General features: G+C 33.4%; 1 protein-coding gene and 3 long non-coding RNA genes across 6 annotated transcripts; 3 read left to right on the top strand and 1 right to left on the bottom strand.

Annotated features, from left to right (window-relative positions):
- The first annotated feature begins 35,543 nt into the window (after nt 1-35,543).
- On the top strand, nt 35,544-45,662 carry LOC139871877 (uncharacterized). Of its 2 annotated transcripts, none has more exons than XM_071859621.1 (12): nt 35,544-35,694; nt 38,250-38,432; nt 38,541-38,610; nt 38,724-38,762; nt 38,880-38,920; nt 40,081-40,364; nt 43,984-44,200; nt 44,336-44,414; nt 44,547-44,585; nt 44,708-44,888; nt 45,120-45,194; nt 45,304-45,662. In XM_071859621.1, the coding sequence occupies exons 2-12, from the start codon at nt 38,258-38,260 to the stop codon at nt 45,355-45,357; spliced, it is 1,254 nt and encodes a 417-aa protein (XP_071715722.1). In that variant the 5' UTR covers nt 35,544-35,694; nt 38,250-38,257; the 3' UTR covers nt 45,358-45,662. The 2 variants fall into 2 exon arrangements, with proteins under 2 accessions (XP_071715722.1, XP_071715723.1); XM_071859622.1 differs by lacking the exon at nt 35,544-35,694 and adding an exon at nt 35,737-35,857.
- A 521-nt stretch (nt 45,663-46,183) lies between these two features.
- On the bottom strand, nt 46,184-48,431 carry LOC139873620 (uncharacterized). 2 transcript variants are annotated; one of them, XR_011767391.1, is made up of 5 exons: nt 48,313-48,431; nt 47,368-47,428; nt 47,211-47,293; nt 46,771-47,005; nt 46,184-46,319 (listed from the first exon to the last, which is right to left on the bottom strand). It is a non-coding gene; the product is annotated as an uncharacterized lncRNA (long non-coding RNA). The 2 variants fall into 2 exon arrangements; XR_011767390.1 differs by lacking the exon at nt 46,184-46,319 and having other exon boundaries at nt 46,531-47,005.
- A 5,945-nt stretch (nt 48,432-54,376) lies between these two features.
- LOC139872135 (uncharacterized) lies at nt 54,377-55,227 on the top strand. The gene is made up of 3 exons (XR_011766886.1): nt 54,377-54,494; nt 54,583-54,630; nt 55,120-55,227. It is a non-coding gene; the product is annotated as an uncharacterized lncRNA (long non-coding RNA).
- A 1,884-nt stretch (nt 55,228-57,111) lies between these two features.
- On the top strand, nt 57,112-61,051 carry LOC139871950 (uncharacterized). The gene is made up of 4 exons (XR_011766816.1): nt 57,112-57,499; nt 57,935-58,222; nt 59,978-60,087; nt 60,607-61,051. It is a non-coding gene; the product is annotated as an uncharacterized lncRNA (long non-coding RNA).
- Nucleotides 61,052-72,089: the final 11,038 nt, after the last annotated feature.

Genomic DNA, 72,089 nt, shown 5'->3' with positions numbered 1-72,089 from the left:
TGTATCTTGTACTTTTTAGCTCTTTGGACCTTTTTGTCTTCAATTTGTCGAATCTGCCTTTTGTCTTCACCTTTTATTATTTAAACGAATATCACTTGTAAATAGAACAATTGCAACTAAAAGCTTGTCTTTCTTGAGGAATAATGCTATGAAATATATGTTCGTTTTTAGCATTATCATCTTCCAAAGAGCATCAAACACGGAGTAATATCATCCAAACCCACTAATCATCAAGAAGCTTTAAACATGGCCCTCAAGTTGATAGAAATGGTGGACGAAATTGTAGTGCCGGTACCTAAAGCCGAGGATAAGTCGGGTAACAACAAAAGAAAATGGGAATCCCCTCAATCGAGCAACAACAACTTTGCCAAAAAGCCTTACACCTCCGACGGCAAGAAAGGTTATGCCGTAAACCTACCTCTTTGCAACAAATGCAACAAGCACCACTTTGGTGAATGTGGCAAGCTAATTTTCCATCGGTGCCAAGGAGTTGGTCATAAGGCCAACGAATGTAAAAGTGTCGCCCCCATCGCTCGAAAGGGGCCCAATACACCAAAAACGGGCACTTGTTACGAATGTGGCCAAACGGGCCATTATAGAAATGCATGCCCGAAGAAGAAAGATAACCCCAATACGCGCGGCCGAGCTTTCAACATCAACACCGAGGAAGCCCGAGATGACAATGAATTAGTCACGGGTACGTTTCTTCTCAACAACACTTATGTTAATTGTTTATTCGATTCGGGTGCCGATAAATGCTTTGTATCCAAGACTTTGATTCATTCTTTTAGCACTCCACCAGTCCCACTAGATACCACTTATACCATTGAAGTGGCCAACGGGAAACTATTGAGTGCCGACACATATTACCGGGGGTGTACGTTAAACATTTTGGGTAATGAGTTTGAAATTGACTTGATACCCATGGAACTAGGAAGCTTCAATGTAATAATCGGTATGAATTGGCTAGCCAAAACGAAATCTCACATCCTTTGTGATCTTAACGCAATCCGAATTCCTATCGAGAATGGTGAACCCTTGATTGTTTATGGCGATAAGAGTTGCACCGGACTCAACCTCGTTTCATGCATTAAAGTTAGAAAACTACTCCGTAAGGGTTGTTTTGCAATCCTTGCCCATGTTAAGAAAGTCGAGTCCGATGAGAAGCACATCGATGATGTGCCAATTGTTAGTGACTATTCCGATGTATTTCCCAACGAATTGCCGGGTCTTCCACCTCATCGACCGGTTGAATTCCAAATCGATCTTATTCCGGGAGCCGCACCCGTAGCACGTGCACTATATAGACTCGCTCCATCCGAAATGCAAGAATTGCAAAGTCAAATCCAAGAACTACTTGACCGTGGTTTTATCCAACCTAGCCATTCACCATGGGGCGCTCCGATTTTGTTTGTTAAAAAGAAAGACGGATCCCTACGAATGTGCATCGATTATCATGAACTAAATAAATTGACGGTTAAGAACCGATATCCTCTTCCTCGCATCGATGACCTCTTTGATCAACTACAGGGATCTCGTGTGTATTCTAAAATCGATCTTCGCTCGGGATATCATTAATTAAGGGTTAAGGGGGAAGATGTCTCCAAAACCGCTTTCCGGACTCGTTATGGTAGTTATGAATTTCTTGTAATGCCATTTGGTCTCACTAACGCACCGGCAGTGTTCATGGATCTTATGAACCACGTGTACAAACCGTATCTCGATAAATTTGTCATTGTGTTCATCGATGACATCTTGGTCTATTCTAAAAGCGAAGAAGAACACGAACAACATCTCCGACTTGTGCTTGAACTCTTGAGACAAGAACGACTCTATGCCAAATTCTCCAAGTGTGAATTTTGGTTGAAGAAAGTTCAATTTCTTGGTCATGTTGTAAGTGATCAAGGTATTAAAGTCGATCCATCAAAAATCGAAGCCATTAGTAAATGGGAGACTCCTACTACTCCTACTCACATTCGTCAATTCTTGGGTCTCGCCGGATACTATCGTAGATTCATCAAAGATTTCTCTTTGGTCACTCGTCCTCTAACCACGTTAACTCATAAGGGAAGAAAATTCGTTTGGACAACCGAACAAGAATCCGCATTTCAAATCTTGAAAACGAAGCTAACCACCGCTCCTATCTTGTCACTTCCCGATGGCAACGATGATTTTGTTGTGTATTGCGATGCCTCGAAACATGATTTTGGGTGTGTGTTGATGCAACGAACAAAAGTCATTTCTTATGCTTCTCGACAACTCAAAATTCATGAACGAAACTACACGACACATGATCTCGAACTCAGAGCCGTTGTCTTTGCACTTAAAATGTGGAGACACTATATTTATGGAACCAAGAGTACTATCTTTACCGATCACAAAGGTCTCCAACACATCTTCAATCAAAAGCAACTAAACATGAGACAACGAAGGTGGATTGAAACCTTAAACGATTACGATTGCGAGCTTCGTTACCATCCCGGAAAGGCAAATGTAGTAGCCGATGCCTTAAGTCGAAAGGAAAGAGCGGTGCCCCTTCGAGTACGAGTTTTAAACATCACCATCCACACAAACCTTAATAGCCAAATTCGGGTAGCCCAAGATGAGGCTCTCAAGGATAAAAACGTTTCATACTAGCTCTTGAACATTCTCGTCTCTCGATTTGAAGTTAGGGAGACCGGACTTCGATATTTCGCCGGAAGGATTTGGGTGCCTAGATATGGGGACCTACGAAGTCTTATTTTAGATGAAGCCCATAAGTCACGATACTCGATTCACCCCGGTGCCAATAAGATGTACCACGACCTTAAACAACAATATTGGTGGCCGAACATCAAAAGGGACGTAGCTACTTATGTTTCCAAGTGTTTGACATGTTCCAAAGTCAAAGCCGAACACCAAAGACCGTCCGGACTACTTCAACAACCCGAGATCCCGCAATGGAAGTGGGAAAGGATAACGATGGATTTATCACCAAACTACCAAAGACGGTTGGCAGTTATGATACTATTTGGGTTATTGTTGACCGACTCACCAAATCCGCGCATTTCCTAGCCATGAAGGAAACCGACAACATGGAGAAACTCGCACAACTTTACATTAAATAAATCGTAGCCCGACACGGTGTACCATTATCGATTATCTCCGACCGAGATGGCCGTTTTGTTTCTAGATTTTGGCGTACCTTACAAGAAGCGTTGGGGACGCGTTTAGACATGAGCACCGCATATCATCCACAAACCGATGGACAAAGCGAAAGCACAATTCAAACTTTGGAAGACATGCTACGAGCTTGTGTTGTCAACTTTGGAAAAGCTTGGGATAAGCACTTGCCTCTCGCCGAATTCTCCTACAATAATAGTTATCACGCGAGTATTAACGCCACATCATTCGAAGCTTTATATGGCCGAAAATGTCGTTCACCTCTTTGTTGGGCAGAAGTAGGCGACACACAAATCACCGGACCCGAACTCATTCAAGAAACAACCGAGAAAATCGTTCAAATCCGGGATAGGCTTAGGACGGCCCGAAGTCGTCAAAAGAGCTATACCGACAAACGACGCAACGACCTCGAATTTCAAGTCGGTGACCGAGTAATGTTAAAAGTCGCACCTTGGAAAGGTGTAATCTGTTTTGGGAAACGCGTGAAGCTAAATCCGCGGTATATTGGTCCTTTCGAAATCTTGGAGCGTATTGGAACTGTTGCTTATCTTTTAGATCTTCCACCTCAATTAAGCTCCGTTCATCCTACCTTCCATGTATCTAACTTGAAAAAGTGTCTTGCCGAACCCGATATCGTCATCCCTCTCGAGGAACTTACTATTGATGACAAACTTCATTTTGTGGAGGAACCGGTTGAAATTGTGAAAACCTCCGTCAAAACGTTAAAACAAAGCCGAATTCCAATTGTCAAGGTCTGTTGGAACACCAAAAGGGGACCCGAGTTTACTTGGGAAAGACAAGATCAAATGCAAAGAAAGTATCCTCATCTATTCGCAAATTCGGAAACACAACATCCCGAGGAAGAAACAACGACTACTACGTCTACTTAAATTTCGGGACGGAATTTCTTTTAAGGAGTAGGTAATGTAACATCCCGCCTTTTTCCGTTTACTTTTCCGTTTAATGATTTAAATTCCGTTATATGTTTATGATATCCCTCGTTAATACGCGTTTCAAAAATATCTCGTTTAGGTAATTCACGCACCCGCAACCAAACTCGAGGGACTAGTTTCGCCAAAATGCCAAGGAGGTGACTAGCTTTTGACTAGTCAACTCCACCTCCCATTTTTTTTTTCATTTCATTTCTCTTTTCTTTCATTACTTCCTTATTTTCTTTCAAATCTCCATTTCAAGAATCATCATCTAATTCCAATCTAGCAAGCTTCAATCAAAACAAATTACATATTTAGAATCCTTGCAACTTCCTCTTCGATTCCATACCAATTTTATTACATTTGGGTAACTTTCTAAAATCATTAGATTTTGTGTTCTTGATGTTTTTAACTTATAAAGTTGTTAATTAGTGTCTATGGCTCAAGTCTAACATGAATATATGATTTATATGTTCGATCTTGTTATTTTTGATAACTAGCATGAACTTGAAAGTTTGGTGTGTTTGATTGGTGATTTGATTGCTTAAATGTTGTTAAATGTTATAAATGCATGTATTAAATGTGTTCCTAACATCACTAGCTTCAATTTGATGTGTAGGTTGTTTTAGAAAACTTCATAAACATGATTAGTGATTTTGATGTTATTGGTTAGGGTTTGATAGAATTGAATGTGAACATTTAATGTATTTAATGCCATGAATTGTTGTTAGTAAGTAGTTAGTTGTATTGTATGCTTGATTACCTACGAAACGGCGCGTTATATGGATGCATTTAATTCCCGAATCAAAAACGCGCATTGATGAACTTGAGCATTAATTGAGCATTAAATGTTGGAAAGTCGGTTATTGCAAATGATATTTTTGGTTGGTGAACTGTATTTAGTTGTGTTTTTTGTCAAATTACCTTTCTAACGATATAAGGTGCGAGTTCTAAGTGTTTACGGTTTGTGTTTTATGTTTGTTTGAATTTTGGTTTGAGACTTAGACAATTGAGACTGACCAGGTACCAGCACCCGTTATTCGCCGCGGCACGGCCAGCCTTTGTCGCGGCGCGACAATAGGCGTAGTTTGATTCTGACCTACATGGTCAAAATTCGAAAAATGTTTGCTATGCTACGCACCTCCGATTCACATGTAACTTGTTCTAACATGCTTATATATGAATAAAAACCTCAGAAAAATAGTTCGGGACCCGACCCGAACGTGTTGACTTTTTCGTTGACTTTGACTGACCAAAGTTGACTTTTAATCAAACTTAACCAAATGTTTGTGCAATCATTCTAACATGCTTTTATACTTGTACCTTACATGAAACATGACAATTTGATTCACATGCTATTATGATCGAGTCTTAACGAGCCATAGGACTAATTGAACACTTTGACCTATCGTGTTTACCGTTATTGATACAAACCTATTTATTTAGGTCAAGACTAGCAATCGTTCTTGCATACGTTTACTTGTTGAAGTACTTTTACATACGTGCACTCAAGGTGAGATCATAGTCCCACTTTTACTCTTTTGAACTTACATTTGGGATAAGAAAACATAAACGTTTCTTTTAACTAAGTGAACACAAGTACAGGAAAATAAACATTCTACATACGAGTTTCAACAAAAATTCTCAATTCGATTATCATTAGTTACACTTGCCGGGTGTAAGCGAGAACTTATGTTATATGGCCATATGGGTTTGACAAACCCTCATTCAAACGGTTCGCTACCGTTTACGAATGAAATATATTTTCGAGAAAGAGTGTATGTTCTAACACTATTGTGATGGGGTTCTATGAAAGGAATGTTAACAATTGATAATTAGGTGCTCGTGAAACAAACTTTTGGAATGTATTACTATTATATCAATGTTACAAATCTTGTGGTTCACTTGTACTTACTTACTTAAACCTATGATTTCACCAACGTTTTCGTTGACAGATTTATATGTTTTTCTCAGGTCCTTGAACATTTTGTGATACATGCTTCCGCTCATTACTTTTGATACTTGCTTGGATGTCGAGTATATACATGCATACATGGAGCATCTTTTGGCTACTTTTAAATCGTGTCGCATAGATTTCAATTGCACTTATAACTTTGTAACGAAACTTTTGGATGAACGATTCTTGTAAACTTGGGAACAAATCTTAACTTTTGAAATGAATGCGACATATTTTCGGTCAAACGTTATTTTAAAGACTTATTACCACGTAATGGGACCTAAGTAGTTGGCGCCGTCAATGACGATTTTGTCGGGTCGCTACAAATTGTGATATTTTTGTCATCATTTTAAATAGATAGTCACATATTGCTACAATAAACATATGTTCTATTAAAGTGCTTAGAAAATATGTTTGCATGTACATAGTAAACTTGGTGGTTTCATAATTTTTTGTGTGTTATGCGTGATAAAAGATTTATAGTTAAATAATTATTGTAGTCTTTTATATATGTCTAAGTATTACATTCAAAAAATTTATATATAGAAAATTTATATATAGGGTGTAGGCCTAAGTAAGCGATTAGGTTGTGATCGGTATAAATTAAAGCATTAGATGTCAAATACAACACATACATTCATGTCGCAAATTGAATAAATAAGTCATTCCAAAACCTACAAATGCTAATGTGCTAATTGAATGATATTACACATTTATGTATTTTTAATTTGTTATTTACTTGGTGTTGATGATATTAAACATGTCTATGAGAGATTAATAAATAGTGTCGGAAGAGTGAGGGAAGAAAAGATTTCGTTGTTTTATAAAGTCGATTTACAAACTTCTTTGAACTTCATGTATGTTGTTAACAATTATTAGATCATTTTTTGTTCTTCATGTTAATCATCATTATTTAATATCTTGACCTACACGGAATGTTGTTTCACGAGTTAAACCTCGAAATAGAACTAACGATAATATTTTTAAATGTTGAATCGTACCGAAATCCGTGCAACGCACGGTCCTTACCACTAGTATAAACTAAATAATGGTTTGTGATGCATATAACTGTTTTCTATTCGACAAGTATATATCTTTTTTAACAAAATTTGTGTTTTCAAAAATTAAGTATTGCATTGCAATAAGAGTATAATTAATACTTCTCTACATTTTACAAAGCATGAAATTCAGATCCGACATGTCAGACTGACAAGGTCCCACTTTTTTATTTTCCACGTGGATTTTTTTAACAACACTATCAAAATGCTACAAAATTCTGCTACCATACACGTGGACATAACAACACATTCTGAATACATTTAATTTAATCTCGAAAAAAATAAATAAATTCAATAATCAAAATATCTCTTCCTTCTCTCCTCCAAGAATACTCACCCCCAATTAATTCCAATCGGCAGGTTTCTGGTTCTACATTCAATCTTATATGATGCTTATACTAGATATTAATCGGCGAATCAATTACACGCAGAATGATATAAACTTTGATTCGAATTTCGTTTGTACCAAATTTAGGGTTACAAATCTCATTATAATCGATTACGGTGGTTTTTTGTAAAATTATCTGCGTAAAATGCCTTAAATTAGTTTCCGGCCTACAGACAATTCACCGATTGTTGATTTTCCGCTCAATTCATCAGAATACGTATGCCGATGATTCATTTCAAAATTCTCATAAGGTTTCCTCTGTATACCGCATCAATTATCACATATAGGTAAGTGTATTCGTTTAATCTTTGTAATTTATGTTTTTTTTTTCATGAATTCCGTAAATTATACAAAGGTACATACGTTTCATGTATGATATTCTAAAAAAATAAATAAATGATGATAAACGATTTTCAATATTATATTGTAGTTTTTAAATTATTATGAACTTATTTTCTATTTATTATTTCACTTTTTCATATTATGAAATCATTTGTAAGATAAAATTATATTTTTAATAGATCGTGTGTGATTTCCGGTTTAATCTAATCATTAATTTGTGATTATCTTTTGATTTGCATAATTTTTAGGCTAGAAACGGTTTTATGAACTTATTTTCTATTTATTATTTCACTTTTTCAGATTATGAAATCATTTGTAAGATAAAATTATATTTTTAATAGATCGTGTATAATTTTCGGTTTAATCTAATCATTAATTTGTGATTATCTTTTGATTTGCATAATTTTTAGGCTAGAAACGGTTTTATGAACTTATTTTCTATTTATTATTTCACTTTTTCAGATTATGAAATCATTTGTAAGATAAAATTATATTTTTAATAGATCGTGTATAATTTAAGGTTTAATCTAATCATTAATTTGTGATTATCTTTTGATTTGCATAATTTTTAGGCTAGAAACGGTTTCCACAAATTAAGGGATTCACCCTATCCCTTACCTAAATAACTGGCTGCAGTTTTTTCTCTCTTATCAATATATAAACCGCCCAAGTGGCTTTTTATAAAAATCATATATCTCCTCACTTTCGTGTTTCTGCCCAAGTCATTTCAATATAAAGTTTGTTTCTTTTACTTCTGAATCATTCAATCACGAATGGTTTTGGTTGGATCAATTACTCCAAGGACCCCAACACGTTAGTCTGCGTGTTAAGATTCTAAGCATTGAGACATTGACAAAGCAAAACTTCAACAATGGCCAGCCTTTCCTGGATGTGAATGTAACAGATCGTGAGGTAACCTCAAACTTTTGTCTTTTCATTAAGATATTAATTTTTTTTAATTTCGAATCCGATTATTTTTTTAGTTCATACTTTGTTAAAAATCAAATTTTCATGTTAATTAATTCAGGGTGATAGAATTGGCCTGACTCTTACCACTGCAATGAAAAAAAAGTATGAAGAGGTTTTAAAAGAACAGGATATCTACGATCTTAATGAAATGTCCCGTTCTTATTGATTAAAAACGTTCCATATTAATTGATTTCGTTGCGAGGTTTTGACCTCTATATGAGACGTTTTTCAAAGACTGCATTCATTTTTAAAACAAACCATAACCTTTATTTCATAAATAAAGGTTTAAAAAGCTTTACGTAGATTATCAAATAATGATAATCTAAAATATCTTGTTTACACACGACCATTACATAATGGTTTACAATACAAATATGTTACATCGAAATCAGTTTCTTGAATGCAGTTTTTACACAATATCATACAAATATGGACTCCAAATCTTGTCCTTATTTTAGTATGCAACAGCGGAAGCTCTTAATATTCACCTGAGAATAAACATGCTTTAAACGTCAACAAAAATGTTGGTGAGTTATAGGTTTAATCTATATATATCAAATCGTAACAATAGACCACAAGATTTCATATTTCAATACACATCCCATACATAGAGATAAAAATCATTCATATGGTGAACACCTGGTAACCGACATTAACAAGATGCATATATAAGAATATCCCCATCATTCCGGGACACCCTTCGGATATGATATAAATTTCGAAGTACTAAAGCATCCGGTACTTTGGATGGGGTTTGTTAGGCCCAATAGATCTATCTTTAGGATTCGCGTCAATTAGGGTGTCTGTTCCCTAATTCTTAGATTACCAGACTTAATAAAAAGGGGCATATTCGATTTCGATAATTCAACCATAGAATGTAGTTTCACGTACTTGTGTCTATTTTGTAAATCATTTATAAAACCTGCATGTATTCTCATCCCAAAAATATTAGATTTTAAAAGTGGGACTATAACTCACTTTCACAGATTTTTACTTCGTCGGGAAGTAAGACTTGGCCACTGGTTGATTCACGAACCTATAACAATATATACATATATATCAAAGTATGTTCAAAATATATTTACAACACTTTTAATATATTTTGATGTTTTAAGTTTATTAAGTCAGCTGTCCTCGTTAGTAACCTACAACTAGTTGTCCACAGTTAGATGTACAGAAATAAATCGATAAATATTATCTTGAATCAATCCACGACTCAGTGTATACGTATCTCAGTATTGATCACAACTCAAACTATATATATTTTGGAATCAACCTCAACCCTGTATAGCTAACTCCAACATTCACATATAGAGTGTCTATGGTTGTTCCAAAATATATATAGATGTGTCGACATGATAGGTCGAAACATTGTATACGTGTCTATGGTATCTCAAGATTACATAATATACAATACAAGTTGATTAAGTTATGGTTGGAATAGATTTGTTACCAATTTTCACGTAGCTAAAATGAGAAAAATTATCCAATCTTGTTTTACCCATAACTTCTTCATTTTAAATCCGTTTTGAGTGAATCAAATTGCTATGGTTTCATATTGAACTCTATTTTATGAATCTAAACAGAAAAGTATAGGTTTATAGTCGGAAAAATAAGTTACAAGTCATTTTTGTAAAGGTAGTCATTTCAGTCGAAAGAACGACGTCTAGATGACCATTTTAGAAAACATACTTCCACTTTGAGTTTAATCATAATTTTTGGATATAGTTTCATGTTCATAATAAAAATCATTTTCTCAGAATAACAACTTTTAAATCAAAGTTTATCATAGTTTTTAATTAACTAACCCAAAACAGCCCGCGGTGTTACTACGACGGCGTAAATCCGATTTTACGGTGTTTTTCGTGTTTCCAGGTTTTAAATCATTAAGTTAGCATATCATATAGATATAGAACATGTGTTTAGTTGATTTTAAAAGTCAAGTTAGAAGGATTAACTTTTGTTTGCGAACAAGTTTAGAATTAACTAAACTATGTTCTAGTGATTACAAGTTTAAACCTTCGAATAAGATAGCTTTATATGTATGAATCGAATGATGTTATGAACATCATTACTACCTTAATTTCCTTGGATAAACCTACTGGAAAAGAGAAAAATGGATCTAGCTTCAATGGATCCTTGGATGGCTCGAAGTTCTTGAAGCAGAATCATGACACGAAAACAAGTTCAAGTAAGATCATCACTTGAAATAAGATTGTTATAGTTATAGAAATTGAACCAAAGTTTGAATATGATTATTACCTTGTATTAGAATGATAACCTACTGTAAGAAACAAAGATTTCTTGAGGTTGGATGATCACCTTACAAGATTGGAAGTGAGCTAGCAAACTTGAAAGTATTCTTGATTTTATGAAACTAGAACTTTTGGAATTTATGAAGAACACTTAGAACTTGAAGATAGAACTTGAGAGAGATCAATTAGATGAAGAAAATTGAAGAATGAAAGTGTTTGTAGGTGTTTTTGGTCGTTGGTGTATGGATTAGATATAAAGGATATGTAATTTTGTTTTCATGTAAATAAGTCATGAATGATTACTCATATTTTTGTAATTTTATGAGATATTTCATGCTAGTTGCCAAATGATGGTTCCCACATGTGTTAGGTGACTCACATGGGCTGCTAAGAGCTGATCATTGGAGTGTATATACCAATAGTACATACATCTAAAAGCTGTGTATTGTACGAGTACGAATACGGGTGCATACGAGTAGAATTGTTGATGAAACTGAACGAGGATGTAATTGTAAGCATTTTTGTTAAGTAGAAGTATTTTGATAAGTGTATTGAAGTCTTTCAAAAGTGTATAAATACATATTAAAACACTACATGTATATACATTTTAACTGAGTCGTTAAGTCATCGTTAGTCGTTACATGTAAGTGTTGTTTTGAAACCTTTAGGTTAACGATCTTGTTAAATGTTGTTAACCCAATGTTTATAATATCAAATGAGATTTTAAATTATTATATTATCATGATATTATCATGTATGAATATCTCTTAATATGATATATATACATTAAATGTCTTTACAACGATAATCGTTACATATATGTCTCGTTTAAAAATCATTAAGTTAGTAGTCTTGTTTTTACATATGTAGTTCATTGTTAATATACTTTATGATATGTTTTCTTATCATAGTATCATGTTAACTATATATATATCCATATATATGTCATCATATAGTTTTTACAAGTTTTAACGTTCGTGAATCACCGATCAACTTGGGTGGTCAATTGTCTATATGAAACATATTTCAATTAATCAAGTCTTAACAAGTTTGATTGCTTAACATGTTGGAAACATTTAATCATGTAAATATCAATCTCAATTAATATATATAAACATGGAAAAGTTCGGGTCACTACAGTACCTACCCGTTAAATAAATTTCGTCCCGAAATTTTAAGCTGTTGAAGGTGTTGACGAATCTTCTGGAAATAGATGCGGGTATTTCTTCTTCATCTGATCTTCACGCTCCCAGGTGAACTCGGGTCCTCTAGGAGCATTCCATCGAACCTTAACAATTGGTATCTTGTTTTGCTTAAGTCTTTTAACCTCACGATCCATTATTTCGACGGGTTCTTCGATGAATTGAAGTTTTTCGTTGATTTGGATTTCATCTAACGGAATAGTGAGATCTTCTTTAGCAAAACATTTCTTTAAATTCGAGACGTGGAAAGTGTTATGTACAGCCGCGAGTTGTTGAGGTAACTCTAGTCGGTAAGCTACTGGTCCGACACGATCAATAATCTTGAATGGTCCAATATACCTTGGATTTAATTTCCCTCGTTTACCAAATCGAACAACGCCTTTCCAAGGTGCAACTTTAAGCATGACCATCTCTCCAATTTCAAATTCTATATCTTTTCTTTTAATGTCAGCGTAGCTCTTTTGTCGACTTTGGGCGGTTTTCAACCGTTGTTGAATTTGGATGATCTTCTCGGTAGTTTCTTGTATAATCTCCGGACCCGTAATCTGTCTATCCCCCATTTCACTCCAACAAATCGGAGACCTGCACTTTCTACCATAAAGTGCTTCAAACGGTGCCATCTCAATGCTTGAATGGTAGCTGTTGTTGTAGGAAAATTCTGCTAACGGTAGATGTCGATCCCAACTGTTTCCGAAATCAATAACACATGCTCGTAGCATGTCTTCAAGCGTTTGTATCGTCCTTTCGCTCTGCCCATCAGTTTGTGGATGATAGGCAGTACTCATGTCTAGACGAGTTCCTAATGCTTGCTGTAATGTCTGCCAGAATCTTGAAATAAATCTGCCATCCCTATCAGAGATAATAGAGATTGGTATTCCATGTCTGGAGATGACTTCCTTCAAATACAGTCGTGCTAACTTCTAAATCTTGTCATCTTCTCTTATTGGCAAGAAGTGTGCTGATTTGGTGAGACGGTCAACTATTACCCAAATAGTATCAAAACCACTTGCAGTCCTTGGCAATTTAGTGATGAAATCCATGGTAATGTTTTCCCATTTCCATTCCGGGATTTCGGGTTGTTGAAGTAGACCTGATGGTTTCTGATGCTCAGCTTTGACCTTAGAACATGTCAAACATTCTCCTACGTATTTAGCAACATCGGCTTTCATACCCGGCCACCAAAAATGTTTCTTGAGATCCTTGTACATCTTCCCCGTTCCAGGATGTATTGAGTATCTGGTTTTATGAGCTTCTCTAAGTACCATTTCTCTCATATCTCCAAATTTTGGTACCCAAATCTTTTCAGCCCTATACCGGGTTCCGTCTTCCCGAATATTAAGATGCTTCTCCGATCCTTTGGGTATTTCATCCTTTAAATTTCCCTCTTTTAAAACTCCTTGTTGCGCCTCCTTTATTTGAGTAGTAATGTTATTATGAATCATTATATTCATAGATTTTACTTGAATGGGTTCTCTGTCCTTCCTGCTCAAGGCATCGGCTACCACATTTGCCTTCTCCGGGTGGTAACGAATCTCAAAGTCGTAATCATTCAATAATTCAATCCACCTACGCTGCCTCATATTCAGTTGTTTCTGATTAAATATGTGTTGAAGACTTTTATGGTCGGTATATATAATACTTTTGACCCCATATAAGTAGTGCCTCCAAGTCTTTAATGCAAAAACAACCGCGCCTAATTCCAAATCATGCGTCGTATAATTTTGTTCGTGAATCTTCAATTGTCTAGACGCATAAGCAATCACCTTCGTTCGTTGCATTAATACACAACCGAGACCTTGCTTTGATGCATCACAATAAATCACAAAATCATCATTCCCTTCAGGCAATGACAATATAGGTGCCGTAGTTAGCTTTTTCTTCAATAACTGAAACGCTTTCTCTTGTTCATCATTCCATTCAAATTTCTTCCCTTTATGCGTTAATGCAGTCAAGGGTTTTGCTATTCTGGAAAAGTCTTGGATGAACCTTCTGTAGTAACCAGCTAGTCCTAAAAACTGGCGTATGTGTTTCGGAGTTTTCGGGGTTTCCCACTTTTCAACAGTTTCTATCTTTGCCGGATCCACCTTAATACCTTCTTTGTTCACTATGTGACCGAGGAATTGAACTTCTTCCAACCAAAATGCACACTTTGAAAACTTAGCGTACAATTCTTCCTTCCTCAATACTTCTAACACCTTTCTCAAATGTTCACCGTGTTCTTGGTCATTCTTTGAGTAAATAAGTATGTCATCAATGAAAACAATGACAAACTTGTCAAGGTATGGTCCACACACTCGGTTCATAAGGTCCATGAACACAGCTGGTGCATTAGTTAAACCAAACGGCATGACCATAAACTCGTAATGACCGTAACGTGTTCTGAAAGCAGTCTTTGGAATATCATCTTCTTTCACCCGCATTTGATGATACCCGGAACGTAAGTCAATCTTTGAATAAACAGACGAGCCTTGTAGTTGATCAAATAAGTCATCGATTCTCGGTAGTGGGTAGCGGTTCTTGATGGTAAGTTTGTTCAACTCTCGGTAGTCGATACACAACCTGAATGTACCATCTTTCTTCTTGACAAACAAAACAGGAGCTCCCCACGGTGATGTGCTTGGTCGAATGAAACCACGCTCTAAAAGTTCTTGTAATTGGCTTTGTAGTTCTTTCATCTCGCTGGGTGCGAGTCTGTAAGGAGCACGAGCTATTGGTACAGCTCCTGGTACAAGATCTATTTGAAATTCAACGGATCGATGTGGGGGTAATCCCGGTAATTCTTTCGGAAATACATCAGGAAATTCTTTTGCGACGGGAACATCATTGATGCTCTTTTCTTCAGTTTGTACTTTCTCGACGTGTGCTAGAACAGCATAGCAACCTTTTCTTATTAGTTTTTGTGCCTTCAAATTACTAATAAGATGTAGCTTCGTGTTGCCCTTTTCTCCGTACACCATTAAGGGTTTTCCTTTTTCTCGTATAATGCGAATTGCATTTTTGTAACAAACGATCTCCGCTTTCACTTCTTTCAACCAGTCCATACCGATTATCACATCAAAACTCCCTAACTCTACTGGTATCAAATCAATCTTAAATGTTTCGCTAACCAGTTTAATTTCTCGATTCCGACATATATTATCTGCTGAAATTAATTTACCATTTGCTAATTCGAGTAAAAATTTACTATCCAAAGGCGTCAATGGACAACTTAATTTAGCACAAAAATCTCTACTCATATAGCTTCTATCCGCACCCGAATCAAATAAAACGTAAGCAGATTTATTGTCAATAAGAAACGTACCCGTAACAAGCTTCGAGTCTTCCTGTGCCTCTGCCGCATTAATATTGAAAACTCTTCCACGGCCTTGTCCATTCGTGTTCTCCTGGTTCGGGCAATTTCTAATAATGTGGCCTGGTTTTCCACATTTATAACAAACTACATTGGCATAACTTGCTCCGACACTACTTGCTCCGCCATTACTCGTTCCGACACCATTTGTTCCTTTTGTTCTATTAACCCCTGGTCCGTAGACCTCACACTTCGCCGCGCTATGACCATTTCTTTTACACTTGTTGCAAAATTTGGTGCAGAACCCCGAGTGATTCTTTTCACACCTTTGGCATAGCTGCTTCTGATTGTTGTTGTTGTTGCGGTTATTATTGTTGTTGGGATGATTGTTGTAGTTGCTGTTGTTGTTGTTGTTGTTGTTGGGCCGTTTGTTGTAGTAGCGATTGATGTTGCGATTGTTGGGATAATTGTTGCGATTATTGTTGTAATTGTTGTTGTTGTTGTATTGGTGATTCTTATCACCGTTTTCCTCCCACTTTCTTTTGACTTGCTTCACATTGGCCTCTTCAGCAGTCTGTTCTTTAATTCTTTCTTCAATTTGGTTCACGAGTTTGTGAGCCATTCTACATGCCTGTTGTATGGAGGCGGGCTCGTGTGAACTTATATCTTCTTGGATTCTTTCCGGTAATCCTTTCACAAACGCGTCGATCTTCTCTTCCTCATCTTCGAATGCTCCCGGACACAATAGGCACAATTCTGTGAATCGTCTTTCGTACGTGGTAATATCAAATCCTTGGGTTCGTAACCCTCTAAGTTCTGTCTTGAGCTTATTGACCTCGGTTCTGGGACGGTACTTCTCGTTCATCAAGTGCTTGAATGCTGACCACGGTAGTGCGTACGCATCGTCTTGTCCCACTTGCTCTAGATAGGTATTCCACCATGTTAACGCAGAACCTGTGAAGGTATGCGTAGCGTACTTCACTTTGTCCTCTTCAGTACACTTACTTATGGCAAACACCGATTCAACCTTCTCGGTCCACCGTTTCAATCCGATCGGTCCTTCGGTTCCATCAAATTCCAAAGGTTTGCAGGCAGTGAATTCTTTGTAGGTGCATCCTACACGATTTCCTGTACTGCTAGATCCAAGGTTATTGTTGGTATGTAGCGCAGCCTGTACTGCGGCTATGTTTGAAGCTAGAAAAGTACGGAATTCCTCTTCATTCATATTCACGGTGTGTCGAGTAGTCGGTGCCATTTCCTTCAAAATAGTTAAATGGAACAAGTTAATCATACAGAATATTAAGAGTAGTTAATAGTATTTCGTAGCATAATATGAACTCATTTATAAAAGCTTTTTCTTCATATTAGCGTTTTATAAGTTTAAATTCGGGTAGTACCTACCCGTTAAGTTCATACTTAGTAGCTAATATACAATTCAACTACTACAATTCTATATGAAAAACTGATTATAATAATATTTCGCGTTCAAACTTTTATACAATATTTTACAAACTTACAATACCGCTTATTTTACATAAAGCATGAAATATAGCACACAATAACTTTGATACAAGATAGTTGTGAAGACAATTCTAGCTAGTACACAAGTCGTTCAGCAAAGGCAATAAAGACACGTAATTCATACGTCCAGAAACAAGTCATGCATTCTGGTTTTACTAGGACTACTTCCCATCCTTGGTCTTGTGCAACATAACCGTTATGGCCGTTGATAAGACAGCGTGTTGTAACGTCATCAAAGGGATGAGGGTTACGTAATGTCCAACAGTCCCGTAATAATCTAAAAACCTCATTTCTTACCCCAATTACCGACTCCGTCACTTGTGGAAACGTTTTGTTTAATAGTTGTAGCCCGATGTTCTTGTTCTCACTTTGGTGAGAAGCGAACATTACTAATCCGTAAGCATAACATGCTTCTTTATGTTGCATGTTAGCCGCTTTTTCTAAATCACGAAGTCCAATATTCGGATATATTGAGTCAAAATAATTTCTTAACCCGTTGCGTAAAATAGCATTTGGGTTCCCCGCAATATATGCGTCAAAGTAAACACATCGTAACTTATGGGTTTCCCAATGTGATATCCCCCATCTTTCAAACGAAAGTCTCTTATAAACCAAGACATTCTTGGAACGTTCTTCGAATGTCTTACAAACTGATCTCGCCTTAAATAGTTGTGCCGAAGAATTCTGGCCGACTCTAGACAAGATTTCATCAATCATGTCTCCGGGTAGGTCTCTTAAAATATTGGGTTGTCTATCCATTTTGTGTTTTTAAACTGTAAAATAGACAAGAGTTAGATTCATAAAAAAATACTTATTAATACAAGCAATTTTTACATATATCATAAAGCATAAGAACACTATATTACATATATTACACCACACGAATACAACTATCTTATTCCGACTCGCTCGTTTCTTCTTCTTCGGTTTTGGTTCGTTTTGCCAAGTTTCTAGGGATATATGATGTTCCCCTAATACGAGCCGTCGTTGTCCACATTGGTTTAGAAAAACCTGGTGGTTTAGAGGTTCCCGGGTCATTGTTACAACTTAAGGACTTCGGGCGTTGACGATACATATAAAGTTCATCGGGGTTGGAATTAGATTTCTCTATTTTTATGCCCTTTCCCTTATTATTTTCTTTTGCCTTTTTAAATTCAGTTGGGGTAATTTCTATAACATCATCGGAATTCTCGTCGGAATCCGATTCATCGGAGAATTGGTAATCCTCCCAATATTTTGCTTCCTTGGCGGAAACACCATTGACCATAATTAACCTTGGTCGGTTGGTTGAGGATTTTCTTTTACTTAACCGTTTTATTATTTCCCCCACCGGTTCTATTTCTTCATCCGGTTCCGATTCTTCTTCCGGTTCCGATTCTTCTTCCGGTTCCGACTCTTCTTCCGGTTCCTCTTCGGGAACTTGTGAATCAGTCCACGAATCATTCCAATTTACATTTGACTCTTCATTATTATTAAGTGAGTCAATGGGACTTGTTCTAGAGGTAGACATCTATCACATAATATCCAACACGTTAAGAGATTAATATATCACATAATATTCACATGTTAAAAATATATAGTTTCCAACAAAATTTGTTAAGCAATCATTTTTCAAATAAACACGGTCGAAGTCCAGACTCACTAATGCATCCTAACAAACTCGATAAGACACACTAATGTAAAATTCTGGTTCTCTAAGACCAACGCTCGGATACCAACTGAAATGTCCCGTTCTTATTGATTAAAAACGTTCCATATTAATTGATTTCGTTGCGAGGTTTTGACCTCTATATGAGACGTTTTTCAAAGACTGCATTCATTTTTAAAACAAACCATAACCTTTATTTCATAAATAAAGGTTTAAAAAGCTTTACGTAGATTATCAAATAATGATAACCTAAAATATCCTGTTTACACACGACCATTACATAATGGTTTACAATACAAATATGTTACATCGAAATCAGTTTCTTGAATGCAGTTTTTACACAATATCATACAAATATGGACTCCAAATCGTGTCCTTATTTTAGTATGCAACAGCGGAAGCTCTTAATATTCACCTGAGAATAAACATGCTTTAAACGTCAACAAAAATGTTGGTGAGTTATAGGTTTAACCTATATATATCAAATCGTAACAATAGACCACAAGATTTCATATTTCAATACACATCCCATACATAGAGATAAAAATCATTCATATGGTGAACACCTGGTAACCGACATTAACAAGATGCATATATAAGAATATCCCCATCATTCCGGGACACCCTTCGGATATGATATAAATTTCGAAGTACTAAAGCATCCGGTACTTTGGATGGGGTTTGTTAGGCCCAATAGATCTATCTTTAGGATTCGCGTCAATTAGGGTGTCTGTTCCCTAATTCTTAGATTATCAGACTTAATAAAAAGGGGCATATTCGATTTCGATAATTCAACCATAGAATGTAGTTTCACGTACTTGTGTCTATTTTGTAAATCATTTATAAAACCTGCATGTATTCTCATCCCAAAAATATTAGATTTTAAAAGTGGGACTATAACTCACTTTCACAGATTTTTACTTCATCGGGAAGTAAGACTTGGCCACTGGTTGATTCACGAACCTATAACAATATATACATATATATCAAAGTATGTTCAAAATATATTTACAACACTTTTAATATATTTTGATGTTTTAAGTTTATTAAGTCAGCTGTCCTCGTTAGTAACCTACAACTAGTTGTCCATAGTTAGATGTACAGAAATAAATCGATAAATATTATCTTGAATCAATCCACGACTCAGTGTATACGTATCTCAGTATTGATCACAACTCAAACTATATATATTTTGGAATCAACCTCAACCCTGTATAGCTAACTCCAACATTCACATATAGAGTGTCTATGGTTGTTCCAAAATATATATAGATGTGTCGACATGATAGGTCGAAACATTGTATACGTGTCTATGGTATCTCAAGATTACATAATATACAATACAAGTTGATTAAGTTATGGTTGGAATAGATTTGTTACCAATTTTCACGTAGCTAAAATGAGAAAAATTATCCAATCTTGTTTTACCCATAACTTCTTCATTTTAAATCCGTTTTGAGTGAATCAAATTGTTATGGTTTCATATTGAACTCTATTTTATGAATCTAAACAGAAAAGTATAGGTTTATAGTCGGAAAAATAAGTTACAAGTCATTTTTGTAAAGGTAGTCATTTCAGTCGAAAGAACGACGTCTAGATGACCATTTTAGAAAACATACTTCCACTTTGAGTTTAATCATAATTTTTGGATATAGTTTCATGTTCATAATAAAAATCATTTTCTCAGAATAACAACTTTTAAATCAAAGTTTATCATAGTTTTTAATTAACTAACCCAAAACAGCCCGCGGTGTTACTACGACGGCGTAAATCCGGTTTTACGGTGTTTTTCGTGTTTCCAGGTTTTAAATCATTAAGTTAGCATATCATATAGATATAGAACATGTGTTTAGTTGATTTTAAAAGTCAAGTTAGAAGGATTAACTTTTGTTTGCGAACAAGTTTAGAATTAACTAAACTATGTTCTAGTGATTACAAGTTTAAACCTTCGAATAAGATAGCTTTATATGTATGAATCGAATGATGTTATGAACATCATTACTACCTTAATTTCCTTGGATAAACCTACTGGAAAAGAGAAAAATGGATCTAGCTTCAATGGATCCTTGGATGGCTCGAAGTTCTTGAAGCAGAATCATGACACGAAAACAAGTTCAAGTAAGATCATCACTTGAAATAAGATTGTTATAGTTATAGAAATTGAACCAAAGTTTGAATATGATTATTACCTTGTATTAGAATGATAACCTACTGTAAGAAACAAAGATTTCTTGAGGTTGGATGATCACCTTACAAGATTGGAAGTGAGCTAGCAAACTTGAAAGTATTCTTGATTTTATGAAACTAGAACTTTTGGAATTTATGAAGAACACTTAGAACTTGAAGATAGAACTTGAGAGAGATCAATTAGATGAAGAAAATTTAAGAATGAAAGTGTTTGTAGGTGTTTTTGGTCGTTGGTGTATGGATTAGATATAAAGGATATGTAATTTTGTTTTCATGTAAATAAGTCATGAATGATTACTCATATTTTTGTAATTTTATGAGATATTTCATGCTAGTTGCCAAATGATGGTTCCCACATGTGTTAGGTGACTCACATGGGCTGCTAAGAGCTGATCATTGGAGTGTATATACCAATAGTACATACATCTAAAAGCTGTGTATTGTACGAGTACGAATACGGGTGCATACGAGTAGAATTGTTGATGAAACTGAACGAGGATGTAATTGTAAGCATTTTTGTTAAGTAGAAGTATTTTGATAAGTGTATTGAAGTCTTTCAAAAGTGTATAAATACATATTAAAACACTACATGTATATACATTTTAACTGAGTCGTTAAGTCATCGTTAGTCGTTACATGTAAGTGTTGTTTTGAAACCTTTAGGTTAACGATCTTGTTAAATGTTGTTAACCCAATGTTTATAATATCAAATGAGATTTTAAATTATTATATTATCATGATATTATCATGTATGAATATCTCTTAATATGATATATATACATTAAATGTCTTTACAACGATAATCGTTACATATATGTCTCGTTTAAAAATCATTAAGTTAGTAGTCTTGTTTTTACATATGTAGTTCATTGTTAATATACTTTATGATATGTTTTCTTATCATAGTATCATGTTAACTATATATATATATCCATATATATGTCATCATATAGTTTTTACAAGTTTTAACGTTCGTGAATCACCGATCAACTTGGGTGGTCAATTGTCTATATGAAACATATTTCAATTAATCAAGTCTTAACAAGTTTGATTGCTTAACATGTTGGAAACATTTAATCATGTAAATATCAATCTCAATTAATATATATAAACATGGAAAAGTTCGGGTCACTACACTTAAGAATGTTTATGTTCAACAAAATAACTTTCAAAGAGATGGTCATCATTGGAATCATAAGTCCAAATTAGTGATCAACAATAAAACATCGGTTGTTCCAGTATCTTCAACAGAGTGGTTGGGCAGTGATGGTTTTAAATTCATACCATTTAATGATCTCATCAAATGTCATCTTCCAAATAAGCACACTACAGGTATGAACAACATAGTAAATTGAATGACATTTTAAGTATTTTTTTTTTTGTTCCCTATATTTCATCAATACTATTATCTTCAAATTTTGTTGTATATAAATACTCAAATATTTATGTAACAGACGTGCTTGGTCGTGTTCAATTTTATAATCGGGAACCAAAATCAAGTCGGTCCAGCGATGAGCTTACGTCAAAGTACATCAACCTTGAATTGAAAGATTTGGAGTAAGCTTAACACCTTGACAAATAATAAAAATAAATAATTATGTTTTTATCATTATTCATAGTTACATGATTTATTAATAAAAAATTAATGATTTTGTCAATCACAGTGGTGCAATTGTTTCGTGTACAATTTGGGGCCAGCATATGTTAGACTTTTTAACATACATGAAACAACTTGAAGAACAACATTGCGTTGTCTTGATCATACAATTCGGGCGTACCCAAAAATACTAGAGTAACACTTAGCTCCTATATATATTCAATGCTGATTAAAATTTACAATTTCAGACCTACATCTTTATGTTATACTATTAAATTGCAGATCAGCTGACTGTTACTACAGACTGGACTCACACAAGGCTGTTTATGGATGCTAACATCTCGGTCGTCAACGAATTCAGATAAAGGTATGTGTGTAAATGTTAACATTAAGTAATCAGTCAATGTTTATCCTATAACAAATTGGTTCACTCAAATTATATCACTAAATTAAAAAAAAAGGATACTAATCATTTCAATAAACACAAAGATATCTCGAATTGTTTGGTAATGATGATTCCGGTTCATCGATTGTCCCTTCACAAACACCAACCTTGACACCACCCGGCAAACCACTTGATGATTGGTTTACTAACGTGCTATGTGTAGAATGCAGTGACCTGTCAGTTGAACATGTAAGTGTGTTTTCTTTCGTAATCATTGTTAAACAATCATATGTCCATTTACTCATAACTTTTATATTTCAAAATATTGACATTCTATTGCAATATGTAGTCTGGAACTTTTATTGTCGAAGCTGAAATCATTGCTATCAAACCCGAAGATACATGGTGGTATATAGCGTGCAAGAAATGTCACAAGAAGGCACAACCAACCCAGAAGGATGTCGATTTAACACTTGACATTGATCAACAGTTGGCGCTCAAATGAAGTTGTGGAGGGTGCCGTAATAACCCGCAAGTCGCTGTCCGGTACAAATTAACTACATCATTTAATTTACCATTATTTATAATACTTACCACAGTTATGCAGATATCTAACACTAAGTTAAAAATTATAAAGGTTCAAAGTTAGTGTACGTGTAGCAGATGCAAACGGTTATGCCACGTTTACTCTCTTCGAAACTCAAGTCAATAAATACGTTACGAAGTCTGCATATGAACTTAAAAAAGGATTACCTGAGAATCAGTATTAGCCTGATGAATTAGATGCGTTGGTAGGCAACACACTTCTCTTCAAAGTCGAAGTAATGGGTTATAACAAAAAATATAACCTTCAGAATTATACTGTTAAAGATGCCACCACCGATGATGCATTCCTGGCAAAATATCACGAACAGTTGAAGGTTAGGATTACTAAATCATTTTTGAACATCTTATATACACTTCTAAACACTCTTTTCGTTAGCATATTTGTCAACAAATAAACTAATGTTGTAAATATATTTACTACACTAAATATAAATTACACCCAGGTTGACAAAGAGAAAATCAATAAAAGGAACCTTGAAGCTTCTATTACTGATTTATCTGAATCTGCAAAGGTATCCAAGTAATTTACTTTTAAACTACTACAACCAGTTTATGCATCTTCAACACGTCCTTTGTCTAATTTGTATTTCATACTTATAATCTAATTTTGACCACATACATATTTGTCAATTTCAGTGTGGATCAACCAACTTGTAATCAGATAAGAATGAAACTGTTGATCTGGGAAACAGTACTGGCTATACGCCTCCAAAAAAGGTTATTAAACAAGAACCAAAAGGTAGCTCAGTTTCAGTCAAATCTTCCGCAACTAAAGCAAAGAAGGCTATTCTTGCTGATGATTAAAGTGGCAATGCGTTTAAAGTCAGTCAAGCCTTTTAGTACCCTTTTTTAATAAGCAGTTTAATAACTCGCGTTTGGAATATTTTGCTTTTGCGTGGTGTTTTTGAATTTATGATCTTTGCTTGATCAAATTTAACGTTTACATAAAACCATACCATACTTAATTTGATTAATATTTCAATTGCTTTTGAGAATTGGATGATATTAAAAAAATTCTATACTTTTTTACAGCCTCTGCCATTATCTTGGTTTTACGACTATTATCAAGTGAAGTTACCTACACATAAAGTTTGCATACACACTTTACAAGGCTATAAGTCTGAAGTCGCTTTCACAATACACGATCTGACTTTAATTCTAAGCGAAGGATTTGAAAAGATCATAACCGATATTAAAATTAAAATGTCTGATATTCTATGCATTACAGCTTTCGACAAAGACAATTACGAATTAGTTATCTATTCGAAGAAAAGAATGGTTCCAAAAAACTGGTTCAACATAACTAAAAAATGGGAGAAAATTACTGAGTTACAGCTTAGAATGTTTGAAAAAGCTCATTATAGGAGATTCCCTTCATTCATGCAGATTGTTGATGGGACCAACGTTAACGTATTGGTATGTATATTCTTAACTAATAATACAATTTACATACATCATACATTAAGCTAACATTAGTTATTAAATTTACTATTTTATAATTAATATTTTAATGTATTATTAACATAAGCTGCCATCATAGTTTTAGTACAATATACTACTTAATTTAAATTGTTTAATTTATTTCAACATTTATTTACATTATTCACATATATGACAGACAATGGCTAATGATAGTGCTCCAAATGAACATATATTTAGTCACAATATCCTTCCAATATGTAAAGTTTTCAGTTGCAATTGTTCTATTTTCAAGTAATATTCGTTTAAATAAATAAGTGCGAAGACAAAGGGAGAAAACGAAGATTTGAAGACGCAAACGTCCAAACAGCTCAAATGTACAAGATACAATTCAAATGGTTCAATTTATTGATAAGAAACGTCTAAAAATGACAAGAGTACAAGTTGTAAAATGCAAAGTACAAGATATTAAATCGTACGAAAAGGCGTTCGAAAATCCGGAACCGAGACCTGAGCCAACTATCAACGCCCGACGCAATGGACCAAAAATTATGAGTCAACTATGCACAAGAATAAAATATAATATATAAATAATTATATAAATTATTTATATATTATATATATTTAATAAATATGTCGAAAAATAAAAATCCAAAAATGGTGAGTTGGATCTGCGAAACTTCGCGATCTCGGAGCTACAAAGAGGAAAACCTACACGATCGCGGGACAAGGTCTGACAGTCAAACCCTTGTAATTAATGCGAATTTAGGGTTTATTTTTATATATTATTTATTATTTAGGGTTTAATTTATATATTAATGTATTTAGTATTTAATTTTATTTTATAATATTAAGTTTAATTAATTGTTATTAATTATATAGATTAATATTTTTATATACTAATAATATAAAAATAATATTTTTATATAAAATTTTAGTTTTATCATTTTTCTTTTATATCATTTTATATTTTGTATCTTTTTAATCGTTTAGTTCGTAATTATAATTTAGTTTCTTTTTGCCGTAGATTTTTAGCTTTTAAGACTTTGCCGTAAAATTCCTTAAGTGCTTTTTCTTTAGATTAAGATTTAGGCGCTTTAGAATTTTACGACGCCGTTTATATATTTTAGTGCCTTTTAAGTTATTGCCATTTTGGATATAGAATTCCTTTTAAGCTTTAATACCTTTAGACGCAACTTTTTAGATTTGATTTTTAGACTTTTAAGTTTCGATGTTTTTCTTTCTTATTTTTATTTTTCGACGTTTTTCGACGCGTAATCTTTTTCTTTCTTATTTCTCGACACGCTAGTTTTTAGGACATAGATTTTCTATTTCTTCTCTAAAATTCCAAACGAAAAATTATTTTAAGCGGTTAAATTGATAGATACCCAAATTTTCTGGTTCGTAGTAATAGTTGGATTTGTTAGTGGCGAGTTGTGGGCTTCCGATTTAAAGGGTCCTGGCTACCTGCTGCATCTATTGGCTATTCGAAACGTGAGCAAAATCAGAAAAGTCTATTAATATGATAACTTATATAATTTTTAGTTTTATAACTAATAGGATAATTAGTAAATGATCCACATTGTAGCTAAAATTTGGTAATAAGCGCATTATGGAAAATCTCGAGAATATTTTAGAAACTCTTTATGACATACGAAATCAATACTCTCAAACGGGTATTGATGACAATTCGTTCGGTCAATCTTGGATCACGAATGACGAAACAATAACTGGTTGTGAAATCTGTGGAGATTATCACTCAACATGGGAATGTTATTATTACGTTCCTATGGAAAATTATGCACCCATGGAACCTGAATGGAATGATTATAAAGAATACAATTCAAATTGGGATTATTCCCAAGAATATATCCAAACTCAACAACCAGAAGACGAGGAAAATTATGTGCCTGAAAATTCTTTAGATTATATGAAAATCAAACTCGAAGAACTTGATGCTCAAAATGAACAAATGAGAGTGTTTGTAAATCGGCAAGCTGAAACTCTATCAGATTACACACATGTTGATCTGAGGAGTCGTGTGCAAGAAAATCTCATATCATCAAATTTTGATGAATTCGAGAGCTCCGAAATCACCAACTATCCCGATGATACTTTTTATTCAGTCTTACCAATTTCACAACATATCGACACATTAGCCTCTATCGAAGAAATCATCGATCCATCAATGGATGAAGAAGAAGTAAGGGTGACAAATTGGTACTCTTGGGAAAACGATAACGTTGAAAATTTTACCCTCGAGACCAAAGTGGAGGAACCGATAAGGACCGTTAATGAAGAAGAATTTGCTTCAATCCAGCCACAACCTTCCAACCCAATATTCTCAATAGACGAGTCATCTACCGAAGATGAACTACGAGCTGTAATAGATAATGACACCTCGGATTTCACCCAATTGGGTAATAGAGGTGAAAACTTTGATCCCGAGAATAAAAGGAAGGAAATGTTAGGAATTGTCCACCCTATAATATGTATGTCGGTGTATATCGATCCATTTGACCAAGAACCAGAAAAGAGACATATCCATTTACTAAAAGCTATACTTAAAAAAGAATTAAGTAGTGAAGATCGGGTGGGTCTAAACTTTAAACCCATTGATATATTTTATACCACCCGAGATGTAAATAAGTGGCTCACTATTTTAATTCGTGGAACTTATTCTACCAACTTCACATGTTGTCAGCTAAGTGTGGGGAAGTCTAACCCCACTTAATGTTAAATTAGGGGTTCGGGTTAGTGCATAACTCGTTAATAAAAATGCATGATGAGTTAGGGTAAAAGACGCATTTTCAAATATTAGCAAACAGTTCAGAAAAGCAACCGTTTTTGAAGAAAAACATGTGATAAAACAAGAAGGAATGAACGATGAGGCGCGCCATCTATCATTCGATGAGCTTTGTAATTACAAACTGGGTATTTTTAATCACTTTCTACACTAATCACCCTCATGAATTTATAATTATAGTCTGATTTCATGCAAATGAGGGCATTGCATGATCTCAAGTGTGGGGAAGGGTTATAAATTCTCTCGGATTTATACTTGGTTTATTTGGCAAATTTTGTAAAAATTTGAAAAAATTTCAACTAAATGAATTCAAAATCATGTTTATACATATTTATGAACGATGAAAACTAGGTGTTAATACCGAAATTATCGTTACCTCGGAAAGGACATAAATTGAGAAACACCCTAAAACGCTTGAATTCATTTAAAATGGAATAAAAGAGAATAAAAAGTCAAAGAAAGAAACTAAGTGTGGGGAGAATGTACCAAGTTATTCAATTAAAAACTATCTATCACATGTTTCTGTAAAGTTATTGCGGGTGCTTTTTGGACTAAATTAACTGTTTTACCCTATTTACTGTAATGAAAGATGGATCTACACGATGAATCAATTCCATCATTAAAAGGAAGTAAAGTCTTCCGAAAAAGACACGCGCTTCTTGATTTAGGTCAAGAAGTTTTCGTCCAGACCAGCTGTAGGTTGACAAAAAATCTAGAAAAGTCATCACTAAAATCAGCAGGAAATCCACGGACCTCAGCATTAAACAGGGTCGCCAAGTGGTCAGACTTATCGTAACCATGAGAGGATCTGTCTCGTAAAATGGGGAGGGCGCCGTGCAAATTAGCTTGATAAGACTAATGAATCAGATCCTCAGAAAGGATAATCTCCTTAAAGATTAAAAATCAGCTTTTAAGCCTGATATTACTCAATCCTTGAGATTGACCTTAAAGATTGAGAATTACAAACTCATGGAATTCGATGATATCTAAACTCGAGCTTGAACGAGAAAATATTTTGATCAAAATTAAAACCGATTTGTTTTCTAAAAACCCATTTTTAATGCGTTCATTACCATTGAACGTAAAATCCTGAGAATTCAACAGAATTCATGAGGTCACCTGAACCAAATTGGGTGTCAACCGTAAGAAAGGTGGTTGCATAGCATGGTCAAAGACAGGACCTTGTGCCAGACCGAAAAACTAAAGGGTGAGCTTTACTATTGCTTCTACAAAGGATAATAATTGCATCCGACACGTTATAGACCATAATTAAATGCATGTCATTAGACATTGCCTTAACAGTTGCTTGTTCATCGCTTTCCTTTACAACCGGACGGTAGTTTACCGAAAGGTAATATACGGAACAAGTAAACTGGACGTGTTGCTTTCCTAATACAAGGTTATCAAGTGGGTAACATAAAACCGCAAGTGTTGAGCTAAAATTTTCAAATCTGAAACCCACAAAACCTACAAAAATATTTTGCAACACCGGTGAAGGGTTATTCCGGAAAACTTATCTAGGGTAAAAACTAGAATGAATTTTCAAAAGATCAAATGTTTTCATAAAGATCCAATTTCCTAAAGGATCTAAATTTTCATAGTCATGTGGGACTGTAAACCACAATGTTACTATCATTGTTTATGCCGCTGTATCAAAATCACTGATGTATAAAATGTGAGAATAAAAAAAGTGATTCGAGTGAAGTGTGATTTTATTTCAAGTTCTGTATTGCTTGAGGACAAGCAACGTTCAAGTGTGGGGATATTTGATAGTGCTCCAAATGAACATATATTTAGTCGCAATATCCTTTCAATATGTAAAGTTTTCAGTTGCAATTGTTCTATTTTCAAGTAATATTCGTTTAAATAAATAAGTGCGAAGACAAAAGGAGAAAACGAAGATTTGAAGACGCAAACGTCCAAAAAGCTCAAATGTACAAGATACAATTCAAGTGGTTCAATTTATTGATAAGAAACGTCTAAAAATGACAAGAGTACAAGTTGTAAAACGCAAAGTACAAGATATTAAATCGTACGAAAAGGCATTCGAAAATCCGGAATCGAGACCTGAGCCAACTATCAACGCCCGACGCAATGGACCAAAAATTATGAGTCAACTATGCACAAGAATAAAATATAATATATAAATAATTATATAAATTATTTATATATTATATATATTTAATAAATATGTCAAAAAATAAAAATCCAAAAATGGTGAGCTGGATCTGCGAAACTCCGCGATCTCGGAGCTGGAAGGCACAAATGCTTCGCGATAGCGGGATAGCCAAAATCAGAAATGCCTATAAAAGGCACGAGCTTCTGCCGAGTTCAACACAAAAAAATAAATATATTACTCCCTCTGTAAGATATATATAGATATATATATATATATATATATATATATATATATGTATATATATATATATATATATATGTATATATATATATATATGTATATATATATATGTATATATATATATATATATGTATATATATATATGTATATATATATATATATATATATATATTATATATAAATATTAGTTTAGTTTTATATTAGATTAGTTCGGGTTATGTAAAGGTTATTTTACGGGTTTTGAAGTCGAAATTCTGTCCGTGTAAAGCTACGCGATAAATAATCAATGTAAGTTATGTTCTCCTTTTTAAATTAATGTCTCGTAACTAAGTTATTATTATGCTTATTTAAATTGAAGTAATCGTGATGTTGGGCTAAATATTAAAGATGGGGTAATTGGGCTTTGTACCATAATTGGGGTTTGGACAAAAGAACGACACTTGTGGAAATTAGACTATGGGCTATTAATGGGCTTTATATTAAATTAACGATACCTCGTTAATTTAATATAAAGGTTACAATTTGATGTATCTATTTATAACCACATACACTCGATTGGATACGATGGGCGGGATATTTATAAATACAAATTATTGTTCATTTGACCGGACACGGGGATGGATTAATAGTCAATGGACTCATTAAAACAGGGGTGGATTACATTCAAGGGTAATTGGTGTAATTGTTAACAAAGTATTAAAACCTTGGATTACACACAGTCGATAACCTGGTGTATTCATTAAACAAAGTATTAAGACCTTGTTACAGTTCGAATCCCCAATTAGTTGGAATATTTGACTTCGGGTATAAGGTTAAAATTGCCGAGCATTTTATAATTATGACCGATGAACTATTATGGTCAAAAACCAGATAGGTTTCAAATACATCCAGGACAAAGGACAATTAACCCAGGGTAATAAATTATAATCAAAACGTCAAACATCATGGTTACGGAAGTTTAAATAAGCATAATTATTATATTGTTATTTATTTTACGCACTTTAATTATTGTCATTTACTTTACGCTTCGCTTAAAATATAAAATCGACAAACCGGTCATTAAATGGTAAACCCCCTTTTATATATTATTACTATATATAATATATTTTGTACAAATATAGTTGTTAAAAATATAGTGTGAAATAAGTCATCTCCCTGTGGAACGAACCGGACTTACTAAAAACTATACTACTCTACGATTAGGTACACTGCCTATAGTGTTGTAGCAAGGTTTAGATATATCCCATCTGTAAATAAATAATTAAAACTTGTGTTATTTGTAACGTATTTTGTAGTAAAAATATAACTATTTCGTACCCCGCTACAACATCATCAGCTAAGAAATTCAAATCTGCATATAAGGGACGACAAGGGCCACAAAAACATGTCTACTTTCACTACAACGGTTCGTACAAAAAAAGAATTCCCATTTCTGTAAATCAAGATAAATTGATATTTGGTGAGGGCTGGCAACAGTTAATAGCTGACTTACATTTAAATTGGGGCGATCGAGTTATTTTCTATGCAATCAATTTCAGTAATATAGAATTGGTCATATATAATGAAGTTGGTGATGAAAAGACAAGCATATCTACTTATCATCTAAATGAGAAGGAAGACCCGGACTTTTTACAACATGAAGTTAAATCTTATGATTGCGAAAATACCATATCGCGTGGTAGGGTTTTAGTAAGTTAACATTCTTATCTTTAAACTATTTAAACATAACCATGAACACATCTTTACTTGAAAAAGTTTCAAAAGAATTTATTTATGTTCAAAATTTATTTTTTAAAATATAAGTTGCAAATAACAAGTTTATTTTACAAATGTATATTTTTTAGCGTCTACCGAAAGAATTAATGCGACTTCCTGGACTACGAAGTGGAAAAATAGTTTCATGTTACAAATTAGGAAGGAAGAAATACAAGTGGCGGTTGAAACAAGAAAATTCAAGGACAAGGCCAAACATTTCAGTGTCGTACGGTTTTTATAATTTCAGGAAAGAAAATTGATTAAAGCCGGGGACAAACTGCATATTCACCTACTATTTTGACGAACGCGCTTTCTATCTATATTGATGTTTTGAACAATGATTCAAAAACTTATATGCATTTGATGGATTGAAAAACAATGTTTGTTTGATTATAAACCACGATGTTTTCTTTACAATATTGATTTGATATTATCATCATTAACTACTATTTTATTAATATGTTACATGTTATATTGATCAGATATACATTCGTTAACAATTTACATGTTCTAATATTAAGGGTCGCCGTGCAACGCACGGGCTCTTAAAGTATAGTAATCTCTACATTTTACAAACCGGGAAGGTTACATCCGACGTATCACTCTGACACTCCTTCCCCCAAATCATTGCCACATGTAATTATGTAATTAGCTGTTAATTATCATGCTTAATTACCACAAAATGACACTTGTCTGAATCCTATTCGTCTTCTTCCTTAATATGATTCAATATCTCTTCTAAAAACGGATTAATCTGTCTCCTACACTCCCGTTCTCTCTTTCTTCTCTCTTGAAAACATCCCGTCACGTCTTCCGTCGATTACGGCCGATTGAAAACATCCCGTTGTTCGGCGGTATCCCTAAATTATTCGTCATAGTTTTATACACACACCGGTACAAATTTCATGCGTTCTTTTTGCTTCAATCGAATTCGGTGATACCCTAAATAATTAGGGTTTTCAGTTTTTTTGGTTTTGCGTTTCTGAAGATGCGATCTATACTCTGTAACAGCGATTGAATTTAAATCAGGTATGTAACAGCGATTGAATTTAGCGATTGGTTTTTTGGTTTATTTGCTGTTTGTTTTTACATTATATTTATATACTTAGCATGTTTTCTTTTTAATGATTGTAAAGTATTTTTTTCATTTATGTAGATGTCGCAGCTGTTCGCAAATTAAAGATGGTGTTTTATACTCCGTAATAATCCATCCATAGATAGATGTCGATGGTAAGTTGCTTCTATTTTTGCTTTGAAATAGTAATTGAAATATGATAGTTTAAATACTATATTGTTACTTTAAATTATGTTCTAATATATATTTTGCAACATTATGTAATTTAGACAAATTGAAATTTTTTCTGTATATATTTTGTACTTCTTATATATTTATTGTCATAACATTTCTGTGGTAATTTGTGATAAGGTGTAAAACCAAACATGAAGGGAACCATGAAATACGTAGATGGTATTGCAGGTCAGGTTAGATATGGATCAAAGTCAACTGTTTATCAGATTAAAGATTCTTTACGTCGGGCTGAGTCCGAAGCAGAACGACTATCACAAGCACGTAATTCATTTTTTTCACTATAAATGTGTGAAACTGATTGTAGGTCAGATCACGTTATGTGTCAAGATGGGTCGTAATTTAGGGTCAGGGAATGGGTATGGTAGATTGACCCATAAACATATTTTAAATTTTGTAACAGATATTGGATCAAATATATTGCACACAATTGGCTACATATATGAAAGGCAATCTACCATACAATTAGTAAGGAAAGCAGTACAATTTATGGTTGAGTAGGTACGAAACAAAGGACATTTCTGGAAGTCACAAATTACTGCAGAAAAAGATAACACTTTAGGAAAAAATAAGTTTAGAATTATCTTCAAATAGTTAAATTTTTATGTGTTTCACCCGGTCAACAACTATAGTTGAAAGACCTGATGAGATTAAATCAGTAATGTACCCCAACATTACTGATTACTACTATATGTTTTTGTTTCCATTAAATCAAATGCCTTATTAATGGTAGAGTTATCAAAAATGGGTGGGTTGTTGAAAGGTAAACTTGGGTAATCTCTTTAACAAATACATTACTCACAACACTTTTTGTCCAGAATATTACTATATGTATGATGAAATATATATATGTATTTATGCAATAAAAGTACACACTCTGTGTCTTGGTTCTTTCACTGGATTATCTTATGTTGCTGGGAAGTCTTTTGTGCTTATGGTGATTACAACATAGAGTATAAAGATTGTAATTTGTTTTGTTGCAGCCTTCAAAAGTCAAAGATATATGGTCGTCATGGTGGATGCTACTTTTTATGTTGCTGTGATGTGGCCTCTACTGCATCTAATTGGTTCACAGAATGTTGGATTTGCTACTACTGTTTTCCTTTTTCCACTAGTACAAAAGAAGATGATGATAACCAATTGTTGTTAACTGTTATGATGACTTTTAAAAGTCAGCGGGTCATTATTTTGAATTTTAATATTGGTGTTAAGTTTGTATGTCTCTGGAGCTGCCTTCATATCCAAAGTATGCACCAAGTTAGTAAGTTGGAGGGTGTTTTTGTTGCTTATAATCTGGGTGTTTCGTTTTAGCATTGTGCTACTAGTTTGACTTTAAATAGTCAATGGTTTAAAAAGAGGATGGTTATTTATGTTGTTGTGAGCAATTTTATTTGGGAGGTGATTTTAGTTGGTACAATGAGTCGTCTTATGTTGTTTGATAGTCAACGGGTCAAAGCTCTACGGTCAAATTATGAAAATAAATGGGGAAAGATATGGGTTATGAACTCTAATGGTGATCAAAGGAGTATTATAGTCAAGGATGTTAAAGATTTAAATGAATTTTTTTTCTTCAAATGGGTCGAGGGGTTTACATGGATTTCTACTATGGGCCGCACATTATGGAAATCTATGAACAGAGTAATAATAATTTTGTTTTGGGCCGCAAGGTTAAAGGCTGGTTCTGGTGGGCATGTTCATTTATATGTTCTCAATTGCCCAAGGTTATATGGACTTCTCAAAGTTGCCTGATTATTGAGATGAAGTATTCGCATTTGGTTAAATTACATGGTCACACATATTTTCATGGTATGGAAGATGGTACTAAATATCGAGAGTGTTTTAAATGTGTGTTTCGGGTTTATTACCATGGTTTGTGGTATAATCTAAAATGTATGTTTCATTGTTATTTTGCATTTTGGACTTGGGATGTACATTAATTAATCCCTTTGTCATTGTTTTAGTTTTAGTTTTGTCATTTTTGGTGTCATTTTGTAAGTGTTTTGGAGTTCACTAAAAACTCCCCTCGGATATACCCGTTGTAGTTGTACCTTTTATTTATTCTAATGGATTTTTTCGGGGCACCGTCCACTTATCCTGAAAAAAATCAATAATCCAAATTGACCCTTTAATGTACTCATCGCTATATTTATGTGTTTCAACAATTTCATATTTTGTGTTTAACTTTCTGGTGGCATAACATTTTTATATTAACAGTTTTTTTGATTAAGAGTCGCCGTGCAACGCACGGGCGAAGGCTAGTTGATTTAATAAAGGGAGGGATTAATTTTAATTGATTAGGTGGGCGATCTTTTAAAATTTGAAGACTATACGAGGTAAAGTCAGACCGAAAGGGTTTTGATACTGTGATATGAGAAATACTCCGTAATATAAAAGGGTACAAACGTCCAAAATCTTTTATTGGTGGGTGGATGGTAATAGTTAGGGTTTCCTTTTGTATTTCATTTACAGCCGCTATCTATGGCTTCTTAGATCTATCTATCACACGCCATCTACTTGTCATCATCTCAAGCAATTAAAGCTTCTTCTCAAGGTTTGATTTCTTTCTAATTTCAGTTTCAATTAAACTCTTTCTCAGTTCTACGGCACGCCTCTCACCGACCTTGGTCTCACGCACAAACTTAGTTCTCATTCAGAGTTCGGTTAAATTATATCTAATTCGAATTTATTTCAGTCCTCACTCACAGCTTTTCAAGGTTCTAATTATCTAGGTTTGGTTTTTGAATTTCAGTTAATCATTTCGCCACTCAGGGCTATGCGTGGTACGGAACTGGACCGAAAAGCTCGGTTCGGTTCTTTCTGGTGTCCCAATCTTGGAACGAGGCCCGGACCAAATATTAGCTGTTTGGTTCGATTTTATAATGGTTTTGTTCGGTTAAAAGTACCGATCCATTTCATGAAAATATAAAATTATAAAAGTGAATACACAAAAGTTGGATAACATCTGATAATAATATTTTTCATTTTATTTTTACTAAGATATAAGTATAAAACCTATAATTAGGGGTTCTTAATCTAATGAAAGTTTTTTTAGTATGATAAACAAATTTTGTAGCATGTAAGGGAAAAAGCACAGCTTATTTTAATATGTAGTCTATTAGGAAAACAGCACAGTCGAAAAATAAATGTAATATGTTACGGACTATTTCCCAACACATTGCAATTGGGATAATATAAATAAATAAATAAATGTAGTCTGTTATTTCCTAAAGTCAAAATCAGTATTTTTCCAACAACAAATTATGAACTCAACAAACGTGAAACAAATATTGAATATGAACAAAACAGTAGCTCCTTTTTATATCAGGTATTCAATATACATTTCGGTTGGTCCATTTTTCCCGTTTCACGGTGTTCGGTTCTGCTCCTTACTAAATCCCGAAAATTTGTTGAAGTATGGACCATGGACCGTACCACTCGGGTAAGGGGGCTGGATTCTCTATTTCCGGGCCGGGCGGGAGGTGAAGGCCATAAGAGAGATGTGAAATGTAGACAATCCTTCCCTTATTCGAGAATAAAAGCAAGTCATTTCTCCACCCAAAGTGAAACACTTTCAAAAGTAGAGAAAGTCATCTCTCTCTATTCGACGGATAAAAAGATTGCTTCCGAGTGGAACTCCGCCAATAAGTAGGAATTTTTTTTTAAAATAATAGTAAAATAAAATTGGAATGCCATGAAAATGGTACAATCAAATTTTCATGGGTTTTAAATCATGCCTGGAATTCAATTTAGGCTCTAAATGGCAGTCAAGACGCTAATAAATCGACGCTTGCTGTTGACTCAAAAATAGAGCCGAAATTCGGTCCGGTATGGTTTTCACGGTTTTTTTCCCCGTACCATGCTCACCTTTATTGGCTAACTCTGTATTCAATTTGAGCTATATAATGTATCATAATTTCAAATCTCGATAATCCACTTTTGAGTCAACAACAAGCGTTGATTTATTGGCGTCTTGACTGACGTTTAGAGCCTAAACTGAATTTCCAGACAGGATTTAAAACTATGAAAATTCGATTCTACCATTTTAATGGCGTCTTAATTTTATTTTAATTTTTTAATTTTATTTTACAAAGGTTTTTTCTTAAAAAAATTCATTTTTGGCCGGAGGTCCACTCGGAAACAATCTCTTTATCCGTCGAATCGAGAGAGTGATGACTCTCTACTTTTGAGAGTGTTTTCACTCTGGGTGGAGAAATGACTTGCTTTTTATTCTCGGATAGGGGAATGATTGTCTACATCTCACCTCCCTCATACACCACTCATGTGGTATTGGGTTTTGTTGTTGTTGTTGATAATTTGTTAATGTATGAACCATGGATCGTACCAAAAACCTTCGTGAATCAAAAGTCACAAATTAGGGCTCGAATGAAGTTAACAAATTCATTTGTAACACTAATCCACCACTCATAACACATAAAATCTAAAAATCAACACAAAAATCTAACAATCAACACATATCTCACATACCTTTAAGTTCTAGGGCTTATACAAAATCCCAAATCTTTCAATCTAAGTACATGAAAAGCAGTTAGGATGATAGATGATTGATTCATAGTAATGATTCTTGATTTGAATGTGATTGTATGTGAGGAAATGTGGTGAGCCGGACACATACGTGCCACTTGATTATGTTGTCACTAACACATTTAATAACACATTTAATAGTTAACAATTTCTACTTCATTCTTGTACACTTTAATACACTATTATCAGAGCTATCTTAAAAGCGTCCCTCGAAAACGTGGGCTATAACCTATAAATACTATAATAATGATTATACTTATATTTTACTATAATTATATTATACTAGTAATAATATGATCCTATATATTCATTCATATATATAATATGATAGCATAATATATAATTTGATTTAATTTAATGTAAGTAGATTATTATTATTATATTATTATTAATTATATTGTTATTAGTTATAAATTATTATTATTATTATCATTATTATTATTATTATTACTATTACTATATTTTCTTTTTATTCTCTAATTAATCACTCTATTGATCGAAGGGGTTTTAAGAATGCATTACTTTTGTATTATTAACACTTGATTGGTCGATTGATTGTAACAGAAAACTTCATGATGCTAAAAAGGTACAAGGTTTATTTATGTACGAGTTACTCGAGAGGGGGAGTAATCAAACCTTATACTCTCATGTACGCAACTCAGCGGGATTACTCTAACTCCTCACTTCTCACCACAGGATTTTTCAAACCTGAGACTCATGATGATTCAAATAAACCAGTCTTGAGAGGTACGTACGTGCGAACTTATTTTCCATCTCCTTCAATAAATAATAAATTAACCTCAGTTGTTGATTTTTTTCATGTACGTAACAACTTGATCGATTGATTGATTTTAGGCAATAATTGGTATCTTCCATTTTTAAAAGATGCATTCTCTGAGTTTAGATCTCTATCTGATGAAAAACGGTGAATTTACTATACTATTCTTATTAATGTACATATGTACATATGTACATATAAATCCAGCTTGCCTCACTCCCTGCCTAATTTTGTTATTCTTTTGAATTAAAATATCGTAGACGACAATGGCTAGCAGCACATTTTATTTTAAAAAAGCCGTGAGTATTTTTTTTTTGTTTACAGTTTTATTATGTTTCCAGTTTTATCTAATTCCTCTTTTCCGTATATATTCTATACTTTTTTCTTTATCAACGACGTTGACAATTTCATTGCAGTGAAACCCTCATTGAGACGAGTTCTCCAAGCTCAGAAACAGGTTCTTCGATTTTCCTTTGGCACTAATTGGTTTAATTACATGTTTGGATTGTGAGTTATATCGTTAACACTATTAGTTTGTTTGTTTGCAGTAATTGAAATTGATATACAAAATATAATATTTTGGCACTAATAAGTTTAATTACATTTTTGGACGGTGACATTTTCACTATTTGTTAACTCAGAAAGAAACAAGGCGGTTAGCCGCACGTTGCGGCGGCCAACCCTTGTTTACGGATTTTTTTGGTAGTATTTTCAATGACCTTAACATAACCCGAGAGACAATAATTCGCTTTACTATACAATACACATGTTATAATTGTAAAAATGACGTATCGTAGTATTCGTTTTTGCTTTATGATTTATACTAATTATAAAATTTTAATATATATATATATATATATATATATATATATATATATATATATATATATATATATATATATATATATAGTGGTAAGATCAAGAGGGAAGTAACCTATCGGGGGGAATCAAATATTTTTTTTTTGTTTTTTGAAAAAAACTTTGTTCACGAGCATTATAGATTGAATGAAAATATGAACATTTAATAAAGATACTTTGTGATAAATGCTTTTATTTTGGCAGGAAAACGCTCGAATAAGTAATATATAACAATTATCGTGTTTTTCGAGCGTATGCTGAGGTTTTAGATATTAGGGTTTAGAAATTTAGGGTTTATGGTTTAGATTTAGGATTTAGATTGAGTTTTTAACACGAACGGTTTAGGGTTTAGGGTTTAGGGTTACGTGTTTTGGGTTTATTTCTGGGTTTAGGGTTAGGTGTTTTGGGTTTATGAAATAAACCCTAAAACACCAAACCCTAAACTCTAAATCGAGCTAAATTTTACTTCACAAAACATGAAAAAAAAATCGTTCACATTCTTCACGAACAATATTATCTTGAATGTTATTTTTGTCGATCGTTTTCTCGCCTAAATAATAACATTCATCACGAAGTGTCTTTTCTAAATGTTCATATTTAATGTGATCTTGATGCCGGAAAAAAAATTCCAAAAAAACGAAAAAAAATAAAATTGCTTTCCCCCAATTGGTTACTTCCCCATAATTGATTGAAGGAGGTTTAGGAGTTTTTATTATTCTTCTATTATCATTAACAACTTGACTGATTAATCAACTGAAGATGAAAACGAACGTGAAATCATGAATATTGTTTGTTCGGACAAGATATGCATTGACGCCAAGCCATTTAGGAGGGAGTCTGAAGTAGTCCTATTAAATTATGAATTTGACACTGACGTAATAAAAGTCAAAAGCAATAGCAAAATCATTAAGAAGGTTGAATTGTTTTGCGCGAAACGTGCGTTGATCGAAGATGGTAATGATGACCTCCTCCAACAAAAGTTGAACGATTTGAATTCCGAATTTCGCCACGAAAATCGGATCTATGCTCTCGATCTCATAATTGTACGCTTCTTCTTTCTTCTTTTCTAGTAATACGTGCAATTTTGTTTGATTTATGATAATTTTCGAATTTAGTCATATATATCAAGGTTTAAAAAAACGGAAACGTGCCTCGAGGCGTTTTCCCTTTGTGAGGCGAGGCGTACGCCTTGAGGCGAACCGAGGCGTACGTTCGAGGCGGAGTTAAAAAAAATACATAAATATATAAAGTCCTAAATGAATCCACAATACAAAATATAAAGTCCATTATTATATTACAACAAATTAATGATTCCACAATAGACAAAGTTCAATATAAATATATAAAGTCATAACCTTTCAAACATATTCGAAGTTCAATATATAAGTCGTAAACTTAAAAACATTTATACTAATTTTAAATTATATATACTCCGTAATTCAACTAAAATTAAGATTGTTATATTTTATAATGAATAACTATTTTTTTTTTTTTACTTCACATCCTTTTAATTAACACTATCAAAATCACATAGATTACAAATACAAAGTAATATGGACGGACCGGTATTTATATTTATATTTTATATATCGATGATAATATATGTAAGACTATATTGATTACATGACAATAATAATATTGGGTTATCAATATAGATTACTAAGGACTCACCTGTTACTTTAATAAACAAGAGGGTTCAAAAGGAAAACTAAATAGATAAAGTACACAACTACAAAGGGAGAGACGTGTCTCTTTCCCCACCCCACAAAATAATAATATATCTCCTTCCTCTTTCTTTTATGACCTGCAACTAAAACAACTACTGTAAATTTTCTCTCTCTCTTTTCGATTGTGCTTGAAAACATAAATTACTAACACTAGACTCGCCATTTTTTGCTAAACAACATGAGGCGCACTCTTCTAATAATTTACTTTGTTAGAAGAGTGATAGAGAAACTGCCATAGATTACTTTTTTTGGTAAACACTGTGAGGCGCACGCCTCTGCTATCGAACCGCCTCTTTCCAAAATCGAACCGCCTCTCAATTTTGAGGCGTACGTTTTATCTGAGCTGTGAGGCGCACATTCCAAAACGCAAAAAATGAAAATCGCACCGAGGCGCGCCTCGAGGCGTACGCCTCAACCGTTTTTTAAAACCATGATATATATATATATATATATATATATATATATATATATATATAACTTGATTTATATAAGTAATAATATTATTAATAATATTAATATTATTATAACAAATAAGATTATTATTATCATTGATATTATTACTAGTAATTAAAAATTATTAAAATTATCATATGATTAGTTATCATTTATTATTATTATTAGTCTTTATCAATAATATTATTATTAATAATAATATTATTAGAATTATTAGTATTAATTGTATTAATATTAGTTAATAAGAAATGTGATATATATATATATATATATATATATATATATATATAATAATCACATTAAAATAAGAAGCTTGTTCCTTGTTTGGATCTTTTTTCATCTTATTCTCATATGCCTTAACAACCTTAAACTTTACACCTAGTTAGGGGTAATTAATTAATAATTTGACTTTAAATTAATAAATATGTGTTTGTAAGTTAAATCCAATTTATAGTTTAGGTTTTAAGGGTTAGTTTACAAAAGTTATTTTTTGCAAAAACAAGTATATTATTTCTCTATATTTTTTTTGAATTTCCTTTTTTTTCTTCTCAATTATCATACATTTGATGTATGATATATGGTAACCAGAAATGATGTTTCTTGCACAAACGATTTAGGGTTTAAAGAATTAAAACCTAAACTCTAAATCGGCCAAGTTTTGAAAAAAAAACATCATTTTTGGTCATCATACATCAAATGTATGATAACTATCAAATGTATGATAACTGTCTTTAAGGAAATTTAAAAAAATATATTAGGATATATATTTTTTACAACAGATTTTTCCCTCCGTCCCATTTCTATTGTCCACTATAGCTTTTCTGGATGTCCCAAATTAATTGTCCGATTCCATAAATGGATAAGAATAATAGATAAAGTTCTTTTGTCCAAAGGTGATTCTAAAGGTATGTGAGTGGGGGTCCTAGGACCTCACTATTTTTATTTTTTTGATACAATGTACTCTTCAAAATGCGTAGGACACTATTAAATTTAATTATCGCACCCCACATATTTTTAAAATTTATGTTTTTTCAGAGGTAAACGATCACTAAAATACCCCTAAATATAATTAGCTTCGAAATTTTTTTAGGACCCCATGGTTTACATCCTAAAATCGCCACTGCTTTTGCGCCCTTACTATATACATGCAAGACAAAAAGATTACAGAAAAATACATGTGTCAAAACTTTATCTTACACTATATATTTTTGTTTGATTACAATAGATTTGGGACGGAGGGAGTATTTTTTTCGAATCTAAACAAAAATTTAAACATTTTAGACCAATGTTGACTTTTTATATATATTTCAACATACATATGTTAAATATAAATATTTCAAATTAATGGATATATTTTAAACTCTATATTGTTTTAATCAAAAGTGAAGCACTTTTTTGGGGGGAAATAATTTTTATTCGTTTTTTTTTTATTTTTTTTCCCCAAATATTACGATCACATGAAAATATGAAAATTTAAAAAAGAAACTTTGTTATTATTTTGGCGGGAAAGCTCTCGAAGAAATAAACGATAACATGCTTCATGAGTAATGTTTTAATCAAAGTTTTTTGTAAGGGTTTAGAAATTAGGGTTTAGAAATTAGGGTTTAGATTGAATTTTTAACGCGAACAGTTTAGGGTTTAGGGACTAAACTGTAAACTCTAAATCGGGCTAAATATTAAAAAAAAAACTTCACATAAGATGAAAAAAACGATGAAACAAAACATTAATTAAAACATTACTCATGATGCATGTTATCATTTATTTCTTCGAGCGTTTTCCCGCCAAAATAATAACAATCATCACAAAGTGTCTTTTTTAAATGCTCATATTTTCATGTGATCTTAATGTTTTATTTTTTTCTTCAAAAAATAATGAAAAATAAAAATAAAAAATTTACTTCTCTCTTCCCCTAAAAAAGTGCGTCCCTCTTGATGATGACCTTATGTGTGTGTGTGTATATATATAGGGGCAGGATCAATGGGGAAGTAACCAATCGGGGGAAAGCAAAATATTTTTTTTTTCGTTTTTTTTGGATAAGGCATCAAGATCACACGAAAATATGAACATTTAGAAAAGACACTTCGTGATGAATGCTATTATTTAGGCGGGAAAACGATCGACAAAAATAACATTCAAGATAATATTGATCGTGGTGATGAATGTTAACGTTTTTTTTTCTTCATGTTTTGTGAAGTAAAAATTTAGCCCGATTTAGAGTTTAGGGTTTAGTGTTTTGGGTTTAGTCCCTACACACACACACACATATAAATTCAACTTTCGTCAGCATCCGTTTCGCCCCCGTCTTGACTGTTGCGATACACCAAGGTACCGACCGTCTCGACCCCGTCTCACGTCTTTTCAACCTTGCTTATCACAAGCGAAAACAAAACGAGACCGATTGTAAAAGGGGTGAAAAAACACAGCCTTTTGAATCATTTACAGCTTGATAATTTGCTTTATAATTTTCTGTTTTCATTTCAGGCTGCTCTCGAATTGCAGATAAAATGCCTACTCGACCTGATGATTGAAGAATTTGATGACATGTTCACCAAAATGACTAGTGATGATGAGGCTTACAAAATCTTATTTGTGAATTTGAGAGGGGATTATCCACGTGGTAAATTTGAATTCATGAAACACAAACTCCAGATATACACCTGGGCTTTTGATGCTGATTCACATAAACCAGGCTTGAGACTTACGTACTTTGCCTACTTATTTTTTGCATACTTATTTTTCTCCCTCCTCCAGTCGATAAATAAAATGATCCCATTTTTTAAATGTTTTCTTATTTATAAATTATAACAATAACAACTTGATTGATCGATTGTAGCCAAAGAGAACATTAATTGGGATCCCGAGTTATTAAAGGTGTCGTTCTATCAATACAAAACTCTACCCTACGATCAAAGGTGATTTACTACCGTATAATATTATTGTGTACTGGTGTTATTCTGTTACTATTTAAATTACATTTACATTACATATACATATGACCCCTGCTTGCCTAATGGTGTTATTCTTCCGAATTTAATGTATTGTAGAAAACAATGGCTAATAGCACACTTCCTTTTAACACAACCGTGAGTATTCTTTCTTTCTTTCTTTCTTTCTTTCAATCATGCAATTCTACTTTCTCTTATATATATATTCCCGAACATACTAATTTTTTTGTTTATTGATGACGCTGGCCATTTCGTTGTAGTTTTGTTGCCAGTTCAATTCAAGATTATCGTATACCAACCGAGGAAGAAAAATGTAAGCTTCGATTGAAGTTCCCTGGTATACGCTTCTTCGACGAGGAGTGTAAAGAAGAAGAAGAAAAAGAAGCAAAACTTGAAAGAGATATGGAGCTTGAAGCATTGGCTGCTAATCGGCAAAAAGAGGCATGATTTTTGAATCGTTTCCCGTTTTTATACGTTTAGATATTCGCGCTGAATGTAAAAATTAGCTATGTCGGGGATCCCGACTCATGATGTGTTACGTAAATTGTTGGGCATTAAGTTGGATATGACTGCTTATTCTTCAAAGCTATATAACTTATAACTTATTTATTTAAAGAATTTTATTCATAAAATAATTTTATTCTCTCATGGTTTGATTGTGTTTAATGGCAGTCCTTGATGGATGGCCACCAAATCGAGGAAATAACTGAAAAGGATCAGGCATGTGATGCTGGAGTACAGTTTAAGGTATGATAAGGTTTATTACAACATTTTACATTTTCATCGTTTGAGTCTTATATGTATCAGGTGACGATTGATTGAAAAGTTCCTGAAATATCTTTCGTTCTTGTTGCAGAAAGCGAAGGTTATAAAGCTCAAAAAACAGTTAAAAGAGTTGGTCATGGAGTGAAAAAGATCAAATATTCTACTTAAATGTTGATTGCTTGTTTGCTTGCTTCTAGTATTCTAGTATTCTACTTATCATGATGATGATTAAGTGCCATGGACGTGTTCACTTTTTTTTTTTTTTTTCCCCTTATGATATGTTCAATGAATACCTCAAATAAAATGGTTTAGTTGTATACATGATACTGATGAATGTTCAAAATAAAATGGTTTCACTACAACAAAATAGTTGACAGTACACAGTTTTTAGGCTATATGTACACACTTTCAAGTGTGAATACCTCAAATAAAATGGTTTAGTTGTATACATGATACTGATGAATGTTCAAAATAAAATGGTTTCACTACAACAAAATAGTTGACAGTACACACTTTTTAGGCTATATGTACACACTTTCAAGTGTGAAAAATATTGTAGTACACACTTTAGCCAACTGTGTACTTATTGTGCACAACCTATCTTAAAACACTTACAAGTGTGAAGATAGTGTCTCAATGTTCACGCTTTTAAGTATGAGCAACTCCTTAAAAATGTCCACACTTACATGTGTGAATAAATTACTTAAATGTTCACACTCGAGTGTTAAGACAATTCTTAAAATGTTCACACTTGAGTATGTTAACAACTTACCTCAATATACACACTTCAAAGTGTGAAGAAATGACTATTTAAATAATAATAATAATAATAATAATAATAATAATAATAATAAATGACTAATTATTTTTTTCACAAGTAAATAAATAATAGCAATCCGAAACATTGACTGAAGCCATTGGTTCTATTTTTTAACAGTACTCCAAATTGTTTTAATTAATTAAGTGTCCATATTCTATTACATAAACATGCATTACTACTACATACATCGGCATTTCTATTACTCCGTACATAACTAAACTTAAATCTAACTCCCACCAAATTTCCACTTGCCACTGTTCTTGAAATCTAATAGTCGCACCTGGAATCTGGAACATTAAATTTTTTTTTTTGTAAGAAACTGTAAAATAAGACAACAAATTAACTTACTGTGGAAACTGTAATATGTGCTTATTTCCCATTTATATCCACAACCATGAAGCTACATTTTAAATTTTTAATCATTTTAAAAATTGTAAAGCATTAGACCGAGCCAAATGACTAAATGACTAAAATTAGACTATACATTATGATAACCCACTTACAATAGATCTTGAAGTTCATAACCACAAATTTATACTTGGTGTGTATAAAACCTTTTGTAGCTGTAATAAAAAATACATTTTTATGGTGAATTTTTAAATTTTTATATGTTGTTGATTATATAAAACCGTTTTGAGTCCAACTATCACATATTTGACTCTAAATCAACTAAAACCATGACCAAAAGCTATATGCATCATCCACTACCAATGGCCTAACAAGGTTTGTGTTCCATACCAACTTGTGTAGAACGAGATGCCACGATTAATATACTGCCACTTAGCACACTCAAAGTAAACTAATAATACCCTAACAATCATCATGCATACCCACTATATATTCATGCAAAATAATCGGAATAAGTACACATTAAAATGCAGAGTAACTGAAAACCATCAACATAGCAACATTAGCAAGCTGTTTCTTCCAGTACCATGATTCCTCTCTAACAAAAAAGAAGTTGATTTAGTTCCTGCAGGACCAAAAAAAAAAAAAGTTACTCTGTATATTATTACCATACATAAAAAAATTATATTATTACTAGAGGATAGTTCATGCGGGACTTCTATTAGATCAATCGTCTTAGGCTTTAACTTGATTTGGTTACAAAAGCATATAATATTAGCATCATAAACATGGTAGTAAGCAATAGCTTCAAAATATCATCATTTGGATACCTCAGAGACTTATTTCAAGTTGGTTCTCCATGCCTTGTAGATCTTTTACACTTAAAACTTTGATTTCTTCTCCCATTATTCGCCTATTGTGTTCAATTGCATTATCATTATTGACCTAAAATAATCGACATTTTGTGAAATATAAATAGTAGCATACCTCCTCCTTAAGCTCAATTGCATAATCTTAAGTTCTTGTAACGTCATCCTTCCTTTAGAATCTATAAAAGAAAATGAAAGGTAACAAGTGCCATCAACTTCCTTAAAATACACATCCATATACCTAACTATCTATTGTGTCATTAGCACCAAGAAATCTAAGCAATTGACTAAATTCATTGTCACATTTTGCCCTGTCAACTAGTTAGCCAACTGAGAAAAACATGTTAGCAGCACTTATAAGCCTGCATTTTTAGTTCCAGAAAGAAATTTATAAACCAATAACCAACATAAAAAATCTCAAAGTCGTTTGTCCAATTTAATACAAGATTTAGCCAAAAACCTAACAGCCCACAATAAAAACTTTAATGCAGCCAACAAAACATCTCAAAGCCTTTATGAAATCATAACTTGTTTAACCAAAATTGACAACTCATTGTATAGAATACAAAACTGTTGCTAAAATAACAATTGAGCATCTCATAAGCATTTTCCATTTTCACAACTTTCTAGATTCCGGATGTAAAATTATATGCAGATGACTGCCAAAATAACATATTTAAATCCGACAAATTCATAACAAATAACAAATATATTATCTCTACCTAGATTCACTAACCAAAAGTTAATAAACTTACTATATCAATGATAGTTTGTAGTAAGCTCGTTTAATATTCAGATGGATTCGAACTTTGCGTATCCCAAATTAAATGAATTGAGTTGAAAATTAGGTTAGTTTTACAGTTACTAGTTGCTTCCAAACCGTAACAGAGCAATTATGTTTGCATATATATATATGCGATTTCAAACCTTAACGAACAATTGCGTTACATATATCCAATTTCATACACTAATACATCATTGAGAGAATCATCAAATTGTGATTTTAGATTGTTAGACAATAAGAAAAGGAAAAAAAAAAAATTTTTGCGATTCCAAAACTTACAGCAAATTGCGATTGCGATTGCGATTTCCATTGCATTTGTGTTGATTTAGGTTTTTAGGGTTTGAGATTGAAATGTGCCCTTTATGAATGAAATTGCCGTTTGATGAACCTCATTTGGGATTTAAAAGTGTAACTGTATTTTTTTTTTTTTAATTTAAAAGACACAAAATTCTAAATCTCATACTTTCAAGCGTGTACTTAATTTTTTAAATAAAAACAAAATTCAAAATTGCTATAGTTAAAGCGTTAAATTTTGTTTAGATGAAAGTCAACGATTTTTCGCGTTCACAAGTGTGAAGTTAAAAATTATTTGGAGATGTTTAAAGGCGTGTATAAATTGCATACGTTTATAGATGTTAACGATTTTTACCTACGCTTATAATTGTGGACTTGTTTATATTTTTGTGTCTAAACACTCATAAACGTATATACATATTTTACACTCTCATAAATGTGGAAAGAAAGTTCACATCTCCATCGAGCGTGAAATAAAAAGTGTGGAAAATTAGCTTCTTTTTTTGTTGTTGTAGTGTTTGGTGGTGTCTTGTATCTATATTTTAAACATACTTGCTGACCTACATACGATTCATTAAGTTTAAATTGAAGCCAACCAAGATAATATGGGGCAATAAAGATCAAATATTTACTGTAATAAAATTTCAACAAAACGTGTAACTAAATGCAAATTATTGATACTTCGCAAAATCGACGCAACTCGAGGGCGTCACCACTAGTTGTTTCTAATACCAGAAAAAATATATACCTTATTAAACAGGTTTATTTTATAATATGCTAAAAGATTAAAAATTTTAATTATATATTATTTTTAAAAGATGTGACATTTTTCTACATAAATTTCAGCTGGACTTTTTTTTTTTTTTTTTTTTTTTTTTTTTTTTTGGCAAAAAACAGAAAAATAAGATAGATCAAACCCAACCATCAAAAGGATGACTGAGGCCCAATTACAATAGAGGACACCCTAGTGATTTTTATAACCAACAAATCACAGAGCCCAAAGTTAAAAGAAAATGATACAATCTTTTGAACAATAGTAACCAAAACGTGATCTTAACAAACACGTACAACCTAAACCGTACTGTGATTAAAACTAGAAGAGTGATTTATTTAGCTCATGTAGCTCAAGTAACACAACCCAAATTTGATCTATTTCATAGTACACCCCAACACTTAAATTCTATCAATAAACAAGGCTTTGAATCTAAGAAGCCATGTACTCCAAAACTTAGACGTATGAAATCCCGTGCAAGAGCTCCAACTTAACGTGAATGAGACTATAAAAAATGGCAATGAAGTAACATAGGGCAATGAAACCGCATATATGTACAACATCCAAGCAACGGTTTGACCAACTTTGAGCAGATCGACTTTGAAAATATGAAGAGCTTGACGCATGTATCTTAGAGTGCACGGATACAATTACAATAGAAGCCATCTAATGTTAACCGAGAGAAGCAACAAAGAGCTTGAAAAATTATCCCTCTAACCCGATAAAAACCTCAAGATCTACGAGCACCTCATATACCCTCATTCACTTGTCATTCTTGTATAATCAAGTAACGAGCTTGAAAATGTACACCACTTAGATAAGCAATATTGCTTTGTTCTAGAAACCCCATATATGAAATTATGAACACCACTCAGTGAAACGAAATTTCTTTGCACTTAGGAACCAAGGCCCCTAAAATTCCATATCGCTACCCTTAATTCAATTCTTATTTCTTATTTGGAGGAGTGGGAGGTTTACCATACTCCCTCATTCCGCTTATAAACACGTCGTAGCTCTTCATTTCGACCGCATGTTTGCTTGGATTAACCAACTTTCCGACTACTATAGGAGTCTTGTGCTTGTATAGAACATCGGTAAAACCATCCTCTTCATCATCTTCAGAATTAAGTTGTGAGGAAGATTCAAATGGATTTTTATCTAGATTCCCACCTTTTGCCTTAAGTTTCTTTTTCTTAGCACCCCTGGAAGGGTTGGGATTACCTTTTGCATTTAGTAATTTTGAATTTGATTCATTGATATACATTGATTGCGATGTATTGGATATTCAGTGAATAATTACAAATTTCCTAAAAATAATCTTTGAATATTTTCAAAACCCAATATAAATGTAAGACTTTTATTAACTACTATCAGTTTAAGAATACAATGAATGCAACTAACATATAAAACTTGTATACTCAATGGAAGTAAAAACTCACAAAACATAATCAAATGAAATATATAATATGTGGATTGTAACTTGATACCAAAGAATAGTCTTGATATCGTCTTTATGGCTTTCTCTATCACCATCTTTTTTATTTATTATTATTATTAAAAAAACGATAACATTAAAATAAAGTGTTATCATCAATAGATGAAAAAGACGAAAAATGATACAAGCGCACCAAAAGCACTGCAAGACTCGGAAACATTAATCGATCCCTAACACTAAATAAAGAGCAATAACTAACTAGACCCAAACCTTGAGCAACCAGATCATACAAATGATCCCAGACCATAAACAAATATAAGATCCAAAAAAAGAAGAAAAAAAAACTCACGACTAACTAAACAAAGGACATACAACACTAAAAAAAAATAATCAAACCGAACACGAACTACCCGTCAAGCACTTTAACTTTTCGATTCTCTCTCTCTCTCTCTCTCTCTCTCTCTCTCTCATGTGTACATATATTATATATTATAAAGATAAAAAAAAAAAAAAAAAAAAAAAACTTATGGTTCTCAACAACTGTCTCACCAATGGCCACTCTTCTTTCATCTTTGTTCATCTTCTCTAGTTTTCACCAATCTCTCGCCCAAATCTCTCTCCCCATGCCATCTCTCTTTCTCTTCCAATGTATCTTTAATTTCTTCATCTATATCTCTCTCTAATCACTCTTTTTCAACTTCTTCTAGAATTAGACCATTATCAGTTTCATCATTCACAGTTGAAGCTAGTGGTTCAGAGAAGAAAAAAGTACTAATTGTTAACACAAATAGTGGTTGTCATGCAGTTAGTTATTGGTTTCTATTTTGCTAAGGAGCTTTTGAGCTCTGGTCATGATGTTACTATTCTTACTGTTGGTGATGAAGGGTCTGATAAAGATGACGAAGCCTCCATTTACTAGATTCTCTCTGTAAATTTCAATTCCATATAACGTATCTTTTATTAATTATAATTGATCTTTATTGTGGTATGATTTCTGGGTCTGGTGGATTTTAATCAGTTTTATCTTAATACTGTTATATCTTTATGACAGTTTTTCCAACTACTTTTTAGCATACAATGTGAGTTTCTTTAAGTAAAATTTTCAAGCAAGCATGGCTGTTGTGATTTGTGAATGTAAATCAGCTTTACATGTGGTAAAAAGAGATGCTTTATATAGTTAGAATAGTAAAAACATTGAAGAAATTACCGTAACATAGTGTCAAGATACATGGAAAAATGATATCTTCACTTGGGTAAATACTGATTTCCTGAATAAGTTAATTCAACAAGTTTTTCTCCATAAAAAAAATGAACTTTCTGTTGCATTACTAAAAATAGGTTGTGGGATACTATATATTTTGCAGGAAATTGTTGAAGGTGGCGGTAAGACAGTATGGGGGTGATGTTGGGTGCAATTTGGGACAGTTTTGAAAGGATCGAAAGTTGATGTTGTTTTAGATAACAATAGCAAAGACTTGGATACAGTCAAAAAAAAAAATTCAACTAACTAAAAAAAGTTACTAAAAAAAAAAAAAAAAAAAAAAAATTCTTTTAATGTTTATCACTACTATCAAAATAAAATTTATTAAATATTTATACATGACCCATCTACATTCGGATTCAAATTCAAATTTGGCCCTCAAATTTATTTAATTTAATTTAATTTAAACTCTAAGCTCAGTCCAATGTCAATAGTCAATAAATCTAAAGCTTCCTGTTATAAATGGACCCACCGTAATATTTTATCCCTAATTTTTGATTTTCTCTTCAAACTCCACCATTTTCATTCGTTGACATATTCCTCCAAACTCACACACACAAGTTCACCATTCACCACCTTACAATTTCTCAATTCCCAAATTCACCATCAATTTCAGTAATTTCTTTCTGTTTTCCACGATTAGAGTTCCATTAGGTTTACTAATTACTCAAATACTCATCGTTATCGTACTTTAATCTGGTAAAGGTATATATAGTTATGTATTATGTAAATGGCCAAAAAAGAGAAGGACGTGTAGAAACATGAGACGAAATGCAACTTTTAAAAGTACTTTAAATACACTATCCCCTGTTGTTACATACAGTTGGCAATGGAAATTCAGTTGTGGGACCCGTGAAACGAAAGGGAACTTTAGGGGATCCTTTTTGCATGTCAAATATTAAGAGGAAAGCTCGTTCTGGTTCTAGAGTCTAGACACAGGTCAACGGATGGAAATAAACTTTTGAGAGAGTGGTCAACACAGAAAACTGGTCATCCATGTTTAGCAGATGTTACTAACACCATATGTGCTTCGATGAATTGTACTCCAGCTTTGTCTGATGAAATGAAGATGAACGATTCATTGATTAACACATCTTAAGGTAATATTGGGGTGCTTGCAATAATCGTTTTATAGTGTTCAAGTAACATAATTATCTATTTGGTCACTTATGATTGGTCTTAAGTTGTGTACATAACGGATTAAATGCTTAAGTAAAACAAATAGCATAAAAGGAAACGGGTCAAAAGGTTGAAAGTTACCCAAAGTGTTTTTGTAATGCAGCAAACCTCAAAAGTTCATTTCTTTTTAAAGAGGCTTCTATTATTGCTAAAATATTTATCTTTGTGATCATATATAATTAGTATTGGTTTATATATATATTTATATATATATTTATATATATATATATATATATATATATATATATATATATATATATATATATATATATATATATATATATATAAACAAAAAATGTTTTGGGTCAACCCAAGCTACCCCTGTCAACCAAAATTTAAGCATTATGACCCTTTACCCTGGCCCACCCATTTTGCCACATTTTCTACTAACATATGGTTGATTGTAAAATTATTCGACATAGCATAATCACTATTCTCTCTAAACCATGAATCCAAACCCGCTTTATACGACCTTATGTTCTGTTTGGTGCTGGCTACCAGGATCAAAGAGTCCTTGTTGTTAGAAATAGGAGGTTATGTGTATATTATTTATGGAAGAGAGGATTGATAATTTAGAAGTTTAATTGATCTTGAAAACTCTTCTTTTATTGCTTATTGAATTGCTTTGTTGCTTGATTACAAATGAGGGGTGAAGCCCTCTATTTATACTACTCAATGGAGTAGTCTAGATCACTCCATCATCTACTACTATCTAGATATTTCCTAGTATTTCTAGACCTAGATATTTTACAAGATTATTCTACACACATTCTACACACTTTCACTACTACATATTACAAGAAGTTTCTACATAATGGGCTATAATCTTGATCCAAAATAGTTGTATACTTGCAAGCCCAAATCCAAAACAAATAGCCCACAATCAAGTTTAGTTTCCAACACTTGTTACTCCAAATGTTGAACCTGACAGAGAAATGATCAAAAGCTTAGTTAGGGCAGCTCAAGGCCAGGTGCTTTCCTTTTCTTATTTGTTTATGGTCATTACAATTCTACTATGATCATCATACAGTTATGTAAAAACTTATTTATCACATCTGGTGTGATGACTACTATACTTATTAGTTAGGGTGACAGACAGGTCTTACCCACTTACTTATGGGTCACCTTGGGTTATTCTTTTTTCCAACAAGTAAAATACCGAATTATTACTTGTTAGAGAATGGTCAAATGGCTTGAACAGGTTGAAGATAGCAAATAGTGTTTGTAAACTGCATAAAATCTCCAGAATCACTCCATTCTACACATTTGTTGAGTTTTATTTATAATAGAGCAATTTTTTAATCATATATAAACTTTCTACTGGAGTTTGTCCTTGTTTAATTTAATATCTGTTATAATTATAATAGTGCTTATATATGTTGATCAAAAATTTTGTATCTGCCATTGATATTCATGTTACAGGTCATGGAAAGCATTCAGCAAGCCAACATGGAGTACAGGTTAACAGATAATCTCTTGTGACCGAGATTATGAAGCATGCGTTCCGGTTTTAGACAAAGGTATCTGTAGATCCATATTTCGTTCCTTTACATGTGATCAAATGTATATGATAAACATATCGGATGTAAGATGTATGTTTACTTGCAGGTGCAGCTTACAGTTAAGAACTCTTACTAAATGGGATCATTAGAATATGTAAGGTAATCTGAACTATATTGACATGTATGATTACTGATGAAAAGGCCCAAATTACAAGCTGATTATAACAATATCCCAAGACCACTCATACTTATGTTCCTTTTTAATTAACCCAATATATGAGTTCCATATACTTGAACTAAAGAAATGATACAAAACAAACTAGAAAATAGAGACAAATCTTATAACTAGATAGATGGGAAATATTGACCAGTTTATCTATAAATGGGTCTCTAATGGGTATGTTTGGTTGTTAACAGGTCAAAAGTGTAACTAAAAGGTAAATGGGTCAAACGGATCAAATGTTTTCTAATGTATGTTGTCTGTTGTAATTAGTTTACAAAAAACTGGTTTGGGTCAAACCAACCTATTTAGTTCCCAGTTTGGCCACCTCTCTGAATAACAATACGCATTATTATGCAGCTACTATTTGAGCGTTTATTTCGCCCATGACCCGTATTTAATCTGTAACGTTTGGCTTTTCAGGCATCAGCTCTTTAGTGATCATGCTATAATGAAGCGTTATGCCAGACAAAGAAGGAAAAAGCAGAAGCCAGTGTCCACATACATGAGCCAATCTGTCGTACATCCATGCACATATCTTACTGACTAGTCAAAATGATCATTTTGAAACATGCTTTTTCAATCACTTGTTCAGTTGTTTGCCGTTTGATTCTTAACAAATAGTTGATCAAAGGTTATTCAGTACCCTTTACAAACACGAAATATGCATAGATGAAGTGCAATGTGTTTTAATGAAGTAAAAGTTTTCTTTTTTCCATTTGAAAAGAAAGTTATTAGGGAACAAAATCGGTTTACGGAAGTCTTATTAAAAAAAAGGCGGCTAAGATTCACTGATGGGGTTCTGAACACGATGTCGGAACCCACCCACCGGATCATTTCCCTGATACGTACTATTACAGTTCTCCCGCCACTCAGGAGAAACTCCCACGATGAATCCATACGGGCATCGCGTGTGGTAAAACTCCTCGTGTGAGCCTCAAACGCATAGACGTCAACCGCAAGGGAAATATTGTCTAAAATAGATCAACGCATGAAGTTTTCTTGTTCAAGTCAGTCGGGAGAATAAACACTTTTTGATTGGTTGAAATACAAACTCAACACTTGTTATGAGACTTATCAATTATGAGGAAGCTTCACCTCATGGATCAATCAACATTAACCAATAGTGAGATCAAGATGATGATGATGTCACATATCATGAAAGTGATTTATGAAATATCTGAGATACTTTGTTGACTAAATCACTTCAATGATATATCATATATGACATCAGTATTTGAATTAAGCATGATTCCACAATTGATTGAACTCAACCCAGAGTAAAATATACGGTCATTGAACAAAACAAAAAAAAAAAAAAAAAAAAAAAAAAATGTTAAATAACAGTGTAAATAAAGAAAGAAATTATAACAGATTTTTGAGTCAATTTTCTACGGTAACAGATTTTTTAAAAGGACTTCTTGGTTAATATCCCTTGAATATATGGTTTGTTAAAAGGAAGTCAATTACATCCCGTTGATACTTCGCAAAACCAACGCAACTCGAGGGCGTCACCACTAGTTATTTCTAATACCTAAAAAAAAAATATTTACCTTATTAAACAGTTTTATTTTATAATATGCTAAAAGATTCAAAATTTTAATTATATATTATTTTTATAAGATGAGACATTTTTCTACATAAATATCAGCTAGACTTAATTATTCACCATTATATCTTGAATACATTGATTGCGATGTATTGGATATTCAGTGAATAATTACAAATTTCCTAAAAATAATCTTTGAATATTTTCAAAACTCAATATAAATGTAAGACTTTTATTAACTACTATCAGTTTAAGAATTCAATGAATGCAACTAAAATATAAAACTTGTATACTCAATGGAAGTAAAAACTCACAAAACATAATCAAATGAAATATATAATATGTGGATTGTAACTTGATACCAAAGAATAGTCTTGATATCGTCTTTATGGCTTTCTCTATCACCATCTTTTTTTTATTATTATTATTATTAAAAAAACGATAACATTAAAACAAAGTGTTATCATCAATAGATGAAAAAGACGAAAAATGATACAAGCGCACCAAAAGCACTGCAAGATTCGGAAACATTAATCGATCCCTAACACTAAATAAAGAGCAATAACTAACTAGACCCAAACCTTGAGCAACCAGATCATACAAACGATCCTAGACCATAAACAAATATAAGATCCAAAAAAAGAAGAAAAAAAAAAACTCACGACTAACTAAACAAAGGACATACAACACTAAAAAAAAAAAAAATCAAACCGAACACGAACTACCCGTCAAGCACTTTAACTTTCCGATTCTTTGTCTCTCTCTCTCTCTCTCTCTCTCTCTCTCTCTCTCTCTCTCTCTCATGTGTACATATATTATAAAGATAAAAAAAAAAAAAAAAAAAAAAAACTTATGGTTCTCAACAACTGTCTCACCAATGGCCACTCTTCTTTCATCTTTGTTCATCTTCTCTAGTTTTCACCAATCTCTCGCCCAAATCTCTCTCCCCATGCCATCTCTCTTTCTCTTCCAATGTATCTTTAATTTCTTCATCTATATCTCTCTCTAATCACTCTTTTTCAACTTCTTCTAGAATTAGACCATTATCAGTTTCATCATTCACAGTTGAAGCTAGTGGTTCAGAGAAGAAAAAAGTACTAATTGTTAACACAAATAGTGGTTGTCATGCAGTTAGTTATTGGTTTCTATTTTGCTAAGGAGCTTTTGAGCTCTGGTCATGATGTTACTATTCTTACTGTTGGTGATGAAGGGTCTGATAAAGATGACGAAGCCTCCATTTACTAGATTCTCTCTGTAAATTTCAATTCCATATAACGTATCTTTATTAATTATAATTGATCTTTATTGTGGTATGATTTCTGGGTCTGGTGGATTTTAATCAGTTTTATCTTAATACTGTTATATCTTTATGACAGTTTTTCCAACTACTTTTTAGCATACAATGTGAGTTTCTTTAAGTAAATTTTTGAAGCAAGCATGACTGTTGTGATTTGTGAATGTAAATCAGCTTTACATGTGGTAAAAAGAGATGCTTTATATAGTTAGAATAGTAAAAACATTGAAGAAATTACCGTAACATAGTGTCAAGATACATGGAAAAATGATATCTTCACTTGGGTAAATACTGATTTCCTGAATAAGTTAATTCAACAAGTTTTTCTCCATAAAAAAAATGAACTTTCTGTTGCATTACTAAAAATAGGTTGTGGGATACTATATATTTTGCAGGAAATTGTTGAAAGTGGCGGTAAGACAGTATGGGGGTGATGTTGGGTGCAATTTGGGACAGTTTTGAAAGGATCGAAAGTTGATGTTGTTTTAGATAACAATAGCAAAGACTTGGATACAGTGAAGTTAGTTACTTGTGATCAAATTATAGTTTACCCAAACTCAGTCACTGATCATTTTCCGATACAGTTGCAGATCGGGCAAAAAGTTAGGTGCCGGACAGTTTTTGTTCATCAGCATTGCGGGGAATCTATATAACTAACAGAAGAGACACCTCATGTCGAAGGGGTACACCCTCATTTAATTTTGACCCATTTCGACCCAAACCCTCATTTATATATATATATATATATATATATATATATATATATATATATCCGTACACCTCATGTATAATAAAAAATAATAAAAAAATGCAACACATGTTCAACATCTCCCGTGCTCACTTGATGCACTTGGACCAACACATACACCAACACGCCTTGTTATGGCTTGCTAGGTGGCGTGTTGGCCAACACACACCCATAACACGCCTTGTTAAAGAGGGTCTAAAAGAAGTGTAATTTGTTTACTTTCTTGTTTTACCCTTATTTTTTATTTCTCTTTTAATTATATCCACAGAGGAATATTCAAATGAGACCAATTTTTAAGTTGAGATTCAAGGGACCAATCAGATTGCGACACGTGGCGCGATAATCACATGTGATTGGAAAAAAAAATTAAAATTTTTTTTTTTTCGAAAAAAATAAAATTTTTTTTTTCGAAAAAAATAAAATTTCAAATTTTTTTTTTTTTTTAAATTTATTTTTTTCAATTTTTTTTTCAATCACATGTGATTAAATTTGACATGCAGTAAATCACATGTGATTGTGAATGCCAATCACATGTGATTATCGCATGTCAAATCCAATCACATGTGATTGAAAAAAAAAATTCAGTAAAATGACTAATAATGACGAATTTCACTAAATTTGTGCTAAAAACTTCAAACGCCAAGTTTTTGATCAAAACTTGATCAAATCACCGAATTAATGTCTAAAATTTTGAAGATACGATCACGAAACGCTAACAAACTTGATCAAATCACCGAATTAAAGTATGTTTCCGGTTGAAATTTTTTTAAAAAAATTGTAATTTTTTTAATCACATGTGATTGGATTTGATATGCAAAATCACATGTGATTGAGTTCCACAATCACATGTGATTGGTTTTTACAATCACATGTGATTGGATTTGACATGCTAAATTTTTAAAAAAAAAATTTCATAAAAAAAAAATTTTGGAAATTTTTTTTTTTTAAATTTCAAAAAAAAAATTTTAAAAATAAAATTTAATTTTTTTTTCCAATCACATGTGATTGTCGCGCCACATGTCGCGCTCTGATTGGTCCATTGAATTTCAAGCAAATTTTTGGTTTCAAGGGAATACAACTCTATATCCACATACATTAAGGGTATTATAATAGAACTTTACCTTTTAAATCTATCCGCATACATTAAGGGTATAATAAAATTTACCTTATTTCCTTTTTATATTCTATCAACCCAGAATGAAACACACCAAGAGTAGATAAAATCATATCTCTCAATGTTTAAAAAATAGTGTGAGACGCCATGAAAATGATATTTTCTTTTGATTTCAAAGTGGCGGAATATAGTTTACTTCAAAGGGGGTGGATATAATTAAAAGACCTTTTGCAGCACCGTGTCCATCTTCACATTTTGCAATTGCCTTCAATTCCCCATAAAATTCTTGAAATGAAATAGTAGTCTGATCAAAATAGTTCGAGCCATAATTCGATGTGTATGTTAATCGAGTAGGAACAGGAAAGCCAGCCGGCATTTCATATTTTCCGGGATCCTTAACTAGATAGCATTTACCTTTAGCGGTACAGAAACCTATAACATATAGGTCCTTGGGCCTAATGAGCAATGTAAAAAGCAGACGACCTCGTTCGGTAACTTTAATTTGTTTCAGTACTTTAGTATCTCTGTCGACTAGATTGCGACGAAATGTTTCTAAACATTGATAATAATGTTCAGCAAATTTACTCGGGCCCTCATCATCGGCACGATAGTAACCAACTTCTAAAATCGGAATCTCCTCGTCGTCATCACTACTAACTGAGCTGGTAGACCTCAAAGTTGGTAAGGTAATTTCTTGCGATTTCTTCTTTTTTCCGATTTCCTTACTTGGTTTCTTTCTGTTTATTATTACTCCATCTTTATTTGGAACCTACAATTAAAAAAAAAAAAAAAAAAAGAAGAAGTAGTTGATCACAAAAAATAATATATTATAATAATAATAGTAAGTAAATTATAATATTAATAATTAATAACAATGACTTAGAAACTTAAAAATACATATAATAATAATAATAATATACACATGAGTAACCTGAGGTGCAGAAGGTTTTGTTATCCTTGAGATTAGAAACAAAGTGAACAACGACAAGAAGAACGACATTACACAATAACAATAATAATCCCAAAATAGTGACTTGAAACTATCAGTTTTTGTTGTTGGTGTTGTTGAGAATCCGCACTGATAATGCTGTTGGGTTTTATTTAAGTTTTCCATTTATGAGGAAGCCCAAGCCCAACAAAATAGGCCCAAGATGAAGTTTGACCTGGTCAACATCTGGGGGCATTAATATGTTAATTGTTTGCAGCTGTATTTATCATGAGAGATCAGAGAGATAGATCAAGAAAAAGAGTGAAACTCCATTTCCGTCTACAATGACAGCAGGCCTGAAAAGAGACGATCCTCGGAGATCTAACCGTTGGATCTTCATCAAATTTGGGCTGTGTCTTCCTGACATCAGTGCCAAGGTTTTCAACCGTTGAATTCGTCTAAAGAGGTCTGTAACTCAAGTTACAGCAGGTCGAACAGTAGCAGAATTTTGGGTGATGTTATTACTCTTTTGTCTTTAATTTCTTCATATACTTGTTGATTATTGTTGTTCAAGAGTATGATGATGTTGTATACCTCTAGTTGATCTAGAGAAGGATTATTGTATTGCTCTCCTTGTTGATGATAGCGGAATTTAAGTGGCTTACGAGTCCCGTGGTTTTTACTCTCGATTGGGTTTTCCACGTAAAAAGTCTCGCGTGTATTGTGTGTGCTTGATTATTCGTTATTAGTTGATTTGCTACTGATTTGGGGACTGATTTGGGTTGGATTTGGTATAGCTTATTTGTTAGCATCCTCACGGTTTCATACGGGTCGGGAAAGTGTTGGTCAAACGGGTTTGTTTCCGCTTTGTAGATTATCCGTTGTGATTATTTTCCCATCAAATTGGTATCAGAGCTAGGTTATTTGATTTGACTTGTGTGAAAGATGGAAGCTAATACAAGTAAAATGATTAGTTTAAATGGTTCAAATTATCATGTTTGGAAAGGCAAGATGGAGGATCTTCTTTATGTGAAAGATTATTATTTGCCTGTTTTTACTGAGGATAAACCTGAGGAAAAATCTGATGCTCAATGGAAAATTTTGCATAGACAAGTATGTGGGTATATTCGGCAGTGGGTTGATAATAATGTTGTGAATCATATTACTGGGGAGACTGATGCTAAAGCCTTATGGAAAAAGCTTGAACAGTTATATGAACAAAAGACTGGGAATAACAAGTTGTTCTTAATTAAGCAGATGATGGCTTTGAAGTATCATGATGGGACTCCTATTACAGATCACCTAAATGCATATCAGGGTATTATAAATCAGCTTGCAGGTATGGGTATCAAGTTTGAGGATGAGATTCAGGGTCTCTGGTTACTTGGTACATTACCGGACTCTTGGGAGACTTTTAGGACATCTTTGTCCAACTCTGCACCGAATGGTACTATCACCATGGAATTGGCTAAGGGTAGTATTTTGAATGAAGAGATGAGAAGAAAGTCACAAGGTTCCTCTTCACAGTCAGATATCTTGGTCACAGAAACGCGGGAGAGAAGTCATAGTAGAGGTCAGGGTAAAAGAGGCAATCATCGTAGCAGCTCACGCAAAGGTAAATTTGCTAATGTTGAGTGTTATAATTGTCATGAAAAGGGGCACACAAAGTGGTATTGTCCAAAGTTGAAGAATGAGAAGAAAAAGGCATATGACAAGAATAAACAAAAGAAAAGTGATGGTGGTGATGATGATAAGGTTGAAGTTAACACTATTACGGATGAATTCTTTGTTTGTATTGATTATGATATGATTAATCTTACTCATGATGACACGAGTTGGATTGTTGATAGTGGTGCTACATGTCATGTTGCAATTTGTAGAGATCACTTCTCATCTTACACTCCAGGTGACTATGGATTTGCTAGGATGGGTAATGCCGGGTTATCAAAGATCGTTGGTATTGGAGATGTTTGTTTGAAATTTGGCACGGGAATGGAGTTAGTTTTGCATAATGTAAAACATGTTCCGGATATGAGACTTAATGTTATTTCAACAGGCATTCTTGATGATGATGGTTATTATAACGGTTTTGGTAATGGTATTTGGAAATTAACTCTTGGTTCTATGATAGTGGGAAGAGGCAAGAAAGACTCAAGATTATACATCACGCGTCCGAAGATCATCCAGAACATTGTTAACGCGGTGGACAATGTTGATTCTACTGAGTTGTGGCATAAAAGACTTGGCCACATGAGTGAAAAGGGGATGTCTATCTTGTTCAAGAAGAATGTGTTGTCGGGTGTTAGTGGTATTGATTTGAGTAAGTGTTCTCACTGTTTGGCAGGGAAACAGACCAGAGTTGCGTTTAAGAGTCATTCTCCTTTTCGAATGGAGAACATACTTGATCTAGTTCATTCGGATGTGTGTGGGCCTATGAAGACTAGGACACTTGGTGGATGTTCCTACTTTGTTACATTCATCGATGATCATTCCAGGAAGGTGTGGGTTTATACCTTAAAGTCAAAGGATCAAGTATTTGAAAAGTTTAAGGAATTTCATACACTAGTTGAAAGGCAAACGGGGAAGAAACTCAAGTGTATTCGAACTGATAATGGCGGTGAATACATTGGCAGATTTGATGCTTATTGTAAGGAGAATGGTATTCGGCATCAAAAGACTCCACCAAAGACACCTCAGTTGAATGGCTTAGCAGAAAGGATGAACAGAACTTTGGTTGAGAGTTAGATGTTTGCTTTCACATGCAGGGTTGTCCGATTCCTTTTGGGGTGAGGCTTTAAATACGGCAGTTCATATTATTAATCTAACCCCTTGTGTTCCTTTGCGTTTTGATGTTCCTAACAGGGTTTGGAGCGGCAAAGATGTTTCTTACCGCCATTTGCGAGTTTTTGGATGTAAAGCTTTTGTTCATGTTCCCAAAGATGAGAGGTCAAAGCTTGATATGAAGACTAAGTCATGTGTATTCCTCGGCTATGATCAAGGTTGCCATCGGAGGTAAATCCGAGGCCCTCCTCAATCACTTAACAGAAGATCAACCAACAAGCAACAACCAGAAGTGGAACCAGGAAGACTTGGTGGTCTTTTCCTGGATCATTCAAAACATAGAGCCACATATTACAAGCAATCTTACTCAGTTTCCAACAGCAAAAACACTATGGAATGCTCTAATAACAACCTACAGTTCTGGAAAAGACAAGCTTCAAACCTTTGATTTACATGTCAAAGCCAACAATATCAGGCAAGATGGTAAATCAATTGAAGAACTGTGGTTGAAATTGCAAGGAATCTGGGGTGAAATCGACATAAGGGATCCAAATCCAATGGAACATCCGAATGATATTGTCAAGTATAATAACATCAGGTCAGAACAAAAACTATTCCAGTTTTTAAATTCTTTAGATCATAAACATGACAATATCAAACGTGAGCTATTAAGAACCGATCCATTACCCACTGTCGAAGGAGCTTACGCTGCCATTCGAAAAGAAAATGCACACCAATTTATATTTAACAATAAAACGGATGCCCTTACCCAATCTGGCATAGCCACTGGCCTGGTAGCACCGGCATCAAAATCCAAGGATTTCGACGGCCATGGGTTGCTATCAAGAAATCAACAGCGCCGGTCAGACTCCACGTCATCATCCCGGGATAAAGACAACCTTAAATGTACAGAGTGTGGTATGAAACGACATACCAAAGATCAATGCTTCAGAATCGTTGGATATCCCGATTGGTGGCCTGATGGACACAAAAAGGGAAAAGCTTCGATGGTAACGACGGCTACAACCAGAGGCAAACAAGGAGATAACGAAACCGGCACCACCTCTCAAGGTGGTTTTGGTTTACTTGCTGCCGATCCACCATCATCATCATCCGGTGAAGGTAACAAGGGGTTGGGATTAGGGTTTAAATTCCCAAATTTCATACCCAACAACATAAATAAAGTGGGTAGGGTAAATACAGATAATGAGATAAATGATGAGCTTGATCCCACATTCTATTTTATTTCTAACAAAATACAATTCCAATATGATTTACTACTTTTTCCAATATGATTCAAACACAATTCCAAAGCAAAATACAAGTTTTAAGATTCGATAATGGTGGTGAATTTGTCAACAATCAAATGAAACTTTTTTGTGAAGAAAGGGGTATTATTCATCAAACCACGTGTCCACACACACCTCAACAAAACGGGGTGGCAGAAAGGAAAAATCGTATTTTATTAGAAATAACTCGTGCTTTAATGATTGAATCTAATGTTCCAAGGTCTTTTTGGCCTGAAGCTCTTGCCACCGCAACTTATCTTGTAAATAGACTCCCAACTAGAGCTCTAGAACTTAAGAACCCTCTTGAAGCCTTAACTAAATTTTATAAACCTCCATCTAATCTCACCCTAAGACCTCGAATATTTGGGTGCACGGTTTTTGTTCACATTCCTAAAATAGAACGAACCAAATTAGATGCGTGTGCTGAAAAATGTGTATTTGTGGGATACGGGGTAAATCAAAAGGGGTATAGATGCTATAATCCAAAAAGAAAACACATGTACACTACAATGAATTGTGATTTTTTGGAAACTGAATACATCTATACCCAACACACAAGTCAGGGGGAGACAGACTCTAGTGACGCTGTGAGTTGGCTAGATATTCCATCATCTGAAGAAGTAACTCATCATACCATTCCACAAAGTCCTCCTCCAGTCAGTACTACGGTTAATGATCTTCCCGACCATACAGAGGTAAACACCGAATCTCCTGATATAACTAATCATGAAAATTTAGAAGAGATTTTACAGGAAAATAACGATCAAGTATATCCTGAAAATGAAACACAACAATAAGAATGAGAATGATATGTTCTTCCTCTAAGAATCAACCGAGGGATTCCTCCCAGAAGATACTCTCCTGAGAGAACAGCCTCAAAATCAAGATATCCAATGGCAAATATTGCTAGAGGAAACCTATCAAAAGAAGCAACAAAGTTCACTTCCGCATTATACTCTGAAGAAATCCCAACAACGGTTGAACAAGCTCTAAAATCAACATACTGGAGGAAAGCAATGGAAGATGAAATTGAGGCTCTCAAGGTAAATAATACTTGGGAAAAATGTGTTCTTCCAGAATCAAAGAAACCGGTAGGATGTCGATGGGTATTCACAATCAAACACAAAGCCGATGGATCTGTAGAAAGATATAAAGCGCGGCTTGTTGCCAAAGGGTACACTCAAACCTATGGTGTTGATTACTCAAAAACTTTCTCACCAGTTGCAAAAATTGATACTATTAGAATTCTTTTCTCCGTTGCCGCAAACAAAGACTGGCCACTTCACCAATTTGATGTTAAAAATGCCTTCCTACATGGAGAACTCAAAGAAGAAGTCTATATGGAAGGTCCTCCCGGTTTCACATCAGAATTCAAAGAAAGGGAAGTTTGTCATCTTAAAAAATCTCTTTATGGTTTAAAACAATCCCCTCGGGCTTGGTTTGGGCGTTTTACTATTGCTATGAAAAATTACGGGTTTAAACAAAGTAATTCCGACCATACTTTATTTTTAAAAAAAAGAGGAAACCTTATCACATGTCTCATTATTTATGTTGACGACATGATTATCACAGGAAATGATCAAGAGGAAATTACAAACTTAAAAGCTAACCTTTTTAAAGAATTTGAAATGAAAGACCTTGGAGGTCTGAAATACTTTCTGGGAATCGAAGTTTTACGTTCAAAAAGAGGGATTTTTATATGTCAAAAGAAATATATACTTGATCTTCTTGCAGAAATAGGAATGGTCGACTGCAAACCCGCGGACACTCCTATGATTCCAAACCTAAGGTTATATATAGAAGATGATTCCAAAGCAGCGGATGATTCACAAACTATTGGTATAAAATCTCACAAACAGAGCTGGCTCGCTCCTGGTAGCACATAGATAAAAACAACAAAATTCAATGGTGGCACTAGCTAAAAAACCCAATTTTTTACACTATATGGACTTATTTCACTGGTGGCATGTGCTACCGGTCTCTTGGTAGTAGATCCGCCCCTGGTCAATAGTTGCGTTGTACACTTGTACTTGAACGCTATTACATCACAAAGTAGATTGATAAGTTATGAAATGTTTGATATTTATATTTACTTACTACTAAATAAGAACATTTTGATGGCCATTAATTTTTATTACCCCCTACAACACTTTCCTACCGTCTTTATATATAAAATATATCCATTTAGGTTAAAGTATTAATGACAAAACTGATATGGGAAAATTAAATGCTACCATGCACAACACTTTGCTACTCCGTATGATCTAGATACTCCAAATGAGATGTTATATTTGCGAAACCATTTGACGATAGATTCACTAAAAATGCTTTAGTATATTCTATTTTATTAAAAGATAAACAAACAAAATATTTGTTACTCAACCCAATAAATTTGTACCCAAAAAACGATCCTAGGAAACCCCCTATAGGGCCCCACGGCTGAACCCACCCCCATCACCCCCCTTATTGGACTAATTTAGGTTTAATGGGGCACTAGATGGTTTGGTTTAGGCCCTAACCTAATTTAATTGGTAAATAAAACACTACATCTCTTTCCCTAGCCTCATTCAGTCGACATCTTCTTCCTCCCTCCCCTTGTTTGGCCGTCGCCTATCACCACACCACAACCACCATCATCAATCAAAATTAGAAGAAACTTTGTGCATCAACGTTGTTCCTTTTGATCGTTCTACACGCGCTAGTACCGATTAATTGTGTTTTTGAGGTATAAATCACTAACCCTAATATCTTTAAATCTGATTTTGTTCAATTACATAGTGCACAAGAGTCTAGTGCTCAATTGATTGTGATTGCGTGCGTTGTTAGTCGTTATTTTGCGCGATTGATGTATTTTGTTTGAATCACGAATTGGTTTTGCTATGAATCTGATTAAATGAGTTTATCTACTGTTAATATAATGTATCTAGATGGATAGATCTCAAAAAATTAATAAATTTGGACTTTGGATTTGCGTATTTTCTTTACCGTATGCGTAAGTTATGCTTAATTGAAGTTTCGCTCGGGTTTTGCATACAATACGAATTTTCTGGTGTTTATGCTTTATGAATGAGTCATTGAAATGCTAACCACTGGATTCCTTGTTAAAAATAACTCAAGTTAGATTTAAGAATCATGCTAATTGATTATGTATAACTGTTTGCATATGCACTCTAAATGACCTCACATGAACTATAAATTATTTGAGACTTTGATCTTCTGGATTATTGTTATGTAGATGTTCATAAACATATTTCATTTGTATGATAGCTTCTGAAAACATTGTTTGCTATGTGTTATGTTCATCACCAAATGACATGTCTAGATGTTATCCAAAACAAAAGGTCTGACTTTACGGAATAAACTGTACAAAATGGCTACATGAAAGTCTGTGATTATTTTATCACTGAAAATTTGGAATGTCTAGAGTCATCTTCAATTGGCCGTTCGTTAATTGCTATTTTCAATATTAAATGAGAATTTTTCTAAAACTGCTGTGCGAACAGAAACTGATTTGGTAAACCTTAACTAGACCTTATCTGAAACCCGACTTGTAAACATCGTATGAGGGCATGAATAGGCTTTTTGGAAATGTTTATGAGTCTAGTTATGATCCGGAGTTTTCCATATTACCATGACTTATGTGTTGTGAATTATGCTCGTTGTTTGCAAGGTGTGAGTAATTTCAATGCTATACGATAAACTGTGAACGTGTATTTGACAAACTGTGAGCTAAAACATGTTAGTTGACTTAATGATTGACATGTTGACCAAGATTGCATGACCTACTGATAAAATGTGAAGATTCAACTAAACACCTATTCTTTGAGTGTGATTATTCGAAAAAAGTGTGGTTTGAGTTAAAAAATAATCTTTTGTTCAGAGGTTTGCCTAGAAACTTGCAGGGCATTATCAACACTCTTGCTGATTATCCTTTCAGAAACCAAATTTGGGATGTAATTAACCGAATTACTGTTGCTGCTGCTGTGTATCATATATGGCAAGAGAGGAATTGTGGAGTGTTTAAAGGAAGAAAAAGGAAAGCTGATGAATTGGTGATGTATATCGTATATGTTATAAAATTGAAATTAACAACCTTAAAAGTGAAGGGGACGAATGCTATCTTGAAAGCAGCTAGAATTTGGGACTTAGAGCTGAATGGGGGTCGATTGTCTCTTAAAGATAGGAACCCTGACTGTGGGTTTGAAGATGATGATGGAATTGATTGATAGAATCGAGTACTTCTTTAGTAGTGGGCTTAGTGCCTTAGTGGTGTCACGGTGTGTGTATGTATTGTTTGTCTGTGTGGGTGATGTATATTCTCTGCCCTTGTATTTTGTTTTGTGATTAATAAAACTTCTCATTTAAGAAAAAAAAAATACATGAGTTATTAAAAAATTTCGGGCCCTTTAAAATTTTTGGATCATGTGCGATTAACCACATTCACACACTCTCTAAGATGACCTTGTTGACCGAGCATACATTATGATATAATCATTTAAACAATTTAAAAAAATCGGAGGTATGAAGTATTGAACACATCTAAACGTCGATATTCATTTAGAAAAGAAAAAATAATAACATAAATACATAATTATGATTTATGATTTTAAAGTTAAGAAGATAAGAAGGTTATACGTACTTCACGATGAGACACGCTTTGGGTACTGAGAGGTCCCCAGTTCCGTTCTCACAATGCCCCCAATTTTTGTACTCCGTATATCCCTAATATTTAATTTTCCCTCCAAACTCCACCATTTTTATTCCTTTAATATTCCTTCAAACTCACACACACTCAAGTTCACCGTCTTACAATTTCTCAATTTCTCAATTCCTAAATTCACCATCAATCGCCAGATCACATGTAATTTTTCAGTAATTTCATCCGTTTTCCACAATCAGAGTTCCATTATGTTTACTAATTACTCAGATACTCGTCGTTATCGTACTTTAATCTGGTAAAGGTATATATATAATTATATAAATTACAATATAATAAACAATGTATTCATATATAATATAATATATATTTACATATATGTTTTGCTGTATCTAATTGTATTTTGTTACAAGTTTTGATTTTAGTTGAAAAAACTTACTTAGGGTTTTGGTTTTGCTCCTAGGGTTTAATCAATGGCTGCAGTTACCGATCATATAGCTGGTTAACTATCTTCTTATTACGTTTTTCTGTACGTGTGATCTTATGATTTTAAGATGTAATACATTTGTGTTTCATTTGTCGGAATTAACAGAAAATAAGGTTGATGCAAGTTTTGAGATTGATCACAGTATAGCTAACGATTTTGATTATATTGATGAAATGGAAAACGAATTTGTGAAAAGTGAATTTGTGAAATTGGATGACGATACAGAGGAGTAGGATATTCCAAATTTTGTTGGTGATTTGAGAGCTTTGATGCTTGATGACAGTGAAAATGATGTTGTGTTGGATAGTGATGATGAAGGTATATGTCAGGATCAAAAGGAGGGGAAATTTAGAGGTAAAAATGACAATTTATTCTCGATCAACAGTTTATTCGGTTAATGTAGATCTCAGTGGTAATGGTTACGAAATATGTTTTGCATTGCATCTTTCTGAATCAACAGGATATAAGGTTGATGCAAGCATTGAGATTGATCATTGCATTGCTAAGGATTTTGATTATACTGAAGTGGAAAGTGGATTTGCGAAAAGTGAATTTGTGAATTTGGACGTAGATACGAAAGAGTTTGATATTCTGATTTTTTTTTTTTGGCGATTTGAGATCTATGATGGTTGATGATGAGAGTTTGATATAAGATGAAGTTGTATTCGATAGTGATGATGAATTTTTTTGGTAATTTGATGAATCATGTGAGGTTTGGTCTTCTGCAGGAAGCAATTTGACAGACAAAAAGTCTGATAATGATCCAAATCTTGTACATGCTGACACTCATTATCAAGAACAGAAAATTGCAAGATCAAAAGAGAGAAACTTAATATCAAATGATGAATGTGCAACTATGGTTGATCCAGACCAGCATAGTAAGATATCCAATAATGTCGAGAATGATAAGAATGTAAATGGAGTATATGATGAATCTCAAGAACCTGGTGAGTCATCATAAGCTAATGCATTGGAATTTGTGGATCGTTAATTTTTGTTTAGTGTTGTTAATAAGTCTCCAGAAGCCACAATTCCAAAAGTTCCTGGGCTAAGATCACCTCTTGCCTCATGTGCGAAAGGGTCCAAAGATTTGGCAGTGCAAATCAATCTTTTTTCCAAAATTGATAATTCAACCTTCAACTGGGATGATAACCAGCCTGTAAATGAGTGTGATGAACAGCTCGGAGTAGAATTACTGAAATGCCCTTTTGAAAATGATTGTGGGGATGTTAGTTTCGACACTCAAATGGCAGCTGAAACTCTGCAAGCTTTGTTGTATGCCCCACCTTCTACTGTTTTTGGTATAAACGAAATGGAGTCTAATGTTGAGTTGCCGAGTACCATAAAGTCAACAGGAAAGTCAACAACTGAATATGTGAAGAAGTTACATAATAGAACTGTAAAAGTTTTTAGGCGAAACAGGGGAAAGAACCATTCTGACAAAAAAGTTGAAACCTTTTCACCTGTAGCTTCTCGAACTAGACAGCACAGGTCATCAGTAAAACGTTCAAAGAAGACTGAAGATATGCGTAATATGGGGTATATTACACATGGTAAACTGAATAATTTTTATAAAAGAAAATTGGCTCATTCACATACTTTTGGTGATTCATGGAAATGGCCAAAAAAGAGAAGGACGTGTAGAAACCTGAGACGAAATGTTACATTTAAAAGTACTGTAAATACACTATCCTCTTTTGTTATAGTTGACAATGGAAATTCAGTTGTGGGACCCGGTGAAACGAAAGGGAAGTTCGGGGAACCTTTTTGGATGTCAAATATTAAGAGGAAAGCTCGTTCTGCTTCTAGACACTGGTCAACATATGGAAATAAACTTTTGAAAGAGTGGTCAACACAAAAAAATGGTCATTCATGTGTGGCAGATATTACTAACACCAAATGTGCTTCGATGAATTGTACTTCAGCATTGGCTGATGAAAAGACGATGAACGGTTCATTAACACTTCTTAAGGTAATATTGGGGTGCTTGCAATAATCGTTTTATAGTGTTCAAGTAGCATAATTTTCTATTTGTTAACTTATGATGGGTCTTGAGTACATAATGGATTAAATGCGTAAGTAAAACAAATAGCATAAAAGGAAACGGGTCAAAAGCTTGAAAATTGCCCAAAGTGTTTTTGTAATGCAGCAAACCTCAAAAGTTCATTTCTTTTTAAAGTGACTTCGATTATTGCTAAAATATTTATCTTTGTGATCATATATAATTAGTATTGATATATAGAAGAACAAAAAATGTTTTGGGTTAACCCAATCTACCCCTCTAAACCAAAAATTAAGCATTATGACCCTATACGCCGGCCCACCCATTTTACCACATTTTCTACACACATATAGTTGATCGCATAATTATTCAATATCGCATAATTACTATTCTATCCAAACCATAAATTCAAACCCACTTTCTATGACCTTATGTTCTGTTTGGTGCTGGCTACCAGGATCAAAAAGTCCTTTTTACCCCAAATGTTGAACATGACACAGAAATGATTAAAAGCTTAGTCATGGCAGCTCAAGGCCAGGTGCAT

The sequence above is a fragment of the Rutidosis leptorrhynchoides genome, chromosome 10, assembly GCF_046630445.1.
Source record: "Rutidosis leptorrhynchoides isolate AG116_Rl617_1_P2 chromosome 10, CSIRO_AGI_Rlap_v1, whole genome shotgun sequence".
Taxonomy (NCBI): Eukaryota; Viridiplantae; Streptophyta; class Magnoliopsida; order Asterales; family Asteraceae; genus Rutidosis; species Rutidosis leptorrhynchoides.
This window is presented reverse-complemented; position numbering and strand designations above follow the sequence as displayed.

Excerpts from the sequence above, each read along its gene's own strand:
- LOC139871877 (XM_071859621.1), top strand. The coding sequence starts at position 38,258 with ATGATGCTAAAAAGGTACAAGGTTTATTTATGTACGAGTTACTCGAGA. Across the intron at positions 38,433-38,540 it reads AAATAAACCAGTCTTGAGAG|GCAATAATTGGTATCTTCCA; the intron begins GTACGTACGTGC and ends GATTGATTTTAG. Across the intron at positions 38,921-40,080 it reads TTCTCCAAGCTCAGAAACAG|ATGAAAACGAACGTGAAATC; the intron begins GTTCTTCGATTT and ends AATCAACTGAAG.